This window comes from Mus caroli, unplaced genomic scaffold (assembly GCF_978045245.1).
Source record: "Mus caroli unplaced genomic scaffold, Mus_caroli_1 scaffold_2, whole genome shotgun sequence".
NCBI lineage: Eukaryota > Metazoa > Chordata > Mammalia > Rodentia > Muridae > Mus > Mus caroli.
Window position 1 is genome coordinate 35862273 of NW_028227257.1, and position 60948 is coordinate 35923220.

The 60948-nt window shown below is 46.6% G+C and overlaps 1 protein-coding gene across 4 annotated transcripts; it reads right to left on the bottom strand.

The window, feature by feature from the left end:
- Positions 1–21742: 21742 nt before the first annotated feature.
- Positions 21743–60133, bottom strand: Banf2 (BANF family member 2). 4 transcript variants are annotated; one of them, XM_021156257.2, is made up of 5 exons: positions 59989–60133; positions 33269–33389; positions 32308–32352; positions 30164–30292; positions 21743–21948 (listed from the first exon to the last, which is right to left on the bottom strand). In XM_021156257.2, exons 4-5 carry the CDS (start codon positions 30287–30289, stop codon positions 21802–21804), a joined length of 273 nt encoding a protein of 90 aa, XP_021011916.1. In that variant the 5' UTR covers positions 30290–30292; positions 32308–32352; positions 33269–33389; positions 59989–60133; the 3' UTR covers positions 21743–21801. The 4 variants fall into 4 exon arrangements, with proteins under 4 accessions (XP_021011916.1, XP_021011915.1, XP_021011913.1 ...); XM_021156256.2 differs by lacking the exon at positions 32308–32352 and adding an exon at positions 42541–42627 and having other exon boundaries at positions 59989–60131; XM_021156254.2 differs by lacking the exon at positions 32308–32352 and having other exon boundaries at positions 59989–60131.
- Positions 60134–60948: the final 815 nt, after the last annotated feature.

The following is a 60948-nucleotide window of genomic DNA, read 5'->3' on the forward strand; positions in this document are numbered from 1 at the left end:
GAGGCCAGACCTGTTGCACACACATGTGACAGAGACAGACAGAGACAGGGATCGGGAATGGGGAGATGTAATGGGGAAGGGGAGAGACAGGGACAAGGACAGGAAGCAATGGCTGACAGAAACACAAACTAAACTGGGCAGGGGCAGGGCAAGAGGGGGAGAGCGGAGAGGGGCCTACAATGAGCCTGGTGTGAAGGAATGGGGCCTTGGGGCATCCAGGTGAGAACACACAGTTCTGAGGAAAAATCCCTATTTTCAAATAGGCAACTATAGTGGCTTTGCTACTGGAGTATTGTGAGAAGTGACTTCAATGTGAAAAGCTCACAGGACTCAATTAAAAAGGCCCCAGAGAACTGAGATAAGCAGGTCATACCACCCAGAGAGCTTGAAGGCCTAAGGTCCCACCTAGGAATAAAGTAGAGCAGTCCTTCTCAACCATCCTAAAGCTGCAGTCCTTTAATACGGTTCCTCGTGTGGTTGTGACCTCCCCCCCACCTCCGCCATAAAATTATTTTGTTGCTATCTCATAGCTGTAATTTTGCTGTTATAAATCATAATGTAAAGTAAATATCTTAATTCAAACTCTGTGAAAGAACTGTTTAATATCCTCCCCCCCCCCACACACACAAAGGGGCTCTCTTTCCACTTGCTGTGCAGTCTCCAAGCCCCAGCCAAGGGCAGAGGGAGGTATCTAGATGGCTCTTCCCCAGGACAAGGACAAAGGTTTCCTTGTAGCCTCTAGCCCCAGGCCCTGCTTAAGGCCCCTGCCCTGAATCTGCAGCCCTCAGTCTCCTCTGCTACTACGAGGGTCTTCCTCAGAACGGTGTACATCTTCAAATGTTGGCCTGTCAGAAAGAACACGAGAGAAACTGAGGCTGGTCTCTGGTGAGGGGCGGTCTGAGGCCTGGAGAAGCCAGGCTAAGTGAGAGGCAAATGACATGCTTGACATGGACGCCAAGAACTCAATAATCAAAGACATAACACTTCTTGGAGGCGTAGGAATTGAACCTAGGACATGGCAATGGAAGGCTTCTTCCACTAAGAACATCCTCAGCCCTGATACAATATTTTACAGATAAAAGTGAACAAAGAAATTTCATGCTAAACAAAAATACTAAAGCATGTGGATGACATTCGATCTTGTGCCGGCCCGACCTTTCCCCTGTTGGTCTACTTTTATTCCTGATTCCAACTAATCCTACATTACAAGATAAGAGGGTAGCTCGGGGGTTATAACTTGTAAACTAGATATCTACGAAACTTGAGTAAGGCCGACCATTGTCTTTCACAAACCCATAGGCTTGTTGGGTCTTGCTTGTTACAAGAGATGCAGGCTCTGAATGTCTTAGACTTTGATACTGGCAGTCAGGAAAACAGATGACAATGAGGGACTTGTCTGTGGGTGGCTGATCTCATGGAAGAGGAGGCTAGCATACCAGCCAGATTACAAAAGCATATATTCCTTTCTTCCCTTGAAGTTGAAAAAGTAATCCTCCAAATCATGCTATGTGTTTAAGGTCTCTGGATGCCTTTGGGAGGCATTCAGAGTTAAAGGTCATGAGGTTAGAGGCTCCATGGTAACATTAATGACTCAAATAAAATCATATGATTGCCTACTTTGCCCTATGATGTGAAGCAGAAAGACTCACCCCTCCCAGCTCCCAAGTGGATATGGGTGACCAAATAGACCACTCTTTATAACATGCCTAGTTTCAAGTACTTTGGCATAGAAACAATTTAGCAGACTAAGACATATCCAAAGTTGTACCCAGGAAGTTTCCATTAGAAATTACATATACCCACTGTATACTGGCAGGGAGGGTATACGACCCCACCAATGGAATGTGAATAGAAATGAAGTGGTTGGGAAAAGGGGTGTGTCTTCTTCATTTTCTTCCCTGTCTTTTTAATGTCTTCATGACTAATGCAAAGGACTCAGAGGCAGCAAGGCTACAGGACTGTAAGAGATTTTACATTTCTGAATTAACATGCAGAAGGCATGCCTGTGTACGTACACACACACACACACACACACACACACACACACATCCTGGTCTTCAAAGTGAGAGGAAGACCTATATTGTCTCAGGGGAGTATTAGTTATATTCACAAGTGTTACCATAAGCCACCAGTGAGGTCATCAGGAGTCTGAAGCCAGGAGGAAGGTTATAGGGCAGGGTGATAGGTGAGATTTGGGCTGAAGTCAAGCTAAAACTTTCCAACCTTGGGAGTGTGTCATGAACAAAGGAAGGATGAACTTTGTGTATCCTTGATGACCTCATTGAAACCCTCCAAGTCACCAATAAACTTAGAGGGACCATCAAAGACTGTATCTGCATAGCTTGTCCACTTCTGCTACCTTGATGTTCATGAACTGCCCAATATGGTGCCTTGGACCTAGGCTACAACTCAGCAGATCATTGCCTTGTCCTAAGACGACATACTGGAGCTCAGTAACAGCTCCACCCTTTCTGGGTGAGTCCAATGTCTCCTACATTGTACAAATTGTAGTAGATGTCACAGGGAGCAAGATCTGATAGAGTAGTGACAGTGCGGGCCACAGACACCAGCTGCCTGAGACCCAGGCTTAGCCCCTTTCCTTCTCACACTAATCTATGATATCTCTTAAATATTTCCTTTCAACTGCTTCCCTTTCTGGTCCAGGCGAGTGCTAACTGGATTATTGACATATATACATGTAGAGTTTTAATTAATACTAAAAACTTATGCGCATCACAGTGAAGTCTTTATTTTGTGACTTTGAGACAGGTTGTAGGAAGGGATGTCTGGGGAAGATCTTGGAGATTCGGGGTCCTATAAGCTGGGTTAAGAGCCTCTGTCTACTCATCGGAAAGGGGTGGGGCAGTGCTGGTTTTGATTGTCAACTCGACTGGGTTATGAATCCACAGGGTCATGAAGCACACCTCTGGGCATGTCTGTGAAGGTGTTTCTCCTCTTAACCTTAGACCTGGACGGCCCTGACGTGGTGGTTTAATCCCTTGATGGATTCATAACACCATGGCATTATTGAGGGTAGTGAAGGCAGAAGTCAGGGGAGAGCTGAACAGGCCTCTGGAGGGTTGTCCTTGGGCTGTATCCTGGCTTCTTCCCGTTTCCTTCTTTTTCTATGCTTTCTTGTCACCATTACGTGAACTCCTCTATGACTCCATACCCTCTCTGCAAGGATGAACTGACACCTTTAAAGTCATTAATCTAACGTAATCACTTCACCCTTTAAATTGTTTGTGTTTTCATCACAACCACAAACACAGTGATAGCAATTAAGAGAGAAAACAAATGAATCCCATCTCCTGCCCTACTTAACAACATCACAGCATCTTGGCCATCCTTGCTGATGGACCACGATCATCTCCTGAACCCTGGGGCAATGATGCTTGACCAGGCATCCTGTTGGTAGATGTGGCTCCTGCAAATGTGAAGACTTGCAGGGAAACAGATATCGGATTTACTGGGGCAGTTTCCCTTTTCAAAAGAGGAAGCTCAGAAATGAATAGACATTTTACCAAAGAGGGTCTACAGATGGCAAATAAGCACATGAAAAGAGGCTCACTGGCTTCAGCCTCTGGGGAAATGCAAATAAAAGCTATGATGAGAGATCTTCACTCTTCTCAGGATGGCTGAAATGGAATGTCAGGGATACTGGAGAGAAACTGGATAGCTCATCCGTGGCTAGTGGGATGTATAGATGGATGGTGCTATAACCACTCTGCAAAACAGCATGGAAGTTTCTGTTAAAAACTAAACTACGACACAACTGGAGAGTGCATTCCTACACATTTAGCCTAGAGATATGAAAACAGATTTGTGCAGGAGTGGCAGTCAGATGTTGGCTGCAGCTCTTGGTGTCAGGGCTATAAGTCTGGATCAGTCCAGATGGTCTCCAATGTGCTACATCCACACTGAGGGACAGAGGAATGAATGATCATTACAGGCAAGTTGAATGAATCTCTAAGATATTAGGCCATGTGTGTGTGTACACACAGGTACGTGTGCTTTCATGGGCAAATGCCCAGAGTCCAGAGGTGTTGGATTCCCTGGAGCTAGAGCACAGGCTGGAGCTGAAGTCACCTGACATGGGTGCTAGGAACTGAACCATCCTTGTGCCTCCTCCTCCTCCTCCTTCTGTAGTGGTAATTTTAGCTAGTCACTTTGATCCTGGCTGGTCTGTTTGCTTGCCAGATTCACGAATGAAAGACACACACATACCCCAGCTAATTTTTGATTTGCCTTGACTAGCTCAAAGGCTGGGCAGTTCTAATCCTCCCTGTAGCTAGCACACATTTCTTCCCAGTATTCCTGGCCTAACACCCTCTAAATTCTATATTTTATCTTTGCTGCCCTGGCTCCTTCTGGGCAGCCCTTTAATCTTTGCTGCCCAAGAGGCTTCTGGGCAGCCCTTCCAGGAACCACATTCCTTCTCACCTACATTTCAGATGATTTTTCTTCTGCGGCTCTAAGTCTAATCTGTCTCCCTCCAAATCCTGGTGATTCTCCTCTCCTTGCTTTTGCCCAGTTCCTAGGCCATGTAAATCTCCAAGACCCATGTCAGTCCACCTGCCCAGCAACTGGTTGTTGGCTCTTTATTGGTTGATCAAAAACCAATTGAGGACAAGGACTTTCAGCATTTGGACACTCAGATTCTAGATTTTGGGAGCCAGATTAATTCAAAGTATTAGAACCAATCCCCAACATTCTCCCCCCCCCTCTTCCTCTTCTTTAAATTGTTTACTTGTGTGTGTGTGTGTGTGTGTGTGTGTGTGTGTGTGTGTGTGTGTGCGCGAGCGAGTGTAGGTGGTTTAGGTGTCTTAGGAGGTCAGAGGAAGGTAAGCTCCCCTAGAACTGGAGGTGTATGTGAATGTGAGCTGCTACACATCGATGCTGGAAACCAAACTTAAGTCCTCTGAAAGAGCAGCATGTGCCCTTAACTGCCAGGCCATCTTGAACAAATTTTTGAGATGTGTGGGGTAGCAGGAATCAAGGAAGGAGCAGGTTTGGAAGGAAGGGAGGGAGTTCAACTTCAACTAAGGCCCTTGTGGCTTGGAAATGGGGTTTGTGTGTGTGTGCCCGTGTGTGCCCGTGTGTGTGTGTGTGTGTGTGTGTGTGTGTGCGTTCGCGCATGTGTGCAAAAACAGCAAAAAGTTATAGAGCTATCTTGCATGATTTTTTTAAACAGGGGATGTTATTCTACAGTTATACTAAAATGAAAACTTTGACCAAAGAGATGGTCCAGATTCTGTGTGACAGATAATCTGCTCAGCATTGATCCTGAACAACACATATGTAAGGAGAACCTCCTATAACCTAGCCAATGCTGGGGACTGAACTGCCACCAGAGGCAGACTTTACAGTCCCCAGCAAGCTTGCTTCTTTATAAAGTAAGCAAACACTCAAACAAGTGCAAGGCTCCACAAACCCTGAGCTGCCTGCCTCTAGGGCCCGTCTCCTGTCCATGGCCCTTCCCATCACCACTCCACTCTAACCAGCCTCCCTCTGCCCCTTCAGCATCCTTGCCTTCTTGTATCGGCCCATCTTACAGTTCAGCTCTCAGCTCAAGTATCACCTTCTTCTCGGATAACTTCCTCCCAGCCACACCATCTCCCCTTAGCTCAGCAGTCACTATCGATTTCCCTGGTCTTAGTTTTCCTAAAGCATTGAGTCACTTCTTGAGTAAAAAGTCAGCAACAAGTCTCAACAAAGGGGTTTTGCTTTGTTTCTTTGCGAGAATGAATGATTCTCTGTTAGGATATCTGAATGCAATTGGTCTTAGATAGCAGCTACTAAGGGTCAATTCCAGGGAATCCCTGTTATATGTCAGGCCTCAGTCTATTTTCTTTCCACGTAGTAGAGGGTCCTTCCCATTGTCTATCTTACTCCTTTCTTTCTTTCTTTCTTTCTTTCTTTCTTTCTTTCTTTCTTTCTTTCTTTCTTTCTTTCTTTCTTTCTTTCTTTCCTTCTTCACTTTATATCCTGATCACAGCCCTCCTCCTCCCAGTTCTTCCCTCACACAACCCCTCCTCCATGCCCCATCCCCTTCCTCCCGGCTTTCTGAACTTTGGCCTGTAGGAACAAACAAGTGACTGGGGTCAGGAATCACTATGTTGAATTTTCTACCTCACCCGGCACCCTAATCTCTGTCCCAGGCCTTTGTGGAAGCTGTTGGGCAAGAAAAGTGATGACCAATGTATTAGCTTCTCTCTGAGTTTCCCAAGCACAGCACTGGACAGAGTGCAGCATCAGTTTATGGATCTTAGCAATTGGGCCACATTGGTTATCAGCGGACACATGCCACTTAAACCAGTACATGTGGAGTGGGAAGCTGAAAGATTAAGATCCCGCCTACATCGAATCTCTCAGGAGGGTTTCAAACTATCCTATGACCCTAAGGGAGCCTGCAGTCAGGTGAAGTGTGAACATACCCTATGAATACTTGTAAGCCAGAGTATATGGTAAGAGAAGGAGAGACCTGTTCTCTCACACTACAGCTGAGTGGAGGAAGGTGTGGGCACCCAATCACATACACTCTTACACACTCATGATCGGTGCCGAGAGAGGTGGCTCAGTGGGTAGAACACTGCCTGTCAATCATGAGGACCAGAGTTGAGAGTCCTGGAACCTCCCTGAAACCTGGACTTGTGTGTTGGTGGCAGCCTGCGATCTCCAAACTGGGGAGGCTGAGACAAGAGGATTCCTAGAGCAAGCTGGCTAGCTAGACTAGCTGGCTGCAATGGGCAGGCTCTGGGTTCAGAAAGATCCTGCCTCCTCTGAAGTAAAGTGGAAATGGCGTCAAGAGGACACCTGACATCAATTTGGGCTTCTATACAGTTGGTCGCATATGTGTGCCTATGTGAACCTGTGCATGTGTGTGTATGTGCACGCGCTCACACACATACATATACACATATGTACCCACACAGGTATGAACATGCATGCACACTGCATCAAAACGATACACACATAAACGAATACTCAGGACATTTGCAGCACTTCAGGCCAGACCAAGAGAGCCTTGAGATTAGAAGCTGTCAAGATTCCTGTATGACTACTGTGGCCCTGAAAACCCCTGGCTCTGGTTCCTGCCCTCTTAATCCTGTAGGATATTTGACCACAGAGTTGTGACTGGTGGAGGATCATTTGCCTGAAGCCTTCTCCAGGACCATTGTAAGCCATGTTGTTCTGTGTACGGAACTTCACGTGCCCATAGCTAACCTCTCCACACCCTTCCTGGAGTCCTCTCTTCCCTTTGCAACCCCCCTTTCCTGGATTCCTCGATGTACCTCTTAAAACAACAACAACAACAACAACAACAACAAACAACAACAACAGTCACCCACACGTGCCTCTAGAAGTCTGTCTGGCTTGAGGGGAGCTCGTGCCACAGAACTGGGAAGCAGCTGGTATCATGTATCAGGGAGAGGACTGTGGTCAACTGGGCACCCGTGATGCCTGAAAAAGGTAGCAGCTGCCACTCAGCTTCCAGCTGCTGGTTGCCATGGTGCCCTCTCCTTCATTTTTTTCAAGAATTGCTAGAGAGCTAGATTTTCACACCATGTCTCCCAACTTCAGAATGCTGTAACAAATGAAAAGGGAAGGAGGAGGAAGGGGAGGGGGAGAGGAAGGAGGAAGAGGAGGAGGAAAAGGAGAAGGAGGTGGAAGAGGAGGGGAAGGAAACTGTTCAGGTCACAGAAGCATGCCAGAGGCTGTAATCTTACAGACCACAAATTAGCCACTCACAGTGAGTTAAAGCCAGTGGAGGGTGGAAGGTGGAGGGTGGACAGTGGAGGGTGGAGGGAGCTGTCTGCAAGGTGTGACCCTTGAGTGGCACTTTGAGAGGTGATAACCAGGAGATGGGGGAGGGGTAACAGAAAGAATTTCCGGAAAAGGACAGGAAACTGGCCAGGGTGTGGAAAATAAAGACAGAGTTTGGAGTTTTGGGGCTGGACTCACCAAGGAGGATGGTGACATCAGATCTCTTGTTCTCTGGCAAACACACCTCTCCAACCCTTACTGTCACAGCTTCCCTGATTTCTGGGTTCTGGGAAGCCCCTCTCCAGGCCCTGTCTTCAGATCCCCATTATAACCCCAGCGTGAGCTGTCTGTGTCATACCTTACACACTAAGAGTTTTAAAACGAAGACATGATCCTTAGTGTAAATGAAAACTGAGATGAATGCTACTATGTGTCTCCCAGAATGACTTGAAACTGAAAAGCCCAGCCTAGAGAGAATCAGCGAAGACACAGACATGCAGGAGCTCAGACATGGCTGTCCAGAGGCTGACCACGTTGGGAATCTGTCTGGCTAGCTAAGTAAAGCCGAGCACATATAGGTCCTGTCACCCAGCAACCCTACTCCAAGGACACCCAAGGGAGCTGGGTAGACCAAGAGACACAAAAGAATGCCCTGTCCAGACAGCCATTGTAATGACCAATAAGTAAGTTAACCTATACCTGAAGTGGAATACGGCCCAGCCACAAAAAACCAAAACCAACCAACCAAAACCCGGAACTGTTGCTACTGCAATAACATGCCTCACAATGAGAGAAGCCAGACACGGGAGAACACATGAGCCCCAAGTTCAAGAGCAGTCTAGCCCAGTCTCAGCTGCTGTGTATCAGCATAGTGTGGGAAGCAGACTCTGAGAGGGGTCTATGAGGACGTGGGTGGCCAGGGGTAGTCTGTTGATCTAAGCAGAGCTTACCTGGATGTGTCGCCCCTAGACCGCTACCCGGGGAGTGTTGGCTCCTGGAAACTCACTGAACTGCTGAGGAGTCCTGTGCTTTCTGTGTGAAGATTAGGATTTTTTTTTGTTGTTGTCTTGTTTTGTTTATAAAGACCATATTGCATAGCTTAGCCACCACATACACATCTTCAGAGAAGATTTAGAGAACACATTTGGGCTCTAACAGCCATTTTCCCCCAAAAGAATTCCGGGATATTCCCGTCAGAAGTTAGGAGGCTGAATCTCTGAGGCCAATCTCAGTGGGAACCATATTTTATAGGCCTTATGGGGGAGGGCAAGGCACTGGCTGTGCGGGGTAGGGCAGGGGTGTGCGGGTTGCGGGTGGGAGCGGGGCGTGGACCCGGTGACTCTCAGAGGGAGGAATGTGGTGTGAGTTTGTGCTTCAGATGAGCGCCGAGCGTGTTTCTTTTGGTGCAGATTTGACCCTGAGACCATTCATTGTGGGACTTTGTTCATCGACTTGTGGGCACTTTAAAAACATGACCATATTGGGCTTGGGAATTTGCTCCTCAGCTACAGTAGAAAGTCCAGGAGCTCGGCCGGAAGTGTGGTACAATGGGGAGGCTCCACAGGGACTCCCTGCGGTGCCTGGCTGCGCCAGGGAAGGGATTTCCCTGCTTCTGCTGAGATCTGCCTTTCCGGTCCCCAGGCCTGTGTTTGCAGCACAGCCTCTTCCAGAGGCTACTGCCTTCCAAGGACTGTGGGCAGCAGTCCTTGTCCACAAGGCCAGCGGAGCCAGCACCGGGGAGGTCGCAGGGAGACGGATGCCCTGGTGGGTTCCCCTCCCCGAGAACCCAGGAAGCATCTGCACCCCTTCCAGAAGCTGACCTTTGTTCTCCCGGGTCACAGACTGGCTTATCTGGCAGGGTTTGCCTAGTCCAAGTTTCATTAAGGAGCAGGACAAACAACTCCAAAGGAAGCTGCCTCCCAATTTACTTCAGAGTGAGGAAAAAAAGAGAACTGATGGGGAGCTGGTAGGAGACGCTCACAGTGGCTGTGGGTGGCAGGGTGGGCTCCAATTTTCTAAGAGTAGCATTTAGTGCCCGCAGTGGATTTGATTCAACGCTTACTTCTTGTGTGCCTACTCATGCCAGGCACGGGGCCAGGCTCTACTGATTAATTGTAGTGGGCCAGAATAATAAAAATAAGTGAATGGTGTGGTTGATTAGAAGGTGATAAATGCTAAAGAGAAAAAAAGTAACAGCGCAGCTGCTGAGGAAGGAGATGAGACTGGAGGGCCTGTTTTTAATGTAAGGATCATGGCAGAGGTGAGTGAGCAGGTAAAGTTAAAAGGGAAGGGACGGGTCAGGGAACAGGGGAGCAGCCTGTGAGGATGCCCAGCAGGCTCAGTACCAACAGTGGGTCTGCTATGTTGGGGAAAGGGAGGGACAGTTTGCACTGGAACACAGTTGGTGCGGCAGCCCGCTAATAAATTAGGCTTTTCTGTGGTGAGTGGCACGGGTCAGAACTTTCCGGAGAAAAGAAAATAGCAGAGTCAAAAGTTTTAAATCTCAAACTCTCTGCCTCTCTAAAATACACTCGGGTCAGTTTCTAGGCACCTTCCGGGAGGAAGAACAGGACAGACGACTGAAATAAACATTAAAAGCTGCTTGCCAAAGCTTTGCTCATCATGGCAACCTCCGCCCCAACACCTCTCAGTAAGCACGGGAGGTTCAAGTGAACATGGGGTGCACACAGTCGGCTCCCGATGTCCGAGGGCTGGGTGTGCATAGGTTCACACAGCCACGCGTTGTTGGCCAGACTGCGTCTGCACAGAGCATGGGCAACTTTACGCCACTGACCGATTTCTTTAGGGGCCGGTACAGGGGCAGGGCACTGTCCTGACATTGCTGTTCCATCTGGAGAGGCTCTAATGTGCACAGGAGGGGTGCATCAGTGTGCGCAAATACTAAACCAACTCACAAAGGGCCCCGAGAGCTCAGGCTCCTTCCATAGAGAGGCGACCAAGACACAAATGTACAGAACTGTCCAAACTGCCCTTCCCCTCTGCGCCCTTTTCTACTGAGGCGTTTACCCTACAGCCCAGTGCATGTTGGCAAGGCCTCTACCCCATGCTGTATAATTAGCCACTTCTTCATGGTTTATTTCTTTTAATATATTTATTATTTATTTATTTGTATGTGTGGGGGTGTGGGCATGGGGGCACCGTGGCATGCTTGAGGAGGCAGAGGACAGCTTGCAGGCAGTTAGTAGGCTTCCGTTTCTCATCCTGTAGGCTTTGAGGATTGAACTCGGGTTGTCAGGTTGGGTGGCAAGTGCCCTTACCCAGTGATCCATCTCATCAACCCCCACGTTTTTTGTTTTGAGACAGGGTCTTGTTCCATTGACCAGACTGGCCTTGAACTTGTGATTCTCCTGCCTCAGCCTCTCCAGAAGCTGGGATTTATAAGTCTGTACTACTTTTCGAGGATTTAATGATGGGAGGAAAATATTTAAAATATGTAAATGTTTAAGCCGAGATAATGCCTCCTCCCTGTAATTTCTACTTGTTTTGTAAAATGCATATACACACATGCTCCCACACAGATGGATCTTGGAAACATGATGCTTAGGGAAAGAAGCCAGAAGACAGAGGCCACGTAACACATGATTCTGTGCATATGAAGTGCCTAAAACAGACAAATCTATAGAGACAGAAAGCAGAAGTGTGGTTTCTAAGGGTGGGGGTGGGGTGCTGTGGGAAGGGAGTGGGTGATTAGAGCATTCTGAAATCAGATTCTAGTGAGGCCTATGACTCTGATAGACTAAAGCACAAAGGAGTTTAATGTTATATGAATTTTATTCTAGTAAAACTGTCCTTGAAAATGCACATGAGGGCTAGCAAGATGGCTCAGTACATAAAGGACTTGCTGCCAAGACTGTCAATCAGAGTTCAATCCAAGACCCACATGGTGGGTGAGAGAGAAGCACCCCACAAGTTGTCCTCTGACTGTCACACATATGCTGTGCCATGCCTGTGTGGTGTCCATCAATAAATAAGTACAATTTAATTTAAAGAAATGCATTGGAAAATGTGTGGAAAGAAACATAAGCCATTAATGGAGGGGATGTTTTTAGTTCTTGATCTTTAGTGCATCCTACTTTCTAGTTTCTACAATGAGAATGCATTGGTTTTCCCCTTTTACCCAAACACATGCTTCTAGAACATTATGCATTATAGTGCATAACAAGGCCAAGGGGGCAAGCACTGCATGAAGCAAAGCATCCTTGTGGATGGCCTGGGATTCTTCCAACTCTGGCCCCCAAGATGGAGTCATGTGGAATATGTCTTAAACACCATCCCATCACGATACCAAAATACCAGAGGCAGTCAACTAATAAAGAGAAGACAATCATTTTCACAGTCTAGAGGCTGCCAGTCCATTACTATTGGGCAGATTACTATTGGCCTGTGGTACACTGGTATTATGGTGGCAAGAGCATGGTGGAGCTAAACTGCTCACTTTGAAGATAGGAAGCAGAGAAAGTGGAAGGGGTCAGGATGCTACGGTCCCCATTACAATTATACTCCCAGGAACCCAAGATTCTTCCTTCAGGTCCCACCACCTCCCAAAAGTATAGCTCTGGGGCCAAGTCTTTGACACATGGACCAGTGGGGAGATACTCTAGATATAAAGTACATCAGGATGTTTGTCCCAATTGTCCACCCTTCCTTTTCCCTTGGGGTTGGGTGAGGCCCTGTCATTAACCCTACAAATCTTTATTTTATCTTATTTAGGTTTTTTTAATTAGATATTTTCTTTATTTACATTTCAAATGTTATCCCCTTTCCCAGTTTCCCCTCCCAAATCCCCTATCCCCTCACCTTCCCCCTGCTCCCCAACCCACCCACTCCCATTCCTGGCTCTGGCTTTCCCCTATACTGGGGCATAAAACCTTCACAGGACCAACGGCCTCTCCTCCCATTGACCAACTAGGCCATCCTCTGGTACATATGTAGCTAGAGCCATGAGTCACACCATTTGTTTTCTTTGATTGGTGGTTTAGTCCCAGGGAGTTCTGGGGGTACTGGTTAGTTCATATTGTTGTTCCTCCTATGGGGCTGCAAACCCCTTTAGCTCCTTGGGTACTTTCTCTTGGTCCTTCATTGAGGACCCTGTGTTTCATCCAATAGATGGCTGTGAACATCCACTTCTGTATTTGTCAGGCACTGGCAGACCCTCTCAGGAGACAGCTATATCAGGCTCCTGTCAGCAAGCACTTGTTGGCATCCACAATAGTGTCTGGGTTTGGTAACTGTGTATGGGATGGATCCTCAGATGGGGCAGGTCCTTCTTAGAAGGGGGAACAAAATACCCATGGGAGGAGATACAGAAACAAAGTATGAAGCAGAGACTGAAGGAAAGGCCATCCAGAGGCTGTTGGGGTTTTTAGGTACAACTCCCTATACAGAGAAACGTCTTTTACTGTGGTACTGCCTCTCCACAGCTATCCCCTCCCCCACCCCCAGCTCCCGGCAGCTACATGATGAATTTCTGTCAAAGTTGTGGCTTTTCTAGAAATCCATATAAATGGAATAACACAGTGTGTAGCCTTTTGAGATTGGTTTTTTAAATTTAGCATAATTCATCTGATGCTAATCTCCTATACAGGCTTTTTAAACCCCAAAGGGTTTGACTCTGTTGTTGGTGCCCTTTCCTGTGGGCATCTGCTCTTCCAAGGAAGTTCAACAGTTTCTCCTAATGATGCTTGCTCTGCTGAGGGACTGTATGGCTACAGGGGCAGGACCCGCCTTTAGAGGTAGGAGAAGGAACCGTGCAGTCAACAACCAGAGGGAAACCGAATACGTGATTGGTGGGGAAACAGTGTCCTTGTCATCTGGATAGGTCAGCTCCGAGACAGGCACCCCACTAGAGCCAAAGCCCATTTTCTCTTTACTATCCTGTATTGACACCCTTCTATTCCTGCCTCACACCCTTGTCAGTGATTCCTGAGACCTCTCCTGTCTTAGTGTTCTTTCTCTGTTGCTGTCATACAGCACCTTTCTCTGTTGCTGTGATACAGTACCTTTCTCTGTTGCTATGATACAGTATCTTTCTCTGTTGCTGTGATACAGTATCTTTCTGTTGCTGTGATACAGTATCTTTCTCTGTTGCTCTGATACAGTATCTTTCTCTGTTGCTGTGATACAAAATCTTTCTCTGTTGCTGTGATACAGTATCTTGACAAAGGCAACTGAGGAGAAAAGGGGTTTGTTTGGTTCACAGGCCCAGGTTATAGTCTATCTGGAAAGGTTTGTCATAGCAGCAAGAGCTTGAGATGGTTGTATTGCTTGCACACACACACACACACACACACACACACACACACACACACAGACATGCACACCATCAAGGAGAGAGCAATGTATGCAATCCACTCCCTTTCTCCACTTACGTAGTCTAGTATCCCAGCCAGTGGGCAGGTCTTCCATCTCCATGAACGCAATCAAGAAAATCCCCTATAGGCACTCCTAACAGCCCATTTCCTAGTGAGTCTAGCTTCTGTCAAGTTGACAATTAAAAGTAACCCTCATACCTCTCCTCTTCCACCCAAAATATTCAAATTTAGTGTCCGAGTCTGCTTCTAAGACTCATTTACTTTTATTTTAACAACAAGAAGAAAAGTAGAACTGAAAAAAACAAATAACCAAGTTTTGCTGAATTCCTTTCATCATTAGACACAGTGATACAGCTCTAAATCAAGATCTTCCAGACATGAGGATGGAGTTCAATGGTGGAGTATTTGCCTAACATGTATGAGGCCTTGGTTTGAGGCTCATCAAGAAAATTGATTTTCTTGGTTAAAATTCCAAAGTATAGGGCTCAAGAGACAGCTTAGCAGTTAAGAGCACTGATTTCGCTTCCAGGGAACCAAGTTCAATTCCTAGCAACCACATGGCAGTTCACAGCTATCTAACAGTAGTCCTAGGGGTTCCAGTGACCTCCCTGGCCACTTTGGGTACTAGGCATGTTTGTGGTACACATAATTACATGCAAGCAAAACACTCAGATGTATAAAAGTAAAATTAAAATATTCAAAGTGTAACATGGAAGGGAAAAATTATCTTTGGGTTTAAAGTCTAGTTTTAAATGATAGACGGTGTGAATTCCCACTGTAAAAGTCGAAAGAACTCTATTTTCTTCCTCAATTCACATTTTATTGGTTTTATTGATACTTCCAATTTGTTTAAGTTTTATAACATTTAGATTCTTCCCACAAGCATAATCCCCATTGTATATATTTCAGAGCTTATCATCAATTCAGTGCCAGAATCTTTGAGGTCATAGTTTTGTCATCTCAAATTCTTTGGTGCTCCCCCGAGTTGTCCTGTATCAGTCAGCAGAGGCAGGGCTGTGCTGCTAGAACCATCTCAAAAGTCTCCGTGACTTAGCCAGCAAAGGCTGACACCTCTCTCATGCCTCATGTCCAGTACATGTCATCAGGAGAACTAACCCCATAATCACTCTGTGACTCAAGGGGAGGCATGTTCCCTCTCCATGCATACATTCCCATGATAATCACGACAGGAAGGAGCCAGGGCAAAGCCTCTCATTGTCCAGAGCATGTCACATGACCTCTCAACTCTAAAGCGGGTAGGTCTCTTCAGGAAGGAAATGGAAAGGCATAAAGATCACCAAAAACAGCAACAGTAATTAAGGCCTTTCTTTTTTCCCCCAGAATGCCTCATTGATGCTGTACTTCCTGTAGTCATAACGTGGGGATATGCCGACTACAGTCTCTAGTCTTCCTTTGTTTTCCCTAAGGATAGAGCAGGAGTTACACAGCTCTGCCTTCTTCATAACCTACTTTTGGACTAATTTTCTGGTGGTAGTCATTTGGAAGACAGAAGCCCATTGGCTCCAAAGGAAAAGAAAAGGTGGTTTTCTCACATGGTCTATTCCACTTCCCCTAACACTGTTGAAATCCATCCCTTGGGCCCATAGTGTCTAGAATCATAGTGGTGGTAGCGAGGTAAGAAACCTGTAGGATACGAAGTTGTCAAAACTAGAGAGCCTGCACAGAGGGGTCCTGTATACTAACAGCAAGAGCGGCTCGTCCCTGTAGAACATGATTTGTAAAACATCGGAGTGACCACTGTCTGCCCCAAACCTTACCCAAGACAAGGAATTTCCTCCATCATCCATTCATTACCTTGTACTGATTTTTTCTTGTCTTCTTTCTAGAAAAAAATTAATGACTTAATTTCCCCAGTAAAATGATTGGCCTCTAGTCTTCACTTCTGTTAGAATCTTACCTTTGTCGTCATAACCACTTCCTCCCGTCACAGGCAAAAAAGTGATTCCCATCCAGTTGACTTACACACCTGACTGTGTGACTTGCCTTGGCCAATGATATGGGTCGGTCACAACAGCACACTTGTCCTGAAGATTTTCCCACATTAATGTCCACTCTCTTGTGACCCTGAGGACACCCAGAGAAGAGCTACTGTCTTAAGTAATCATTATCCCATCTTCTTGGGCCCCTGAATCTCAGGTGAGTTTGAGCTTACCCTAACCCTCAGCAAGGACCAAAAGCCAGTAGGCTGCTGCAACCACCCAGCCGCCCATATGGCCCTGTGTGTCAGTCAGCGCTCCACTCCACAAGAATAAAGGCTTGCAGTTTATGACCAGTGGTGTTTGCAGCAGTTTGCTCTGCAGCAATTGTCACCTTCCTTCTAGTCTCTAATGACTGACCCTACCCAGCCAAAGTCCAAACACTCCTTTACCTGAAGAGCCCAGAGCAGGTAAAAGAATATTCTTTTCAGAGCTAGTCAGATATGGGTGTGAGTTCTGCCTCTGCTGAGCACCACCTCATCCTGGGAGAGCTTCACTAAGCCTCAGCTTCCTCCATAAAACAAGGGCAAGATGCATCCATCGTGGGTCAGTGCAAATAGCCTATGTCAATTGCACGGTTCGGTGAGAATGGAGTAAAACAATACTGTCTCTGGTCTCCTTGGAGCTCTGGTCTCCTTGGAGAGGGCTTGGTCCTCTCGTGGCCCTCAGAAAAGAATGAACATCTGTGTGCTAGCAGAGAACCCAGAGAGCAATTTATTCTATCCAGGGGAGATCTTCTCTGGCCTATGAGTCCAGGTCACCACTCGAGTCTTTGGCCCTCCACACTCTTAATGTGTGGGAAGAAAAGATAGTAGATGAACATCAGGCATATTCCAATGTTAACTGTGGCTTTGTGGACTCACATGGCTCCTCCTGACCTTGGTCTCAAAGGTGTATTAAGGACACACCCAAAGTGGCTTACCTTCAAGTCCTTAGCCCAGCCAATGGAATCTCTCAACAGGGTGGTGAGTCTGTGATTTGGGAAGGGTATTGTCTGAGAGCTTCGGCCAGCGTCTGAAGAAGTAGTGAGATATCTTCAAGGTAGGAAGCTTTCCCCCTCCTCTTGGCCTTGGATCTGGAATGTGAGTTTGGCCAGGGATCAATGATTTTGATTAGAATTTATCAAGTGTCTAAGGTTCAAAGCACGGTTAGGGCTGAGGTCAGAGTTTCTGGCTTCCTGGAGCTGCTTAGCAATGAGGGATGGATGAGAGGCCAGAAAGGGTTTAGTTTGAACCCTTACCCACTAAATAATCCTAAGACAAAAGTCCTATGGGGGTGGAAATGTAAGGGGTACCCCAGAGCAGGAACATAACCAAAGGGAAAGCAACCAATAAAGAGGCCTTCACCACTATTTACCAGTGTGGACAGGAAAAGCTTACCCCTTGGGGGCAATTCTGGCAGCCAGAGGAGAGCCATCAGGTAATGTGACCCCACCCTGGGAAATGCACACACACTCACCACTCACTGGTGGGTGGCTGATCCCAGAAACTGAGCTGCTCACTAAAAAAAGACATGTCACTGGAAAAGCAATGGCTAGCCACTGCCAGGAAATAAGGGGCAAGGGACACAGCAGGTACCAGAAGCACCTGCCTCAGGTGTGGTATGGAGACAATGGGACTTAACTTTGGAATAGAATCCATCCTTTGCCACAAGTTACATTATCTTTGTAAGGCCTCCCCTCGGCCCAGCTGGGTGTCAGCAAGATGGCTATGAATGTGTCTATTCATGGTCTAGGAAGACGGAGACTCCCGGGACATGCTCAAAGCTCTATTCGGGGTGGTCCTGACAGCCAAAATATTATAATGTAGAACACTAAGTGTATCTTGTCACTCCAAAGAAGTGACATTTTGAGCTTAGCATTAGAAGGGAGGTCCCACTTGAATAAGCTGAGGATGGGAAAGGGAGAAGGGGAGGGAAAGGGAGAGAGTAAAGGGGAGGGGCAGAGTGGGCCATAGCTGGTGGTGGTGGGGGCACAACCCAGCTGACTCACTCAAGGTCATTCTAAAGCCAAAGCTGTGCCTGCTGCCTGCAAAGCTCCCTTTGTGGTAGGAGCTTGTTTGGTGATTTGAAGATGCTTTTAGGGACACTAGGGCAGCCTTCATGGGGACAGACAGAATTTTGAATGAATGAGGATGTCTATAGTGATTTAAAGGGAAAGAGGTGAGTCTGAGAGTATCAGCTGACTGAGAGGAAACTCTGTGACAGAGGGAAGAACCTGTGCAAAGGCCCTGGGGTCTGAGTGCAGCTGATGAGTCCAAGAGAAGGAATGAGGAAGGCACAGAGACAACTAGAAACTGGTTGGGATAGGCCTGGTGGTAGTTGTTATCACAGCAAATCTAGCCTATACTAACTATTGAAGGCAAACAGATCTGAGGAAGTGCACTGTATTAGTGGGTGCCTGTCATCAAAACAAACACTCCCCCCCCAAAATTAACAAACCATGAAGCAGCACATAGTTCATTGCTGTAGGGCTCAGCATCTCCTTTGCTAATTAAAATGCCTTTATGTCTATTTTGGAGCTGTCTTTAAAACAGAGCTAGGAGACAGCCCAGAAAGCAAATGCAGACATCTCAAATGACTTGTCCATGGTCCTGGCCCTGCTTAGTGGCATTATGTGCTCCTGCACTGCCCTGTATCTGGTGGCAGGGGCCTTTAGTCTGGTCCAAGCCATTCCAGGCACTGGCCAGGCCCCATAACACAGCAGCTACATTTCCTTCCATGAGAGCTGTTCTTGAAATAAGGCAGGCTTGGCAGAGATGTACATCCATGGTCCAAAGAAACCACCACTCTTCTGTTTTTTCAAAGTGACCTTGGCCTTGGGAAAGGAAAAGAATTAGAGGCGAGTGAAAATGAGATCCCCAAATCCAAGGCCAGAGAGGTCAAAGGCAGCTTCACCTCTGCTTGGAAAGACAGAGCTGATGGGCAGTCAGGCACGCGAGGCTCCTCAGAACAGTGAGTTCAAGGGCCCTGTTCGGCACAGTCCTGGAAGGGGAGGCTATGTATACTGAAGGTGGGGATGTCTTTTACTGTTTTCTTTTTTCTGAGTTACATAAATGTCCAGATAATGTAGGATCTGGTGGAGTTCAGAAAGTGGAAATGCCCTTTATTCCTACCAGATAACAACTGTTGACAATTGTTTCTTTGCTATTTTCTGTACATGTATCTGTCATAAGATAGTCAGAATACACAAGACCCACCCACCATCCATCCACCCACCCATCCACCCATTCATCCATCCATCCATCCATCCATCCATCCATCCATCCATCCATCCACCTATCCACCCATCCATCCATTCACCCACCCACCCTCCCATCCATCCATCTACCCACCCATCCACCCATCCACCATCCATCCATCTTCTATATTGTTTGTACCATTGAATCTTTCGAACACCTCCATTGTCCTCCACAGCCAGCGTGTCCTATCTTCCTGTTTGATTCCCACAGTACTGAAAAAACAGGAACTTCTGTGGATAAGCAGTTCATTCTCCAGGGACTCCATCACCGTCTTAATCTGAGAGTCTGTGACTACTTACACCCTCAGCAAGGTCTGAGGTGGTGAGCGACATTAGTCCCTCGCCTGAGGTTCCAGCCATTTTCTCCCTCACCTGTGACCTAGCTGTATGGTATTCTGCCCCAGCTGTACAAGGTCTTGGGAAGTGCGAGAGTACCTTGAGTGTTGAGGGTTAATAGAAATAGTGAAACCATCTAGGCAGCTATGAGGGGAGTCATCACTTATGCCAGGGTCACTTACCCTCCTACAAGCAACCCTGCACCCATACTTCTGGAAGCCAGTTCAGGACACTCATTAGCTGTCCAGGATGGACTTGGCGTGTGGCTTTGGCTACTTTAGGTGTGTTGCAGTGTAACATTGCTCTGTCATTGATGACCTGCCCAAGGGAGTAGACAGTGCTCGTGTCTCCTAGGAAGAGTTCCAGCAACAACCCCAAGAACCCAGTGTCGAAAGACAGCAGGACTCACTCCTACTATGTGGCCATCCTGCCTGCTGCTCTGTTCTCATCCTAGGATAGAGCTGACATGGCATCCTGATTTGAGAATTCACAGATGGTGTAGTGGGACGAAAGCTGTGGTTCACAAGTACCCCATCACAATCGCTAACAAATTATTTACAGGATATAGCTTTAATCCCAACACTTTTGGCCTTTAATTCCAGCACTCAGGAGGCAGAGACAGGCAGATCTCTGTGAGTTTGAGGCTAGCCTGATCTACAGAGCTAGTTCCAGGACAGCCAAGACTACACAGAGAAATCCTGTCTCAAAAAAACTAAATAACCTGATAAAGCTGTCTCCCGAGAGGCTCTGCCAGTACCTGACAAATACAGAAGTGGATGTTCACAGCCTACCATTGGACTGAGCACAGGGTCTCCAATGATGGAGCTAGAGAAAGTACCCAAGGAGCTGAAGGGGTTTGCAGCCCCATAGGAGGAACAACAATATGAACTAACCAGTACCCCCCAGAGCTCCTTTGATTGGTGGACTAAACCACCAATCAAAAAAAAAAAAACCCAAATGGTGGGACTCATGGCTCTAGCTGCATATGTAGCAGAGGATGACCTTGTTGGACATCAATGGGAGGAGAGGCCCTTGGTCCTGTGAAGGTTCTATGCCCCAGTATAGGGGAATGCCAGGACAGGGAAGTGGGAGTGGGTGGGTTGGTGTGTAGGAGGAGGGGGGTAAGATAGGGGGTTTTCGGAGGGGAAACGAGGAAAGGGGATAACATTTGAAATGTAAATAAAGAAAATATCTAATAAATAAAACAGAACCAAAAACCCCAACAGCGAAAACCTTAAAACATATCGGCATTTTCTGCTGTTTCAAGGAGGGATTCTTGTTCCTAGGATACTTAATGACTTGCTTCTAAAAAGTAGAATATGAAATCAGGCATGGGATGTAGCATGAGTCAGAGACTAGGTCACAGGAAGCAGGGTGACATTCTGTCTCTGTGTTCTCTTTCTGTCTACCTCTCACCCCACCCCACCCCACCCCAGCCCCAGCCCCAGCCCCAGCCCCAGCAGTCCCGTGAGTAAATGAGGCCTTCAGCCAGCAGCCTCGTGCAGCAGACTCTCTGGGAGTGGATCCTCCATCCTAGTCCTAGAAGAAGCTATGGCAGAGATGCATCAGGAAAGTGGCACACTGATACAGTGAAAAACACACACATAAATTGTGTATGTGTGTGCACATGCGAGTGCTCACATGTATTGTAAATACTGCAGAGATGCATCAGGAAAGTGGCACACTAATACAGTGACCAGAGTTTGAATCCCTAGCACCCAGATCAAACAAAATCTGGGTCTGGTGGCACATGTCTAGAGACAAGCAGATTCCTGATACTGGATGGCCAGCTAGTCTTGCCTAATTGGTGTGTTCCAAGTTCATTGATAGACCTTATCTCAAAATATAAGCTGGAAAAAAAATCAGAGAGACAACTAGGTCAACTTCTGGTATTAATCAGCAACCCTTCCCCAACACCTGTATACATCAGACGCATACACATATGTGTGTGTATATCACACACATGCACATGCAAACACACATACATACTGATACACACACACATATACACACATACATACTGATACACACACACACTAAATAAATTAAGGACACAAGTAACAACTTGGAGGTTGTCTGTAGGTAGCATGGGTAGCCTTTATCTGAGGTAGAGCTGCCAGGCCAGAGGTATCTACAGGAAACAGGAGCACCACTCCTTCAGGCAGGTGGAGCTCTGGCGGGCCTCACACTCCGTAGCTCCACAGCAGCAGATGATCCACCTCTGGAACTCTGCTTCATTCTTGTGCATCAGAAGAAACTGTCCCAGCAGGACATAGGCCTGGGAAGAGGGGCAGGAGGGCGGAAGACAGGGTTGTCAGAATGGCACCATCCCTACTCAGGGGACAGCCAAAGGTTAGGGTGTGGGTCAGACAGGAGGGAGACGGCCAGTCCATGACACGGCCCAGGGGAAAGGTGAGGTCAGGTTAATCACAGGTCTCTCTCAGAGGCCAGTCCCTCTGGTCTAGGGACTGTCATCTTGCAGTGACAATTAGGCCTTGTCCTCAAACTTGAAGACATTTCCTGGGATCTTATGAAAGGGAACTTCCTGACTCAGTGTCTCAAATTCGGGTAGAGCTCAAGAATCCCCATTTCTAGTGGGCTTCCAGCATGTGTTGAGGGGGACAGGGGATGGGTGACTAGCGTACCCTGAACTCCTTTTAGGTCTGCTATTTAATGTTTCCTTTTCCTTTTCCCTTTGGTGGTAGTGGTGGTGTGTATATGTGCACACTGTGGACTAAACCCAGCGCCTTGCACATGCTAGGCAAGCACTCTATCCCTGAGCTACATCTGCAGTCCAAGACGTTCCTTCTCCAAATTATGCACAAAGCTAAACTAGAGCGTAGCACCTTGGCCCACTGCTCTCTCAGCACTACTAGCATGGTGGCTGATTCTGCATCACGGGGACTGTCCTATCCACTGCAGGACATTTAAAAACATTTCTGTCTTCAATCCCTGGATGATGCCAGTACCAGTTTCCCAGAAAGAAGCCATTGTGAGGATCTCACCTGAGAACCACGGCAGGTGTGGCTGGCAGGCGAAGGACATGTTAGCATCCATTTACAAACTACCTATGTGTTCTCAGTAACTCAGCAGAAAGGAGAATTCACAAAACCCACAGCCCAGCACTGCCCTGCCCTGGGCTGTCCACTTGTACAGGAGTGTGTCTTAAATGGGAAGACAAGGGAAGACACCTATGCCTCGGAGAGTTGTGCCCGTGGGAACAGCACAGACAGACATAAATCCTGCTAAACCTTGGCCCTTGTTTTCCAGCCTCAGACTGAAACTGCATCACTGCCCACCCCCACCTCTACCCCCACCCCACCTCCACTCCCTTTCTGAATGAGCGTTTCAGCTCTCAGACAGAGCAGCAAGCTACCAATTTCCTTGTCTTTCCAGTCAGTAGACAGCCAAGGTGGAGCCTCTAATTGTGTGAAAATAAATAATAAACAAATCTCCTCTAATAATTATATATAATCTCCTGTCCTGTTTCTCTGGAAACTCCTGATAATAATGTTCCCAAGGATGTCTGTGTGCTAAAAAAAAAAATGAACAAAGTAATGGCACGGATGTACGGAAACGTCACTGCAGATGCCGTTACTTTGAACAATTAATTTACAAAAAAAAAAAAAAATTAGAGACTAGAGAGATGGCTCAGTGAATAAGAACATTTTCTGTGCCCTCACAAGAACCTGAGTTTAAGTCCCCAGTATCCACATAAAAAGTTGGCTGTGGTCATGCATGTACCCCTAACGCCAGCATTGTGGGATCAGAGCTCGCTGGAGCTTGCTGGCCAACTGCCTACCTACAGATCCAGTGAAGACTGTTTCAAGAAAGTAGGACAGGATGATAGAGCATGGCGCTGACATTGCACTCCAGCCACTGTGTGTGCACTTATGTGCATAGAACACACACATACACACGCACAACGAAAATATGTAAACCCCATTGAAGGGCATATATATTAAGTGCCTCTCGATTCCGGGTTCTATAGAAATTTTGCTGTTTTGAGTTTTCTGTCTGCTCCTCCACAGATCTCACAACATCAGGCTGTTATGATCAAGAAGACAACAGGACCATGAAGGCATACATGGCAGAGGCTAGATTTCAGGTCACAGTGTACATGTGCCTCTGGGGGCATGGTTTAGGGGCTCTCTAGCCTGGTGTATATCTATATCTATGTCTATGTCTATGTCTATGTCTATGTCTATGTCTATGTCTATGTCTATGTCTATGTCTATGTCTATGTCTATGTCTATGTCTATATCTCTAAGCTGAACCCTAGTCACAAAAGGTGCTGCAGCATTGGAGTTTGTAGGTTTTATTTTATTTATTTGTTGTGGAGCAGGATAAACCCAGGGCTTTGCACAAACTAAGCAAGGGCTCTACCACAGAGCTATCACACACACACACACACACACACACACACACACACACACACACCTCAGGGCTTATTTTTAGATATTGTCTAGTTGTTGAAAGGAGAAAGAAGCTATGTACTTGTAGTGATTTTACTTGTAGTGTACAACTGTATTAAAAAATAAAAACAAAATCCAGTGTCTAACATGATCTCATTTGTAATCAACGCCCTCCTATTTTCACTGGTGAATTTTGCGGAGATGGTTTTAAATCAGGCTTTGAAAGCATCGTTATCCACTGAGTGTTCCCTGAGGCCAGAGTGACAGTTGTGGAGGAGCTCAGGTGAGGACAGCAGGAAAACCCAGAGCTTCACGGGAGAAGAGACACCAATGATTTCAGTAAGCAGTTGCAGGGCTTGGGGATTTAGCTCGGTAGTAGAGTTCTCTTCTAGAAAGCACAAAGTTTTTGATTTGGTCCTCAACACCAGGAGGAAAAATTGACACATAGCAAGTGATACTTCCAAGCACTTTGGCAGAGCACTCAATGCTGTAGACACCTGAGATATATTCATTCAATCCATCTGATTCTCATGGATGCCTTGCCCACCCCATTCTTTAGAATCTAGAGTTGAAATGGTGTCCCAAACAAGGGACATTGGAGAGGTTGGCACTCCTACCTCTGCCCACCCTGCTTGTCCATATTCTAGCCATCTGTAGTCTGGTCTGGAGGTGAAGGAATCCTCTGCCTGTTTCTGAGGCTGGCCACGGCATCAGCTGGTGTGGTAATCAGAGCCTCTGCAGCCCTCACAGCAGAACAACTAGGAAGCCCAAGAATGCATGGCAGGCAGGACACAGACAAGCTTTCCAGGAACGTGGCAGGGAGATGGGTCTCTGAGCCAAGATGCAATCTGACCCTCCATCCTTCTGGGCTTTCCCTGGAGTCCCACACTGGCATCTTCCAGAGAGCACAGAGATGGCCTGCCTTCTTACTTTACCCTCGAGGGCTTTACATTGCTCCCGGAGGGGAGGGGGGTTCATGGCTTTCATCTTGGCCTTGCCCAATGCTGTCTTAGTTTCCTCACTAAGTCCAGAAAATGAATCCCTAATCAGAAACCCTGAGGCCAGGGGGGTAGTAGAGAAACACCCCAAGCAGGAGTTTCTACTCATTACCCTGGCCAGTGGCCATGCCAAAGCCTGAGATGTACATTTCTTCCTGTAGTAACAGATGGTGGCTTAAGGGCAGACTTGTCCCAACTCCAAGTCCACACAGGGAAACTCTGCCAGGGTCGTCTTCAAGTTGAATGAACTAGTCTCTCATGACCAGTGTCCTTCTTAAACTGCAGCAATTTGAATCTGCACCAGGGGCTGATCCACCTAGTTGCCTGGGGCTCTGCCTGGGGAAAGCAGCTATGGACTCCTTTCAATACTCTACTGCCATTGACTTAGTACATTTACTTACACTTGACCCTAGCCAAAAGGCTGGGAAGTGAAACGCAGTAACATGGTTAAACAAAATGTCATTCGGCATTGGGCCCTTCCAACTAGGTAGATGGCCCTAGTCTGCACTTTGTAAAATGTTAAACTTTCATCATGGTACCTTGCCTTATCAGACAGAGAGGAGCTGTTGTGGCTTCTCTTATTATCAAGCTTCCAGCACTTCCCCTTGCTTTTGATTAGCAGCCCCCAAACCCCAGTACAGAGGGCACCACCCCCATTGTTGTAAGACACTATTGTGACTATATGACTTTTCTGGTTTCCTCTCAGCAAGCTGTGGTCTTTGGAAGAGAAGTCCAGTGGCAACCCAGTGTTTCTCAGTCACACCAGGCTTAAAGCACGGAGTTCTCAGTGTGAGTGCACAACCAACAGCAGGTTCTGGCTCTCCTCTCTTTTCTCTATGCTTCTAAGATATGCTCATATTATTACAGTATTCATTTATTTAAAAAAATCTATCATTGCTTTATATTTATCTCACAACACTATGCAGAATAACCTCCAAACTTAAGTGTCTGGTTCCTTGTAGGAGTCACAGGTCAGATGGTGGGGTCTAGTGTCAGCAGAAAGGACGGGAGAAACTAAGTTTCTGGGTGGCTCAGCATTGAGAACCTGAGAACATGAAGAAGGCAGCAACTGACAGTCCTGGGGCCTCCTGGTCCTGAGCGCAGCCTCTCGTCACATCACAACAGTGACTTCCGGAGGAGACTGGCCATTTTCAGGATCTCAGACTGGAAGAGGGAGATCCACAGATGCTCCTGGCTTAAGCTTACAGCCTGGCTTTCTGTGTGGGTGGCAGTGGGAAGGGAGACAGAGCTCCAGCCGCGGCGTGGCGAGTCTGGCCCTGTGCACGCGGTGACTTTTCCACTCATCTCATCCCGTTCTGCCTAGCAGCTCTCCTGCCACTGGTATATTTTGACTGATGCTGCCCTGGAGAAACAGTCAATGAGCCAACCACATACATAATTTTAATCTTCTAGAGGCCACAGCAGGAATAAGGGAGAAGAAAAAAGATGAAAGGCATTCCAATAACATACTTCATTTTCTCCCATATTTTCAAAATATTATTCCAGTATGTAATCAATAAAAATGTTACGAGATGCCTCACATTCTTTTTTTAGGAGAAGGCTTTAACATTAAGGGGCATGGTTGATATTTTTAGCCCATGTCCACGCAGACAAGGGCTTAGCAGGCACAGGGCCAGTGGTTACCGCTTTGCATTTTGGTCCCCAGGTCAAAGCTGGCTGCCCCAGTGAACAGCAGGTGCAGAGGAACCAGGAAGACCAGACACATTTTTGGCTTCTGAGTTCCTGAAAAGGCTCGGGTGAATCAACAGTTAATGCTTTCTTCTTTAAAAAGAAAAGTAAGTGTGTATGTATGTGTGTGTGTGTGTGTGTGTGTGTGTGTGAGAGAGAGAGAGAGAGAGAGAGAGAGAGAGAGAGAGAGAGAGAGAGAGAAAGAGACAGAGACAGAGAGACACAGAGAGACTGGGAACCTATGTGCCACAGCACACATGTGTCAAGGTCAAAGGTCAAAGTCAGGAGTCTCCTGTTTCTGCCTCACAGCCACTGTGGGAGTGCTAGGGTTATAGACATGCTATCATGTCAGGCTTTATGTTATGATTTGGGGGATTGACTCTACTTAGACATGGCAAATGTTTTACCTTCAGCCCACATTTTTTTGTTGTTGTTGTTGTTTTTGAAGTCAGGTCTCACTGTGTTTCCTGGGCTGATTTTGGATCTATAAGCTGAAATAACTCTCCTGTCTCAATCACCCTGGGGCACTGAGACTACAGGCACACATTCCAGCACCCTATGAATCAGTAGTTTTAAAAATCATGGTTTAACCATGAGGACTAGACCAGTTCATGGTGTCTTCAAGGCTCTGGGGAAGTGTGGGAGGACACACACAGCCCCCTTCTTTACCTCAGCCATCTGCTGAAGAGCTGGAACCTCAGTGTCAGGGCAGGGGAGAAGGCCTAGACCAATGGGAAAATGCAGATCTTTGTATTATAATTTATAACAGAAGCAAAATTAGTTATGAAATAGCAACAAAGATAATGTTATGGTAGGGGGTCACCACAACATGAGGAACTGTATTAAAGGGTAGCAGCCTTAGGAAGGTTGAGAACCTCTGCATTAGAAGGACTAGTGGGCAGGAAGATGTCTGTGCTATTCATACCTCACCCCTAGAGAGCTGAGAGAGAGTTGGGGGCCCCCTTGCAGACCAGTGATTCCTTGTTCCCTGTGCTTTCAGTAGCCTGGTGGCTCAGGAGGGAGCTGGTGGCTGAGTGAAGAGCCTTGGGCAAGGGTGTGAAGGCAGCCATGGAGTCGCATCCCACCAGGCATTTATCAGTGCAAAAGGCACTGAGAGAGCCAGGGCCCCTGGGGAAAATGGCAAGAGTGTTTCATGAACAAGTGTGACTCCTGAGGCAATGTTTGTTCAGGGCAAAGATGGGCACTCAGCCTGGGGAGAGAAGAGGAAGAAAATGATGGTCACACTTGAGCAGAGGCTGGTAAAGACAGAGAATGGATGAGGCCCTGAAAGATACCTCTCCTGTATCCTGTGGGTCCCCTGTAGGTAGAAAATGAATACCCCCATGAAGTGAAGAACATTTTCATTGGCTAGTTCTGTGAAGTTGTTTTCAGAGAGCTTAACCAAATGCAGGATGACCCACATTGTATGTGGCTGGCACCATCCTATGGATGGAGGTTCAGACTGAATAAAAGCAGGCAAAGGAGAAAGCCAAATGAGAATGGCAGACTCCTTTCCTGCTTCCTGGCAGTGCCATGAACCATGCCTTCCACCGTAATGACTGTGTGACTTTAAACTGTGACCCAAAAGAAACCTTTCCTTCCCTGAGTTGCTTTGTGTTAGGTTTGTGTTCATGACCAGAAGAAAATAACTAAGGAGGAGGAGGAAGAGGAGGAAGAGGAGGAAGAGGAGGAAGAGGAGGAAGAGGAGGAGAAAAAGAAAGAAAGAAAGAAAGAAAGAAAGAAAGAAAGAAAGAAAGAAAGAAAGAAGAAGAATTAGAGGAGGAAGAGGAGGAGGAGGAAGAAGAGAGTAAGAAAGGAAGGAAGGGAGGAAGGAAAGAAGGAAGAGAATGATCATCTCTTTAAAGAAAAGGATATTAATTTAAAAATTCTCCCCTAGTTAAACTTGACTCCTGCACTAGCTGCTTGGGATTGGTCCTTTCCCTTTATCGGGGAGGAAAGTATGAATTAAATCCCCTCAGCCATGCAGCTCCACTCTCTCAACATTACCAGCAAGTGGACATTCACTTGGGGTGAGATTCACAACATGTAATAACAGGCACAATGTACTATGTCAGTCAGAAACCATGGCCCAGATGTTAGATTGGGGCACAAACAAATACAATGTCAGACAGACAGACAGACAGACAGACAGACAGACAGACACACACACACACACACACACACACACATGCGTGCACATGCGCGCACACAGCAGCTTCTGGTCTCTAAATGTTTTTCTTACTTTAATGGAAGATAACTTGGTCATTAAGGCCAATGCCCTTGGAAGGGAACAATTGTGTTCTCATGGGACCCTGATTAGTTTTAAAGAGGGCAATTTGTCAAAAACTGGCATGAATGGGGCCTTGGGGGTTGGGGAGTAGATTGTGGCAGAGCATATGCTTAGCAAATGCAACTCCCTGAGTTCAATCCACAGCACCAAAACAAATGAGTAAACAAAGACCAGACTGGTCCTTCTCTGTCCTCTGGCTTACTACTTCACCATGTGATCTCCTCATCCCAGCTCCTGCCCATGGCACCATCCTGTCATGCTTCTATGTGGTGGGGAGGGTCCTTCCAGAGGCCAAACACATAATGTCATCCTATAGTGGACGCTCAATCTCCAGAACTATGAACTAAGTAGAAATCCTTTCCTAAGAAGGGCAGTGGTGGCGCATACCTTTTATCCCAGCACTTGGGAGGCAGAAGCAGGCAGATTTCTGAGTTCAAGGCCAGCCTGGTCTACAGAGTGAGTTTCAGGACAGCCAGGGCTATACAGAGAAACCCTGTCTCAAAAAATAAAAAAACAAACAAAAGAGAAAGAAAGAAAGAAAGAAAGAAAGAAAGAAAGAAAGAAAGAAAGAAAGAAAGAAAGAAAGAAAGAAAGAAAGAAATTCTTTCCTTATAAAGTCCCTAGATTGAAGATTTTGTTACAGCAATGGACAGTAGACATTCCAATTCCACTGGCTATCCCTAAGGTGAGTTGGGAATGCATCTTAGAATGACTCTGATCTCCTCACCAGGGTGGAGATCCCAGGATGCTGGCTCTCAACACACCATTGTTATGCTGGTGCCCTGACTGACTAAGGTGAGAGTGCACATAAGTCACCTGTCCTGACAGTTCTGTCTCAGACTTGAGTAGCAGACCTGGCTCTAGCAAACACTGAGCTGTCCTGTTAGTCTCAGCTGCTCTGCACAGACTCAATCCTATTTACCCATCATCTACAATACACGTCTTGGATGCCCCTAAGCACCTGGGGCCAGCATCCGTGAAGTCCATAGCACCCTGCCAAGTGACAGTCACTAGGACACATGGCAGGGGCTGCCATCTGGCAGGATGAGAGGAAGACAGGTTAGGAAGAGGAGTCAGAGAAGAAAAAAAAAAACAACGCACCTTGTTGAAGCCTTTGGTGACCAAATTGATGGCAAGTTCACGGCTGATGCCATCCACCCAGGCCACATCCTTTTCTCCAATGGGTTCAGAGAGAAAGGCTCTCAGCCTGGGCGACATGTCGTCCATCTTCTGCAACAGACATGGGTGGAGAAAGGATTAGACAATGTCTAATTGCTCATACTACAGTAGACATTGGGGAGGTCTCTTGGTCCAGGGATAGAGAGCAACAGATGGCAGACTGGAGTCTGTCATTCAGCATAGACTGGGGACTTTGAAATGCCAGGTGTACTGTCCCATGCTGCAGGCCTTTACACTTCCATTCACACATGGATGGAGGAAATGCATGAAGACTATGGGTGAGTTAGATCAAACCAACCCCACAGCAGCGGAAGGTGAGCTCAATGCTAACAGTTTCAAGCTCTCTTCCGATTCTTTCACCCAACACACTTAAGAAACAGCTGATGGGCTGATAAGATGACTCAGTGGGTAAAGGCACTGGTCACAAGCCTGACTTCCTGAGTTGAATCCTCTAAACCAGTGGTCCTCAACCTTCCTAATGCCGAGACCCTTTGATACAGTTCCTCACACTGTGGTGGCCATAAAATTATTTTGTTGCCGCTTCTTAACTGTAATTTTGCTGTTATGAATATAACATGAATATGTGATATGCAAGATATCTGATATGTGACCCTTATAGGGGTCACAACCCAAGGTTGAGAACTTCTGCTCTAAATCCATATGTGATGGTTAAGTTTTAAACGTCAACTTGCCACAGTTTAGACTCACCGGGCAAGAGAACCTGAGTGAGAGATTGCCTGATCAGATTAGCCGATGAGCATGGATGTCTGTGAGGGACTGTATTGATAGTTGATGTAGGAGGACCTGGCCCACTGTGGGCAGCACTGTTCCGTAGGCAAAGGTTGCTAAACTATATAAAACAGGAGGAAGCTAGCTGAGCAGGCAGATAGCTTCCGTACATTCTTTCCTCTCCGCTCTGCTCTTGACTATGGATGAAGTGTGACTCGATGCTTGGGTCCCCTCAATGATGGTGACCTGGAACTGTAAGCTGAAATAAATCCTTTCCCCCACCTCTTGCTTGTCTGTCACGACAACAGAAATGAAACTAGAGTATTATGTGAAGGCAGGGGTAGAGAACAGACTTCATAGAGTGGTCCTCCATATGCGCATGCACACACACACACACACACACACACACCATCACAATAAAGATAAATATAAAGGTTTAAAAGAAAAATGTCATAAGGAAACACCTTTCCAAAAACAACTTAGGGAGTTTGTTGTTGTTTGTTTGGCGGTGGGGGTGGGGTTGGGGTGGGCTTAGGCTTTCTTGCCTAACTGACCTCTCTTAGTCACCTGATAATGATTTTTTTTTTGTCATACTTGTATTTTAGCTTTTATCAAACTCTGTGATGGGTAGCAGACAGATAGATAAAACGCCAAAGTCCAGACTGAGGCTGCACATGGTACAATCCATGCACTTCTTCATCAAGCCTGCCGGTAGTAGCTCATATCCCGAACCTCTCCACACAGGGGCCGGGAGTGGCTCTCAGCAGTAAGACACTTTGCCTGATGGTCACAAGGTCCTGGAATAGATTCCCAGAAGCTAAAACAAACACACGAAACCACCCACCCCACCCCCACCCCCACCCCCGCCAAACAAACAACAACAAACTCCCCAAGCTCTGAACTTGTCATAGTTTGAATCTGAAAAGCCCCCCCCCCCACCCCGGAGCTCTTATTTTGAACACTTGGTCCCCAGCTTGGGGGACAGGGTACTATTCGGAAGGCCAGGGAGCCTTTAGGACGAAGGGCTTTGGCTAAGAAGAAACTAAGCCAAAGAGGGCAGGGGCCTTTAGAGGTTATACCCACACTGCCTCTGGCCCGAATTCTCTGCTTTCCAGTCTGCCACAAGGTGAGGAATCCCTGCTGCGTGCTCCTCTGCCATGGGCTACTCCCATCATGCCTTTGGTGCCTCGATGGATTGAAATATTTCCGAAACCATATTTTGACACACTTGTTCAGGGAAAAAAAGGAATTATATATACCCCCCCCCCACCGCTTTCTTCTTGTCCAGCTTTATTCCACCAAGCCCCTAGATTTTGATTAAGGCTGTTTACACTCACTCAGGTTCAGGCTCTCCGCGTCAGTGTCTCACACGCCAATCTTTGCTGGAAACAAACATGGGCTTTAGATACTTCTTAATCTAGCCATATTAACGCAAATGGTAGAGCACCTTGCCTGTATTCACAAGGCCCTGGGTTAGAGCCTCGGCATCAGGGGTTTGGGGAGTACGCATTGCTCTATCCGTGTGAGGTCTGTGCCCCAGCATAACCAGTTTTTGTTTGTTTGTTTGTTTGTTTGTTTGTTTTTTGTTTTTGCCGAGCAAAGATCACCGTCTTCCTTGCTGCTCTGACTCGACCATCTCTTCTCAACCAATCCCGAGTTTGAGGTTTGTTCACTGTGGCATCCTTTTCTTGCTAGCAACCTTTCTTTCAGCTTGTGATTTGAGGGACAGAAACTCCAGTTCTAAATGGCTCACACAAGATTTAATTATCCGAAAATTCAAATGTGTTCAGATACATCTGGATCAGCCTTCTTTTGTTTATCAGCTCAGTTCTTACCTTATGTTCTTCTCAGAAAGAATCTGGCTGCCCCAGGGCCTGCCATGGTTTTTTGCAAACAACACTCCCTCCTCCAAAGGGAAATGGAGTTCTTTTTTCCTGCAAAGCCTCAACAAATGCATTCTCTAATCCATATTATCATACACAAGGCCCTACAGCAGAAGTTCTGGGCTGAATATATTCAGAGCTCCCTGGATAGGAGTCAAAAACTGGGATGTTAACCATGTTACAAGGGATGATTGTCCAGTATCATAATAGGGGAATGGAGCATTTACTGCATAAATGCCCAGTAGATCATGAGGAACCAAGGGCTTCTATTGCCTCCTCGCGGCTCCGTCTCTCCCTACTGCAGCCCATCCCCGGTGCTTAGGGTACCATGGCTGACACAAGGTAGACACTGGACAACATAAATGTCTGATCAGATGCATCTAGCTCAGCCATTCTCCTGCCCCGCCCTCCTGACCTTTCTTCGAAGCAGATCTTCTCTTGTTTGCCTTCTTATCCTCCTGTTCGTATTGGTGTATGCCTTGGAGAAAAGATGGATCTGAAAGCTGGTTTTTGAGGGTCCTGTCTGTCAGCAGACCCTGGGGAAGAGAGATGACAGGAGAGGCTATGGAGGGTTCTCTGACACTGCTGCTCAGATCTGTAGATGCGTGAGCTCTAACCATGAGATGGAGGGCTCTAACTCTTTTCTTCTGTGTACTCTTCCCCTAAAACAAAAGCCAGCTCAGGGCCAGCATTCGCAGATGAACTCCTCAGCACCCATGCTCCTCTGAGGTGATGGTTGGAGTTGGTGGTCTGCTGTGGCCCAGGCTGGGCTCACCATTTTTGGATAAGGAATAGCCTGGAAGTTCTGTGAGCCATACTAACTTTGCCCAGGGAAAATTCCAGCCCGTTTCCATCTTAGCCATCTGTTAAGATAAACTTCCCCCCACTCTTCCAAAGAACAAATGGAAATTACAGCAATGTTATCAGTGCACCGGCCCCATCAAAGAAGGGAACAATTGGCATGCTTGTTTTTCCCACAGCTGAACCTGCTTAGCTTCTTGAAATACCTGCAAACTCGTCCAAGGGAGGGCCCACAGCAGGGATCAAAAGGAAAGGATAACTTCAGTGGATCTCAGTCCTGAGTGAAGTGGTTCCAGGGGAGTAATTCTTGGTGGTCAAAATGGGAGGCCAGTGTGTGTGTGTGTGTGTGTCTGTGTGTGTGTGTGTCTGTGTGTCTGTGTGTATGTGTGTGTGTGTATGTGTTACTGACTCTAGAGGGCGAGTCCACAGACACTAGTAAACTTGCTCAGGACAGTCCCCACAATCTAGAATTCTGTGGGACAGTGGTGAAGAAGGAATGACAGGTGAGAGGTAGGCTTGGGTAGACTTTGTGGGGAATGGCAGGAGGGCTTTGAGGAGTGCTAGGAAAGCAAGCAATGTCCTAGGAAAGAGATTCCCGCAGCTAGGGGGCTCTTCAGAATCCTTAGGGTACCCCCAGTGAAACTCATATGGGCACTTTTCCTCTATAAGCCAGACCTAGCCTTTAGGGAAGAGAAGAAAGTGTGTGTGTGTGTGTGTGTGTGTGTGTGTGTGTGCAGATATGCACATGCATGTGCGTGCACAAGCAGAGAGAGAGAGAGAGACAGAGAGACAGAGAGATGGGGGAAGAGATATTACAGGTTCAGGTGTTGTTCTAAAGACATCCCCCAAACACACACACACATATACACACACACACACACACACTTTACGAATGAAGAAACAGATAGGGTGCTGTTACTGGTTTTGACAAGCACTTGATTTTCATTTTACATGATGCAGAGGAGTCTAAAGGAAAGGAAAGATAAGTGGTAAGTGGGTGAGATCATGCTAAAAGGAGATACTGTTGGTCTGCTACAAAGTATCTCCTAGACCTCTTAAGGACTTGAGATGCTGTAGCAAAGGCAATTTGGCAGATTTTCTGAAGCTACATTGGACTGGGAGAAGAGTTTTAGACATTGTCTAAATACATATTGTTTTAATAATGGTGTGTTATTACCAGACGACAACAAATGCTGTGAGAGTGGTCTATTATTACAGTGGTTCTCAACCTGTGGGTCGTGACCCCTTTGGCAAACCTCTACCTCCAAAAAATATTTACATTACAATCCATAACAGTAGCAAAATTATAGTCATGAAGTAGCAGTGAAAATGATTTTACGGTTGGGGTTCTGTACGAAGAGTCGCAGCGTCAGGAAGGGTAGGGACCTCTGTGTCATTGCTAATAATGATCAATTGTTTGGTCCTAAGCCACTACACAGAGCTGATGGGAGTGTAATCAATACAGCCACTAGGAAAGTTTCTCAAAAACTAAAAATAGAACTACCACAAAGTCCAAATATACCTACCTCGCCTGGACATACAGCTGAAGGAGTCTAAGTCAGCATACTACAGAGGCACCTGCACACCCATGCTTACTCTGGCATTAGTCACAGCAGCCACAGCTTGGACACCCATCCACAGATGAGTACATAAAGAAAATGTGGCGGGTACACACAATGGAGCTCTATTCCCTTATTCAGTCATTCCGTTGTTTGTTGTGGGAAAATAGACACAACTGGAAATCATCCTGTTAAGCAAAACAAGCCAGACTCAGAAAAACATTGGGTGCATCTGAGAATCTGTCAAATCAGATTTTAAAAACAAAACAAAACAAAATGAAAGACAGAGGGGTGACGATTTGAGAAGAGAAAAGGAACAACCAGAGGGGAAGAGGGGACAAGGAGGTCTTCGGGGAGAAGGAATGAGGAGGTGTTTGGGTTGCATGTGATCAAAGTATGTTGTATACGTGTGTGCAAATGTCATAATGAAACAACTGCTTTGTACATATAAAAACACATTTACTTTTAAAGGTAGAAGTATTCAACCCTAATTGTCAACAGTGGTAAAGTTACAGGTCCTGGGCTATAAGTAATAGGAAATCCTGATCCAAACGCTCTTAAACTGTAGATTCACTCCCGATCTCAGGTAGCCAGAACTGCTTCTAATGACATGGCTCTGGGAATTTGCCAATTGGTATCTCCGTAGTCTTATCAGGACCTGGTTATCTGTCCTCTAGGTTCCAAAATACTGACAGATTTTTTTTCTCTGATCCTTTTCAGTGTGAAAATGCCCAAATGAAGGGTTCTCCATTTCTCCTTGGGTGTTCCTAAAGGGACATCACCTCCCCTTAGTTTCAAGACCTCGAATCAGACAACACAGCCTCCTGCCCACCAGTCACTGGCCAGAGAGAGATCAGCACAGGGTGGTGATCTCAGTCTCCCTGAAGCTCAGCCAATGACAGCTTCCTGACAGGCGAAGAGAAGAGCAGAAGCTGGGGAGTCAAATGACAGCATCGTCTAACGGTCCAGCACAGACAAGGCTCCTTTCAAAGCTTGTGCAGAGACGACCTGGAGGTTCAGTCCTGACCCCACAGGCCTGGGATGGACATTTGGTTCTATGTTTTTGACAAACTCCACAGAGAGGGCAGGATGGCTGGCCAAACAGGTCATACATCGAGCAAATCACCACACAATATCATGTATTCCTTTTATGTTATTACCTAAAACTTGACATCTTGGCCTGGTGAGATGGCTCAGAGGGGCGAAAGACACTTACCACCAAGCCTGATGACCTAAGTGCCTTCTACATGGTAGGAAGAAAGAAGTGACCTCTGTGACTTCTTCGCTGGCCTCCACATGTGCTTTTGTGACATGTATGCCCCAACCTCAGTGTAATAAACAGTGTTTTGAAACTTGTCATTTAATGCTTTTTATGTGTGTAGTTTGGAAATTCAGAGTGTTTTTACATTAGTGTGCAGGCCATCTCTGGGCCTCTTCTACAAACAGAGCCCCAGCACCCATGAACAATGACTCCACCATACTCTTCCCTTAGACCCCTGGCCTTCCATTATTTACTTCTGTTCCCATGGATTGGCTGATCTAGACACCTTATATACATGGAATCTCCCAGCATCCTTTTTGTGAAATTTTACTTAACATTATGTCTTCAGGGCTCACCTATACTGTGGCTTGTACTAGCATGGTCCTCCTTTTTAAGGATGGATAATATTCAGTCACATGCAACAGACCACACTTTTCTGGTCTTCATTTCTTAGATGATCTGGTCACTCCTGACCTCTGGTCTCTGGGAGAATTGCTGGCATGAATATGGGAGCAGAGGTGTGTCCCCGAGTCCTGACTCTAACTCTAAAAATACAGATCCAGAAGCAGAAACGCTGTGTGACATGGTAACCCTATCTCAGTTTCTTTAGTAATCATCGTAGCTTCCTTCGTATTTGGGTTAAACTCAACTCCGCATCATACTCATGTGAAGATGACTTTTGTTTGACATCCCAACGAGGGAAGAGCCTCCTGTTACAGGGAGTTTTCTCAGTGGCTGATTTCTGGACCATAAAGGGCTGCTTGGGGAGGACACACTGGCAAAGAATGACTTCAATCAGTTCAGACTTTAGATGCTCAGCAAGTCACTTGCTTAAATAAAGACTAAGGAGGTAGTGATTCCTCCTCCAGGGTTCAGTTTATTTGTCTTGGAATTTGGATGGGCCTCCAAATCTTTCTAAACCATCTTAATGGAAGCTGGGCATGGGGGCATGTTCCTTTAGTCCCAACACTCAGGAGGCATAGCCAGGTGATGTCTGTGAGTTTGGTCTCCATAGAAAGATCCAGGATAGTCAGGGCAGCATACGCACAAACACCAACCAAGCACCACCTGCCTCAACCAGCCAACCAAACAGCACCACTACCACCATCACCAAACAACAACAACACAACCGACAACAACCACACCCCCTTAGGGTGTGTCTGAGATTTGAGAACTACTCCTTCCTTATTTTTCTCAGAAACTTCTGGGCTACTTTGCTAGACTGATGGACTCCAGCTGAGTCAGATTTTGTGCTGGGACTGGCATGTCTGTGTCGCCATATGGCACACTCAGCCCAGCTCTGTCGCAGTGTCATCTCAGCTACCGGGCACATCAGATCCTCATTAGCCACCAGTATGAAGACAATCAGTCTTCCACTCCCCGTGGCTCTGAATTCAGAGAACTCCAGAGCAGGCAGGCCTTAGAGACCACCTGATTCTCCTCCCCTCTCCTCTCCCCCATCTCCCCCTCCCCTCCCTCTCTCTGTCCCTCCTTCCTTCCTTCCTTCTTTTTCTCCGTTTCTTGTTCCTTCTTCTCCCCCCCCCCCCCGCACCCCTGCCCTCTTCTTTTTCTTGAGACAGGACCCATCTTGCTAAGTAGCTAAAGTAACCTACCTTGGGCTGTCATCAAACTCTCCATCCTTCTACCTTAGTCTCTGAGTGCTGGGGCCACAAGCGTGCTTCATCATGACCAGCTATATTCTTTCTTGAATGCAGTGTTACAATATAATAAGGTCTCAAAGATTCAGGGCCTGATAGCTCAGGGCTGTCCATCCCAGCTACTCTGAAGGCTGAGGTAGGAGGATCACAAACTCAAGGCCCACTGAATAACTCAATAAGGCTATTGTCTTGAAATAACAAGCAGAGTAGGACTGAGAACCTAGCTAAGTGATAGAATCCTTGCTGAACGAGCATATGGGAGGACCTAAGTTTACTGTCCAGAAAAGAGAAGGAAGGGACGGAGACACACACACACACACACACACACACACACACAGAGAGAGAGAGAGAGAGAGAGAGAGAGAGCGCTCGAAGTTGTGAAGAATGTGAACCCTCCTAAGGCAAACACATTAAAGACATTATATCCAGTCTCTACCACAGAACAGTGCAGGGCCTATAGCCCTCAAGAAGGAAATGTGGGAATGGGAGCCGCAGGAGTGACCCCTGATGCAGTTGACCTGGAGCTTGGGAGCTCTCCCGTGCCCCCTCCACTGGAGTCTGAGGGAAAGCTGGCAGCCAGTCACTGCTTCCTGGGGCTCTAGACCCTTATCTCCACTCTACAAGCTATGGCTTCTTTCTTCCTATAGTCAGGCTCTCATGGAGAAAGGATGAAAGAAGGGGTGATGTTTTCACTTGATTTGGTTGCTGAGAGAAATCACTCTGACTTAGAGTCACTTGGGGAGGAAAGTGTTCCTTTGGTTACCAGCTCCGGGTTCCAGGACATCCTTGAAAGAGGTCTGGACAGGATAAAGGATGCTGCTTTCTGCTTGTTTCTGGCTAGCTTTCTTAGGCAACCCAGGACCACACCCTTCCTAGGAAAACTGCTCCTCCCACAGTGGGCGGGGACCTTTTAGTCAAGCCAGACTATTCCATTAAAGACACTGTCCTCAGACCAACCAGATAAAGCCACTTACTCAACTCCTTTCAGTAGATCCTAAGCTATGTCATGTTGGCAGTCGAGGCTAGTGAGGACAGGCTATACACTATTTTCTGGATGCTGGGGTCTGAATATGAGGTGCTCAGAGTCTCGGGAGGCATGGCAAGGCTGCCCTCACACAACAGAAGGAAGCACCATCCTCGTGGCTTCCCAGAGTTCCCAGATGACTGCATTTTGTATAGTCAGCTCAAGGACTATGTCCAAGGCACACACTGCTCAGTGCAGTATTGTGAAGCCAGCAGTAAAGACCCCACGTGACAAGGAAAGCAGTCTTGAGAGGAAGATGGGGCAGATTCCCAAGTGCTCACTGGCATGCTGGTTTCAGCCATGCCTGAAGGCATCCACCCTTGGAATTCTCAATTATCTTAGGGGGAAAAAATCAAAGTATTGCCCACTTTCGGGGATGACATTAGTTATTCAGCAAAGGACTCTACATAATAGACCTCCAAAGTTCACTTACTAGCTCACTCAATTCATTCAATAGAGACCCCGGGTGGGGCATTGGTTCCATGGCCTAGACCTTGGAAACAGAGAAAGTCACTATCTATGACTGGTGGTGTTCACCTTTCAAACACCGAGGTCGCATTTGCTGTCCTTACCCTAAGTTTTCTTTCCACAGTGGGTGGAAAGCGAGATCTTTTATTCCTCTGCTAGTCCTCTGATGGCTTCCAAATATTCCTTCTACAGTAGATCTTTGTCTTGACACTGGGTCTGCCAGCGATGACCAAGTAAATTCAACCAGCCCCAGGGGTTCAGTGAGCATCATCCACACTTTTTAACAACGTAATCGATGAACTTGTTGGACAGGGCCTCCAGCTGAGGCTTCTCCACAGGCCTATAGTAGGACCCAGTGAAACTAACATTACCAAGGGTAAGGAAGGGCTCCCAACCTTGAGGCCCTGAAAAGTGGATACAAGTAAAGACCATAAACTTCAGACTTTGTTTCTGAAGATGACCGCTAAGTCCCGCTGGAGTGGCTGGGCTGGAGGGAGGAGCCCTAAGTTTGGCCCAAGCTCTGCCCATAGCCAGTTCACTAAGCATGAGCCAATCATCTGTGCTTCATCAAACCAGAATGCTAGGCGTATTGGAGCTCTGCTTGCTGGATCCTTGCCACGCTGGGCCTCTGTTCATTTACAGTTTTCAGATGGCACAAAGCTCAAACAGGCTCTGTTCTACCAGTTTCCAATCCAAATTGCTCTGAAAACCAGAGTGATCTATTTTTTTCTTCTTCTTTTTATTTTATTTTATTTTTTGGCAAGGAGTACCTGCTTAGGAGCCAAACCTGGCCTGAATGGACATGAGGCTATTTATAGTTCCTATTATCCCATTTGGTGTGAGTATTTATACATTTCATCAAGAGAATATTAATGGGTTTGTTTACAGGGTGCTGGGCCAGACTCCACTGGGAATGTCTGGGAGACACAGAACAGGCACCAGATTATATTGCTTTCCTAATATTAAAAATGTCCGAATACCTCAAAACTTCTACCCACTTCTCCAATGGTGAATAAATCCTACAGATCTACACCAAGGTAGTGTGTAGCCAGACACCTGCAAAAGTTCCCAGGAATAATTAATGGTTCTCAAAGCCTGCCTATGCCCAGTCTCATCCATGGCCATAAATCTCTCTCCACACATTCAGAATCAGATTGTACAATTATGTACTAGGTCATTTTAGTCATCAATGGACATTATGGATGACAAGGCCCCGGGATTACAATGGGGTTGAAACTCCCTATGACCTAGAGTCATCCCATCACTCAGTGCAATGTTTGCAGCATAGACCAGCATATTGATGACTGCTTAGCATTGGAGCAGGGAGACAGCTCAGTTGTTAAAGTGCATGCCATGTCCCCATGGGTCTGCGTCCCCAGTAACCACGTAAAAAGGTCAGGGTAGTGACACATACCTATGATGCCTGCCCTGGGAAGGCTATCACAAGAGGTTCACTGGGGCTCACTAGCCACTCATTATAGCCAAGGAGAGAGCTCCAGGTTCACTGAGAGACCCTGTGTATTATTAGATGCCTTGTTGATGTGATAAAAATATTTGAAAAGAAACAACTCAGAAAAGAGGGGCTAGTTTTGGGCTCACGGTTCAAGAGTGAAGGTTTTCACGGTGACAGGAGCTTGAGACAGCTGTCGCATCGTATCAGCAGTCAGGAAACAGAGAGGGTGGATACCCCTGCTTAGTGCACTTTACTTGGTCTGAGACACCAGCCCATGGGAGGCCCGTTACCAGTGTTTAGGATGGGTCTTCCTAGCTCAGATAAACTAATCGCAGAAACACCCAGAGGTTTGTTTCCCTGGTGATTATAAATCTCATCAAGTTGACAGTGAAGATTAATCATCATCTTCTGCTGAAAAATTAAAGTGGAGAGCCAGAAAGATGGCTCAGAGGGAAAAGGTCCTTCCCGAACAAGCTTGGTGACCTGGATTTGAGTCCCAGAAGAACCCACATAAAGACAGAATGAGAGAACCAACCCCAAGAGCTGTCCTCTGACCTCTGCATGCATGCCACCTCACACACACACACACACACACACACACACACACACACACACCACGTGCAGGCATACACACACACACGAAAATTTTTAAACAGATAAAGAGCAATCAAGACTCTTGACATCAACCTCTGACCTCCACATTCATACAGAAGTACACACATATGCACAGATCCACACATACAAACATACACCCCTGCCTCCAAAGTTCAATATATACAATTACCAATTATGGTCAATGTATAGGACTTGATAATGATAATCAATCCTATGTTACTAGCCTATATATTGATGATATTGTACTTTTATCATTATTTTTGCTTACAAAAGTTTAGTGTGAAAAAGTATGCCACAGACTAAAGCTTGGGTGTGTTTTGAATGTCTCCCAGGGACTGTAAGTGATTGACAGCTCCCTTCTCAGGATGTGGCCTGGTGGGTCACTAGTTCTCACAAGACTCCTTGGTAGTTCTCAGGGAGTCTTGCTATAAAAGTGCTGTCTTTACACGATTACCTCGTGACAATCCTCTCTGTCCCTGCCACCATGTGTCTTGCACAGTGGCATCACACCAGACCAAGTGCCCTGTGATTTTTGGACTTTTAGTCACCAAATCTGTGTGCTTTCTAAAACCCCTTATTCTACTGACTTAGTTGCCTGGGACATTTTGTTGCAGTAATTCAAAGGTTCACACCTGACCTGACAGCTTTACATAGCCCAGCACCTTGTCTTTTGATGGCAGCAGGCAGCCATGTCATGTGACTGACCCAGACCTTTTAGGCATGTCTAAGTATGCTCTGATGTTCACACAGCCATGGACCCACCTGTTTCTCAGCACACATCCCTAGCCTTAAGCAACCCATGCCTGCAATCTTTCAGCTTCTGTAAAGTCCGGCCTAGCCTATGGTACCTTTACTCTAGCTGTGACTGGTCCCGAGTCATATCTGTCCTTCCTGAAAACGTTCCCTTCCTTTGGGGCCCCGTTATCTGCAAAAGACTGAGAGAGCAGATTTAGTAACAGTCATGTGGAGAGCAGATGAGAGAAGGCTGTAGCCCAGTAGTACAGTAATTACCAGCCAGCATCATGAACTGCAGCTTCTGACTGAGATCATATAACTTGATGTAGTGGTTGCAAAAAATGTGGCTATGACCCGAAATCAGACACACAATGAACCCAAGGTGTTTCTACGAACCCAAGGTGTTTCTGCCAGTGTGACTTGTGCTGTATCACATGGTTTCTCGAAATACACAGCACACATGGTGTAGTGCACATACCAACACATGTGACACCAACAAGGACTGCCTGAAACACCTCGGGCGAGGCTCAGGACTCCTGTGAGCTGTGAGTTCCAGTCTTCCTACTGAGGGCAGAAAAACTTTTCTTATGGTTTAACTATGGAAAACAAAGGCTTAGTAGTTTGCTCTTCCATGCTCAACATTTAAGTATCATATTAGTCCATCTTTGGGTTGTTCTGTAAGAGAACTTTTTTAATTTTTAAAATTTTATTTTTAAATTAAAAATTTTTTATGATTACAAATTTTACACATGAGTTCTATATTTACATAATTTCCACATATATATGGTTACCTCAAGATCTATCTCATATATATATACATATATGTATATGTATATGTATATATATATGTGTGTGTGTGATAGTAACCTATCAGGGGATTTGTCCCTAAAGAAGACCTTCTCTTATCAGCCATTGATTGTTTGGAAGTAGCTCTTCATCTAGAGGTGGGCCTGTGTGAGGTTGTCCCTGTCTACATCAGCAGGTTAACTGATATCACTGCTCAGGCCTTGTTTAGGTAAGCATATCGTTGGGATGTCATGTATATCGTTCCCTATCATATATAGAAGTCACTATCTCACAGCAAATGTCCTGGTCCTCTAGCTCTTACAGTCTTTCTTTCTACCTGTCTTCAATTTTCCCTGATTCTCAGGGTAGGGGTTGGGCTCTAGATGCAGTTGTGAATCTCTGTCCTAGGCTCCATCTATTACAAAAAGAAGTTTCTTTGATGAGAGGTACTTATCTGGGTAGAAGGATAAGTATTTAGAATACAGCTAGAAATTATATTGGTTTAGGAAAAGGGCAGCAGCAGTAGGTTCTCCTCTCAGCCTATGGCCTCTCCAGCTATGGATAGTTGGCTGATGAAGTCTCCTCTACTGAGAGAGCCTTAAGTCTAATTAGACAATTGTTGGTTACCCCAAGATAAAAATGCCACTATTGCACCACAGGAGCTACCTTGCCAGGCTGGTAATTGTAATGGTTCCCAGGCTTTACAGCTTTTTTTTTTTTCTCTTGGCAGCTTTCACAACACCTTCTGATACTATGAGAGCCAGTCTGCAGGTAGCCCCAACTGGATTTCTCCAAGACCTGTATCCAAAGTGTTCAATGTCTTCAGTAATAGGCTTTTGCTTTCAAGTTAAGGAAGACAACCAAGGGCAACAGCAATGATCTGTACTGTTTGGAGAGGGTTATTGTGCCACCCTGGTCAATAACTCCTGTTAGCACTGGGGTTTTGGTAGGTAGTCTATAGGGGTTTTTTTAGGGCAGGGGTGGGGGAGATTACCATCCCATAAGATACAACTCTGTGTGGGAATACTTTAAGAATTGATGTTTGACACATAAGTGGATGCTCACAGTCAGCTATTGGATGGATCACAGGGCCCCCAATGGAGGAGCTAGAGAAAATACCCAAGGAGCTAAAGGGATCTGCAACCCTATAGGTAGAACAACATTATGAACTAACCAGTACTCCCGGAGCTCTTGACTCTAGCTGCATATGTATCAAAAGATGGCCTAGTTGGCCATCACTGGAAAGAGAGGCCCATTGGACTTGCAAACTTTATATGCCCCAGTACAGGGGAACACCAGGGCCAAAAAGTGGGAGTGGGTGGGTAGGGGAGTGGTGGGGACGGTATGGGGGACTTTTGGGATAGCATTGGAAATGTAAATGAGGAAAATACCTAATAAAAAAAAGAATAAAAAAAAAGAATTGATGTTTGAATTGCCTAGTTTTGTTTCATACACATAAAAAAAATTGTTCAATGAATGGTAGCTTGGGATGAGGATGGAGTTTCTAACAGTTTCTGAGATAGTCTAAGCATGCTTCTGCCATTTGTATTACATATTTATGTGAAGAGGAAATATGGAAATATCAGCACTGGTAATTATAAAATCAAAATATGAGTCAATTCTGAAAAATGGTGAAGATGTTCTATATCCTGCAGAGTCAGATTTGGCTGACTTCATTTGTTCTTTCTTCATTTGTCTTGGAGTGTATATGTGTGCACACACATGATGTGTGTGCCTGCTTGTGTGTACCTGTGCGTGTTTGAGTGCCTGGGTGAGCGCACCACAGCACACACGTAGAGGTCAGAGGATAATCTCTAATGTCTGTCCTCACCTTCAGCCCTGTCTCAGGGTATCTTGCTCCTGCTTGCCAAGTTGCCTGACCTTAGAGCTTCCAGGAATTCTCCACTTTGCCTCCTATCTTGCCACAAGATTGATGGCACTACCGACGCATGTTACTGTGAGCATCTTTTACATGGATTCTGGGGATCTGAAGTCATGACTTCATGCTTGCAGAAAAAGACCTTCCCCCACTAAGCCATGCCTTTAGCCAAGCCTTAATGTAAAAGTAAATGACCACACTCATCCTATGTGTATACAGATTTGCTTTTTGTCATTAATAGTAAAATTATATGGATACCAAAGAATTGTTTTGGGATAAATTTGCGATTCATTTCCAGTGCATGTTTGGTTTGTGCATCCATTTTTACATACTTACATGTGTGGGGGCACACAAAAATTTCTTAAGCGGGGGAGGGTCAGGAGTGGAATGAGTTTAAACCTTCCCTAGCATGTACAAGACCCTGGGGTGCATTCCCTGATGGCAAAACAAACAAAGCAACAACAGTGTTACTCTAGTTTCTGTCACGATGCATCTGTCTCTGTGCAAACTTAAGTTCACTGTGCATGTTTTTAACTGGGATTTAACAAGTTTTCTGTGTCTATGCTCGCTGACACTATAGATACCATAAGATCATATGGTGCTTGAGTTTTTGTGTTTATTTCATTTATCATAATGCCATTAATGGTCAGCCCCACTACCATATATGACAAGCTTTCTTTCCTTTTTGAGTCTGGCTAGTATTTCTCCATATGGCTACATAACAGTACAACAGCCCCTTGGTTCAAGACATCCTCCCTGCCCATGATGCTACAACCCAGATAGTCAAGTCTCCTCCATCCATGGCTGTAGCAGGTGCCTATGACCAATGTACAGCTTCCTGTGTACTTAGTGTAAGTAATCTCGAAGTAACTCATGGTACCCAAGGAACGCAAACACCATCCAATAGGAGCCATACAATATTGCTTAAGGCACAAAGGCAGCAAGACATGCCTGCACATGTTTAGTATAGATGCAGTTTCTCTAAGGAACATCTCCTGACTTTGGAGTATGAAAGCACAGATAGGAGGGCTGAACATACTTTGTTGCCCATTCACTCATCACTGGACACTGGTGACGTCTCAGCTATCATGAATAAAGCTGCTGTGAGCATGGATAAGCATGGGTGTACCAGAACAGACGCATTTTAAACCTCTCGATTTGTCTGTTCCTTATGAGTGATTCCTCCTTCCTCTGCCTTCAGTGCCAGAGAAGAGGAGGAAGCAGTGCCAGGCAGAGAAGAAGAATTCGGGCTGAGGAAGCAGGAAGTAGGGGCAGGGGCTTGCCTTCCCTTCTCTTGAACAAAACAGGAAGTGGCAGGCCTGAAGATCCCAGACGGGGAGAGCTGGATGACTGGTGGGTTTGAAGCTACGCATGGAGCTAGTGACTGTCCTCTTGGGCTTATAGGGAAACGACCGTTTCCCAAGTGTCTTGGACGGCGCTGCAGCCCATATAGTGTCTAGGTAGAGCATCTGAGCGGTTGCCCTTGGCATTTTGCAGCAAACAGCCCGCATGTCCAAGACAGGACAGAGTGAATGTGCTTCAAGGGCTGGTAAGTAAGCAGAAGCCTCCTGTCAGGATGAAGAGGGCCCCTGGGAGAGAAGCCTACCACCAGGGTAAGCGTGCTGGTCACAGGCGGTGGCACTGAGTAAATCAAGATGCTCCTGACAGACTGGGCAGGGCCAGACACCACAAGCCAGAATAGAGACAGTGCCTTAAGGACCAGGGTGTCATCCTGTGCAGCAGACAGGCATTCAGAATCTCTCTGAAACTGCCACCAGAGAGCTAGCTCCTGTTCCCATCTATGCCCTGACCCCCATGCGGAGCAGAGTTGTCTCCAAGGAGATTAAATCTCCCGGTGAACTACACAGAAATGGGCTTGCATCTTCATACGAAAGGACATAGGGTACTCCGTAAGTGCTGCTGGGGGGCTGTGTCTAGGTCCTCCGCCCAGCCAGAAAGCCTCATTTGTAGCTGCAGGTTCACAGCAAACCTCATTGCTGTGGGAGGACTGTTGCCTAGGAGACAAAGTCATCCAACCTGGAGCCACCTGGAAGGTTCAGAGGCCCAGCCCCCTTGCTTGTAAGTAACTACAGTAGCACAATGGCCTAGTCTCCCCTTGGCAGGATTGTGCCCTAGAGTGTACCAGAGGGTCAGGCAAGAGCTGGCTACACCTGACATTAGACTACTCAGTTCGTCTCCTGTCCCTTTGCTGTCCCAGTGAGCTCGTGAGTGAAATCCGGGTCCCTCACTCAGCTGCTAAGAAAAGCCACCCAAGATGTAAATGTCCCAAGGCCTAGGCTATGTCTCTCTGTACCCCCACAGGGTGGAGATGTCTAAGAAAAAGCACAGATGGGTTTTGCTTGGTTTGATGTGTAATTGTAGTGAGAGTGAATCTGGGCTTCCACCGCATACGTTAAGGTCCCTGGGCAAAAGTAATTTTTATAAGCAGTTGGCAGACCCTGACTGTCTTCCTGTATGCCTGTTGCACACAGGGCTGTCTGAGTAGTTGTGCTTGTCTGTAGCACATACCACCCCAGGAAGTTGTGTCTGACCCCCCCCCCCACCTCCCAAAGCCAGGTTGAGGGACTTAGATAAAAAAATGAAAGCTGGTTATTCTTGGGAGTTGAGATACAATGATGGAACATGCAAGGCTAGCCTGAGTTATATGGGAAGACCTTATCTCAAGAAAAAAAATTAAATCAGATACACATTCAATAACTCTGCAGTATAAGTGGGAAGGGCCAATGGACTTCCACTGAAAACATTATTGGGTGTTTATTTAAGTAGGCATCTTTTAATTTTCTTTACAAAGTTTTATTCACGTGTGTGTTGTATGTGGTGCATGTGTGTGTGTTTATGTCTCTGTATATATGTACACATTTAGGTGGCTGTTCACAGTGGCCAGAGGAGGTGACAATCCTCTGGAGCTGGGATCCTGGCAGTTATAAACTGCCCCAGATGGGTGCTAGGAACCAAATTCAAATCCTCTGTAAGAGCAGCAAGTCCTCTTAACTGCCAAACCATCTCTTCAGCCCCATAACTGGGCTTGTTGTGCCCTTAAAATATATTTTTAAAGTTAAAATATAATTATGTCCCTCCAAGCCCTCCGTATCCCCTCCATTAGACCCCTCCATACCTTCCCGCTCCTATCCCTACTTCAGTCACAGTCGAATGGATGACCTCTTATTTCTTTCATTATTGTAGTTCTGTTTCTCTTGCCACCCTCCCACACTTGGACTCTCAGAAGCCCCTAGGGCTGCCTCTGCTTCTGACCCAAAACAGCAGAGCTGCAGATGTCAGAAATCGCCCTCTGGGACTTTGCTCCTGACTTGACCTTGAGCCTTCCTCTCCACAGAGCAAGGGAGCAAATCTGGGGGATCTAGATGAGAGGACACAGCTAGAATGGAGGCAGGACAAGGCGTCTCTCAGAAGTCGCCTGGGAGCCAAACACTAGCTTGGCTGTCAGCAAGTCCCTGCTCATCTGGAAAGGAGGACTAGTGCCAGCTGGGCTCATTCCGGGAATAGAAACGGAATAAAGACTGTGGGCAAGTGAGAGATGAGAAACCAAGTCGCACTGGCAAGTTCTGAGACTTACATGGATTGAGCAATTCAGATATGCCTGCCTATTCACAGTCTCTGCCACACTTTGCTTCAAAATCAACTGATGGGTTGATTTGGGGAAATGGAGGATCAGAGTGGTGAAGACCAGCGTGTCTTCTCAGTAAAAGACACAGGCAAGCTATATGCTGAGGGCTGGGAAGATCCAGAGCCAGTCTTTCCAGGGCAACCTTAGCAGATGCTGTCCCAGCCCTGCCACTGGTCCTTCAGGACTCAAGAGTTCCCACAAAAACCAATGCCTGTGGCTCTGTCCGTTCCGTGTCTGGGAGTATTACCCAACCAGGGAGGTATGAACAACACACACCTATTCCCTTAGGTAACACAACTCCAATCTCCCAAATGTCCTGGGGGGGGGCACACTGTTTAGGGAAATAACCTGCTTTGTAGCCATCTTCTCCATCCTGTCTCACTTTCAGACTTCTCTATTGTGTGACAGGGATCCCTCCCCAAATCAACTTCTCAACTTTGGAAAATGCCCTTGATATGAGTAGCCCACAGGACATCACAGTCAGTCCCTACCGAACATACATGGCAGTGTCACATGGAAAGAGAGCCACAAACATTGGGAACTTGAGTCCTGAACTCTGGGACCACAATAGCCCAGGATTGTGGGGGAAGGGTCAAGGGAGCTTCAATCCCTGATCCCTCAAACAGGACAAGCAGGCGATAGCTACCTCTCCATTTCCAGCAGGGTGCCATAAAGCCAGCTCCCCACCATCAACCCTAGTACGAATCTAGTACCTTGACATTTCTCAGGCTTCTCTCCTTATAAGGTCCCCACCCCTTACAGTCCCTGAGTATGTAGAAAAAGCATTTTCCAACACCCCTGCTCTGGTCAATGCTACATAGCCACACAAACCTTGTTCCAGAGACCTTAGCCACCTCCCCAGGAGCATAAATACCCGCCCTGTCCCTAATAAATGGAACCAGTTACCTCCTGAGTTCCTGCACTGCACTTTCCCATGCCTGGCTAAGCTTGCCTCCCTCCAGTTCAGCTCGTGCTCACTAGGCCATGCTACTGAAAGGGAAGCAAACACAGGGTGGCCCTGAAAGACAAGAGGCAGGGCTGGGGCAGCATCTGCTAAGTTCAGTCTGGTTCTGAGTCCTTGCTTTGGAGGAAAGACCTGGCTCTGGAGGTTCCCCAGCTCTGACCAGCTGAACCAGTAGAAGTCTGGGAACTGGCTATGGGTTAGATTCTCAAGGGCCCAGAAGCCTAAGAAAACAGCTAACACCTCTGCAGATTTAGATGCAAAGACCTATCCAGAATCTCTTTCTGGGTCACCAAGACTAAAAACGAAGACCCTCCTGAGATAAGTAACTATCAGGAGGCTGGTTGTGTCTGGCTTCAGGAGAGCCCCAATGGGAGCTGTCCTTTAAACTTGTGTGGAATTCATAGGAGTTCCCATGAACACGCAACAAAGGATTTCCCAGCGACTTCTATCTCTTAATTGATGGCATTATCCTTGGAGCTCTTTTGCAATCGGTAAGAAGCAGTGAAGTCATTTCTGGACATCTTCGGGGTTATAGCCTTTTGATTCAGTAGGGAAGATACTCAAGACTAGATCATCAGGAGGTGTAGATCTAGAAGAAGTCTTAGTCCCATGATCTTTTTGAAAGCAGGACTGTTAAACACCTATTCTGGTTAGGGATAGGTGACAAACACAAAAGCCAGAAGGAACTGGCAAGAGAAGGCAATTAACCTGGGAGGGAAAAACAGTTCAAGGGCAATGGTTAGTGGGGATTGGAATTGCATCCGAGACAGAGGTTACAAAAGTGGTATGGACTCGGGTTGAGCAGGGTCCCACACTCCATCTGAAGGTCACCCTCTCTCTGAAAAGTTTGTCTTACTTTGGATAAGTTTGACTGAATTTGTGGAACTTTTAGCCAAGAAATCCAAAATTTAAAATTTAGATTTTTATGCACAAATTTCCATTTTGTTTGTTTAGTTGCTTGCTTAAGACAAAGTCTTGCGGCCGGGTGGTGGTGGCGCACGCCTTTAATCCCAGAACTCAGGAGGCAGAGGCAGGCGGATTTCTGAGTTCGAGGCCAGCCTGGTCTACAAAGTGAGTTCCAGGACAGCCAGGGCTATACAGAGAAACCCTGTCTCAAAAAAAAAAAAAAAAAAAAAAAAGACAAAGTCTTGCTATGTAGCCCAGGCTAGCCTAGTACTCGCTACGTAGCTGAGGTTGGCTTCAAACTCCCTCAAGTCCCCCGGCCTCAGGCTTCCAAGTACTAGGATTACAAGATACCATCATGCTTGCCTCCAATTTTGGAGGACAGGGGGTGTTTATTTTGTTTTCCTTTGAGATGTAGTCTTATGTAGCCCAGGCTGGCCTTTTGAACTTTTTGTGTAGCTAAGGATGAACTTGAGTTCCTGATCTGCCTCTGCCTCCAAAATGCTAAAATTACAGTATGTGTTATCACACAGAATAGCAACTTTTTTTTTCTTTTGTGACAAGATTTTGTCAAGCCATAGTTTGCTTTGAACTGGCCTCAGACTGAGATGTTTCTTCTCTCCCAGCTGTCTGAGTGCTAGAACTACCGATATGTGCCATCATGCCTGCCTCAAGTTGCCAAATTTTAACTGTTGGCCAATAACTTGCATATTTGTAACACGGATGCAACCAAACCAATCTATACCACTAGTTTCCCTCTGTTGTTATGGACTTTGCTTCCAGAGGAAATCGTGTCATCTGTATTTATCAATACAACTAGACATCATACATTCAGTTTACTGTAGATCAGGCAGCTCAGGTTCAGAGTCCTTTCAAGTAAGTCCCATCTCCTAGGAAACCTGAACTTTGGATTGGTGCTTTCCCCTTAAACTTTGGATGAAGCTGATCTGGGATAGTTTTGCTCTTCCCCGTGAGGTGACCATCACTCTCACCTCTCCCTCCATGTTCCTCAGTGAGATGCACATCCTAGTGGTCCTGCCCTGAAGATGGCTGGGTTTCCAGACCTGCAAACCTGGCTTAGCATTCCATGCTCAGGTTCCAGCTCTTTCAGGGTCCCCTGAGTGCTGGTGTGATCTGGATGTCTTTCCAAGGCTCTGGTGGGAAAAGTGTGCAGAAGATACTCTACTCAGATCTAGTCTTCTGCATGGAATTTGGGTAGAGTCATCTGGGAGTGACTGAGCACACATGTATGGTACCTGTGCTCCTGTATAGGGGAGAGCTGAGAGAGCCATTTGCACACTTCGTGCCCCTAGCCATCTCATCTGCACAGTGAATGCTGCTTGATTCACTCTGAGCAGCAATGTGAGACAGAAGCCACACCAAGACACAGGTGGACAGGCGACAAGTAGCTGGTTTGCTACTCAATGGCTGGACACCTTGAACTTCACACACACACACACACACACACACACACACACACACACACACACACACACAGACCTGCAACCTCCATTCTGGCCACCACCAAAGAAGTTCTTATTCTAGAAGGGCCAGGACTGTTGCTATTTCAGAATCAGCTTAATACCCCCACCAGAAACACATTCTAGCCAGCTTGCTACATAAGGGAACAGGGCTAAAGAGTCTAATAGCATTCTTAAGGTTATATACTTGATCAGAAGTCGCAGCTTGATTTTTGTGCTCGGAAAATTATTTGTGACTTGAGCCTCTAAACAATGGCTTTTTTTCCCTCCTCCCTGTGTGGTCTAGGTTCAAGTTTATGCAGGGTCACTGAATAGCCCATTGGAAGGGCCCAGGCTCAGTGGGGTCTCAAAGCTCCATTACCAAAGCAACCCATATAACCACACCATAGGTTCTCTAGTAGGAAACAGGCAGTGCTATGCTCTGGAAGCGTTAACTCTCCTTCAGTTCTCACCCCCTGCCTGGCATAGTGTGTGGCACACTCGTGGCACTGACTCTCGAAGCTTTGGCTAAGCATGATCTTGTTTAGCTTTACAGTGACGTCATCTTAATGGTTGGGTGGCTGTGTTTTCATAAGACGAGACCCATGGAGCCTTCTACACTTTTCACCTGCTTCCTCTGGCTTGCAGCAAGCAGGGGGTGGATTTCAGGCTAGGCTAAGGTTCTCTGAGTACCCCTGTTCCTCACAGGGTCCACATTGGAGCTGGTGAGCAGTAATTCAAGGTGTGTCAAGAAAAACAACAGACATCCTTCAGACAGAAGAAACACAGGGGGAAGGGTGGTATGGGTCAGAGAGATTTCTGATAGTACAAGGAGATGCTTATACACAGTATGAGGCATGATCCATCACACCCTATAGGAACAATCCCAGATATAACTAGTCACGTGACTTGACCAAGTCAATTACCCACTTTTTCTTGGCCTTGGTTTCATCTATAAGATGGATAATGCACACAGCAACTCTAACATATTCTGAGTTTCATTCATGTTTCTGGCTTACAACTTCTTCAAAGGTCCAGAGACAGTGTCATCTTCCCAACCTATAGCTGCTTATAAAGACATTCTCCAGCTCACCCTCCCTCATAGCATGGTCTAAGCCTTCCTCATTCCAGAGGTCTCTGCCCATCTCTGGAGGAAGGAATACTGCTGAGAGATGCCATACTGGGTTCCCTGCCCCGCCCACTAGTGTTGAGTGAGACCCTCTTTTTCCAATCACCTCTGCACATGGTTGTGTACGCCTCAGTTGTACACAACCATGAGTGTACAATGAGTAGCAATGTCTCCAGAAAAAGACAAAACCCAAAAATGTCTGGGTAGGCTTCAGGAGAACTCCAGACAGCTCAGCAGTGGCAGGGCAGAGCCTCAGAGAGGGACAGAGGCCCAGCATCCTTGCTGCCACAGCAGCCTTTCCTCTGGGTCCCTAGTAATAATTTGCATAACAGATGGGGAACTTGTTTTCCTGAAGGCCTCTGGGGCGGGTATGGCACATCTCTAGGTAAACCCTATCAGCAGTGCATTGGATTAGACCCCCAGCTTCTATCCTCTGCTTCGGCACTGATGGCTGTTGTGAGAAATGCTCCCACAGTTTTGAGACACAAATGTCTTTCTTGCTGGTTGTGCCTTGAGAGCAGGGGAGACCCAGGCAACTTGCTACCAGTGGAGTTAGACTAACAATCTTTCAGCTGTCTCCTATCCTCCCTGAACTCTTGAGGATCCAGGCTATTCCTGCTTACCTAAGACTTTGATGCGTCCTGTGGAACAAAAGAGCTGATAATTTAGGAGACCAAATCACTGCCACCTAGACTTTCTCAACAGTCTTTTAAGGATCACTAAGTAACATTCCTTGAACCAGGATGCTGGGGATGGAGCATGCCTTGGCTAACTTTTAGGTTTCTTTTCATCCTAAAGTTTAATTTAAGGACCTCTCTGAAGTTGTCCTATGGTTTTGGAGGCCTGATTTGCAGTGGGCTCTTTGGAACTTACAAAGACCCTGTCTGCCCTCTGATCTCCTAGCCAACAGGGGACCTCCATACCAGCCCTCATGACTAACTGGGGTGAGAGGTTTTTGTTGTTGTTGTTGTTTTCTTTTTAGTAACTCTTCTTCCTCTTCAGTAAGAAAAAAAGACCCTTTTCTGCTATCATTTCATGTGGCCTGGAAGGGACCAACCTACCGTTTGCTTCAGGGACTTACAGTGATCCAGGCCACAGGAGAACACACCCACTTCCCCATAGTAACTGCTGTATATGGATGTGTGGGTCTAGCTGGGCCAACCAGAGAATGCTGGGACTTCTAATGGAAAGTCTGGGAGAGGAAAGGTACCCCTTTTCTGCTGGGGTTGCTTAGTGCACAGAGGCAGGACATCTCTTCTATGGAGTAGATCTTGCCAGAGAGATCCTTAGGGGAGGAAGAACTGAGGGTGTCTAACACCCTTCTTGACATCAGTACTTGAGGGCCTGAATATAGTCAGTCCCAAAGGCCTAATGTACTCCAATCAATTCTTCCTCCTCTTCCTCCTCCTCCTCCTCTTCAGTACTGCAGATTCAATCTGGGCTTCACATATGTTATACAAACACAGTCTTACTGAATTATGTCCTTTCTCTCCTCCCCTCCACTTTTTTTTTTTAACTTGAGTTAAGAGTCCAAGTTGCCCAGCTCAACCTCTAGCTATACACATAGTCCGACAGCTCTTGAATTTATGATCTTCCTGTCAGCCTCACAAGTACCTGGAGTTGCAGGACTGTACCACAACATCCAGAAAATTCTTTTAGACTACAGATGGTCCTTGACTTATGTGTTTACATCCCACTATGCACACTGGAAGTTGAAATTGCATTTAAGAACCTCACTTGCTGAACATCACGCCTTAGTGTACCTTAATCACTTTTAAACGTATTAGCACCAAGTTGGACCAAATTAAAAGATAATTTCAATAAGATGAGGAATATCTCAAGTGTGCTATTGAGTGCAGAATCCTGTACAGTCTCTAGCTTTGTCTCATGATGACGTGTGAACAGATGGCTGACTGAAGCTGAAGTTCATGACCCTTGCCCAGCATCCCTAGAAACAACTGGACTTCACGTCATCTGCCTTGGAAGAGATCACAATTCAGAATTCCAGGTGCGACTTCTGCTGCATGCACGTGGCTTTCACACCATCATCAAGATGGTTGATGGCACTTGGTGCTCTTGCAGAGGACCCTGGTTTGATTCCCAGCACCCAGATGGTGCCTCACAGTCAACTGTAACTGCAGTTCCAGTGGATCTGGTGCCTTCTTCTGGTCTTGGTGGGCACGAGGCATGCATGTGGTACACATATGTGCATGCAGGCAAAAATTCTTATAAAAATTTTTAAATGTTTAAAAAAAAGATTGAAATATCATACTTTAAACCATCATATGTCAGAGACTATGTGCAGTTTGAATTTGGTTTCTAATCCTATAACTGTGAAAGCCTCACCCACCAATTTTACAAGGGTGGGGGAGAGCATGATTCGAACCAAATGTTAAAGAAAAAAAAGAACATGTGGCCGTGTTTGAGAGTAGGATTGTGGGTTGGGTTTGTGTGTGTGTGTGTGTGTGTGTGTGTGTGTGTGTGTGTGTGTGTATAACATTTCCTGAGAAGACATGAACAAAGATGTATTTACCTCAGATAAGCTACCAACAACAAACCAAAGAAACCACTCCACCCAAAATCAACTTGGTGACCCAATGAGTTTAATTGATTACTCATATGGGCATGGGTAAGTTACAGGGTGTTACACCACTGCACTGTGTCTACAAGCCCCCCCAGCAAGCATAACTCCTTAAACAGCATGAGGGGGCAGAGAAAGGCCCCATTTCTGACGCATCTCCCCAGAGTCTCATGTACAGCATCATGAGCTTCTTCAAGTCCTGCATGTGAGCTGCCTTTCCTGAGCCTTGTGAGTCTTTTTTCTCCTCCAAGAAGAAATGTTAGTGGGCCTAAACTTGTGAGGGTCCTGTGAGGATAATCATAGCTGCTGACTTTGAACCATAAGAGGCCACATCATGTCTGGAGAACAGAGTCCCACAAAAGGTAGTCAGTCACACCATGCTATTGTGTGGGCACCTGTGCAGGTGACAGAGAAGGGGACCTAGCAGAGGAGGGTAATGCTTACCTCAAGGGAAGGAAGCCTATTGGTGGGACTGGGGACAAACCTAAGAGTAAAGTCAGCCTTGATGGGCTGTGTTCTGAGAGTACCCACTGACCTGCAGTCATGGCTCTCTTGCAGCTGACTTAAGAATGAAGTCTTAGGCCCATTTAGACCCAGCAGATCTGGATTTAAGGGGCCCCCAGAGGTTGAAAGACAGTGGGGACTCTGTGTATCTGTAGTACCCAGGTTTGTCTGCACAGGAAGCTCCCTTGGAATCTTTCCTCCTGATCTGTGCTTCCTGATCACCCACAAAAGAACTTCCTCTCCCCTTTTATCTCAGCTTGCTCCATAGCTTGGCTTGATCAATATGTGTGGTGAGAACAACTGGTATCTTCTACTTTCTCCCTCAGAAGCTAAATGTTGAATTAAAATATGGTATCCCCCCACCCTCCATGATAACCATGCTATGAGGAAACCCAAGTTACCTCCAAGGGAATGCTACCTGGAAGGACTGGAAACCTCAGACATGTGAGTGAGGCCTACATGGGTCACCTAGTCCAGCTTTTGTTATAGCTGAGTGCAGTTAAGTGAACTTCACTGATGTCACACCAAGAAAAGTGCCTGGTTTCCAAGTCATAGAATTGAGAGAAATAAGTAACCTTTGCTGCACTAAGCTACTTGTCGGGGTTACCCAGTCAGGTACCCAGTAAGGGTATGGCAGAGCTGACCACCTCCCATCACTACAGTGGCTGCCTGCAGCTTGTTCATTGGCTTAGATATGATTCTGGCTGAGCACTTATCCTCTCAGGCACTGTCCCAGGCATGAGGTGGCAGGTGCGAAGACAGCACCCACGCTCTGGGGGAACTGAAACTCTTGGGAGATGCCAATAAATGAGGCGAAACAGAGATGATGCTTTCAGAAAGCTGAGGATTGACTGGTTGTGGGATTGGATACAGATAAATGAGGGCCTTCCTTCTAAGAGGAGACCTTCTGAAGCCCTCCTAGTGAACTGTGGCCAAGAAAGGAGACCATGAGATGACCTAGAAAACAGTACCAGCCGGGAAGCAACACATAAAAATGAAAAGCCAGAGTCAGAATGTAGGCAGCCTGGAAGTGGGGAGGGAGGGAGGGAGAGAGAGAGAGGGAGGGAAAGAGAGAGGGAGAGAGGGAGGGAGAGGGAGAGGGAGAGAGGGAACACTCTGGAGAGGGAGAGGCTGAGGTCAGAGATGACATCACAGAAGCGGGAGAAAGAGTTACCCTGTCCAGCTCATTAGTTAGTTGTAGCCAAGAAGAGCAGTGTGATCTAAATTAAAATTTTAAATGCAGTTCTTCGGCCCCACTAGCCACATTTTAAAGGCTCCGTGGCCCCAAAGGGCCTGGTGGCTGCCCCACTGGTTGGCACAAACAGAGAACCGACCCATCACTGAAGAACGCTCTATTGACCAGTGCTGGCTATCAGACACATCAGATACAAACTCAGATTTGAGTTTGAGAGGACTGATCACCTGCTCTGGAGCCTGGTCCTCTGTTCATTTCCTGGAGGTCTGTTTTCTTTTAGTTGGATAAGGCTCTTCAAGTTCAACAGTGGAGAACAGTTAAGTTCACCAACAATCAAGGCCAGTGACAGTGGCCCTGGGTGCCTCATGCTGAAGAGGCTAGAGTCTTCCTTCATATTAGTAGCTTCAGCGTCTATTCACTGGCTGCTCTGTAGCCTCATTTCTGCCACCAATTTGGGGCTCCCTGGTGTGAAAAAAAGCACAGGGCATGGCTACTATTTCAGGGTGGCACACAGAAGGGAAATTGCCACAATTAGACAAGGCTCATTTCCATTAGCATATTTTTCCTCCTCAGCCCAGAACATCTGTTGGTGTGGAAATACTTGCTTTGTGCCATCCCAGCCGAAGGAAATGTCCAGGCACTGAAACAGGCAGTCTGTAGAGAAGCTGACGCCATCTTGGACAAAGCCTACGAGGGGCTTAGAATATGGAATCAGGAAGACAATGTAAACTTGTCCAAAGGGAAGATTCAGAAAGGTTGACACGGTCACTGTACAACTATGACCTCAGTCCTAAGGAGGTAGAGGCAGGTGGATCACTATATAGTCTGGGCTATATAAGACCCTGACTCAAAGCCGGGCGTGGTGGCGCATGCCTTTAATCCCAGCACTTGGGAGGCAGAGGCAGGTGGATTTCTGAGTTCAAGGCCAGCCTGGTCTACAAAGTGAGTTCCAGGACAGCCAGGGCTATACAGAGAAACCCTGTCTTGAAAAACCGAACCCCTCACCCCCAAAAAAGACCCTGACTCAAAAAAATGGCCACACAAAAAAAAAACAAAAACCAAACCCACAAACAAATAGAGAGAGAGAGAGAGAGAGAGAGAGAGAGAGAGAGAGAGAGCCAAAGAGATGTGATTAAGAAATGTTATTTGTGCAGTCTAAGAAAGTTGCTGCAAGTGGAAATGCCGGGTCTCCTTGACATGAACAAGACTTGCGTTGCTACTGAATGCTTGTGACATCTTCTCCGGTACCTTAACATTGGGCCAGCTCTATAACCATTACCATTTCTGAAATGGGGACATTGGTGGTCATGAGCCCAAAGCCAGCCATAGCTATCATCTTTTATGTTTTCTGAGAAAAGGTCTCATGTAGCCCAGGCTGGCCTAGAACTCTATGCAGCCGAGGATGACTCTGAACGCCTGGTCCTCTTCCCTCTACCACTTGAGTGCTGGGCTCACAGGCATCTGCCATTATGCCTGGCACCATAATCAAATTGATAGTTTTGTAAGAAAAATGGAAGAGCTTGAGTGTTGACTAATGCCCAGGCCTAGCTCCCTTGTTCATCTGCTCAGTGTTCATTAACCCTGTATCAGTCCTGTGGGCTTCGGATAACCCAGGTAGCTAGCTTATGCTGCTGTAACCACTTGGTGCTCAGCAGGTAGGTGTAATTGATCTCCAGGGTTCCTTCCAGCTCTGCCAAACTAACACAAACTACACCATTGCTATGGGAGGTCTGGATTGTCCAGGCTCACACAAGTTAAGCGAGCTATGTAATTCAGAATTCTGCCATGTGGGATCTGGAAATGGTCTTTAAGATCTTTTAGTCTAACGTCCTACTGATGTTGAGAATCCCCGTCCCCAGCCATGCTGACAGAAGGCCAGGCTGGCCTATGAGTTCATGCTTCAATTTCCAGAGCACTCTTGTTGGGGACAGTTAGTGCAGAGCACATACACATTTCAGGTTACTCTCCTTCTTTCAGTGCACAGCAGCACAGAACACAGTCCTCGGTTCCTCTGATCCTTTGTGGCGAGCATAAGAATAACCTAATTCTCAGATCAGTGCTGGGAATGAAGCACAGTAACAGAAGCAAATGGTCTGGCATGTTCCCTGGCACCATGCTTGCTCACTCCTTCTTCTCTGCCAATCACAAGCCCCTCTTAGCTTGGTAACCCAAAGCTACCCATAGAGAAGAATGTGCTCATCCAATAGCTGCTTATGGCCTTGGTAAGGGCTGGGGAATATACTCCAGAGGGCTTGGCACCTGCAAATGTAGCCTCTCTTCCACAGGGATCCCTCAAGAGCATGGGTGACCTTTACCTAGGTGATGGCTGGAGGCTCAGAAGGAGGCAGGTATGCCTCAGCTATGTCAACATTCCCAAGAGGAGTTTGGGCTCGTTCCTGCATATTCCTGGCTACCAGTTGGGCCCATTCTGTCCTAGTGTGACATGAGGACTTTAAGGCAGCTGTTGGCTGTGTCCTGGTACTGGGGGCCTAGGGACAAGGTATCAGTACTCACCAGGTGGACTTGGTCAGGCAGTAGCAGGCTTCTTACTTGGATCTGTAACTGCGGGTAAGCTCAATGCGCACAGTAGTATATATGCTGGGCCCTTGAGATAAATCAGTCCCAAGACCCTGAATGGGTCACATTGTGATGTCATACTACTGAGATAGCCCTTCTGTGGCAGCTTGGAATGAGCGAACAGGGTGGGACAGGAGGGGCTGAGAAGCAATGAGATGTATCTACCTTGTAGATCATCAGCCTGTGAGACCAGGTGTGACATCACCTCTGCTGCTTGCCATTCTAATCCTTGACCACACCTACCCTGGGCCAACTCAACTAAACCAACCCCATCTTTGTTAAGGTTGCCTCCCACCAACTGACTAATGTGTACCCTCAACTTGTCACACTTTCTGTGATTCATTTAAAATTCCAGGGCAGCCTTTTTGTTTCCTTCCTTCTGACTGCTCTCCATCCCGCCCACTGCAATATGCACTGTCCATCTCCTGTGGCCTCAAAACAAGCAAAATAATTTAAATATTAGCCTAGGAAACGGGGACACAAATCCACCATTGAAATCCAGCAGAGTTATCCTTTAGGTTATCATCTACTGTGGTAGCTGTCTTTGTTTCATGGTTGGTAACCAATAACTAGGAATACTTTTATCATTAATAGTACTAAAAGGCAAAGAGTTCATCAAAGAGGATGGAATAAATCCTTTTCCTGAGGTCTCAGCCCTCTTTTCTGCTGGTGCTTAGGGATTCTATCACGGAGAACATTCAAAATGGATTCATCAATGATGTGGGTACACATGCTTGTCACCAAGCTCAATAATCTGAATTTGATTTCCAGAACCTACATGGTGGAAGGAGAGAATGTCCTATGACCTCCACGTGTACTCCATCCTCAAAAATTACACACACACACACACACACACACACACACACACACACACACACACACTCACTTCATTTTGGA

Bases quoted from the DNA above. Each gene is read 5' to 3' on its own strand.
- Banf2 (XM_021156258.3), bottom strand. From the start codon at position 30,289: ATGGACGACATGTCGCCCAGGCTGAGAGCCTTTCTCTCTGAACCCATT. The intron at 21,949-30,163 runs GTGCGTTGTTTT...CCCTCTTCCCAG, and splicing joins TCACCAAAGGCTTCAACAAG to GCCTATGTCCTGCTGGGACA.